This window comes from Hordeum vulgare, chromosome 5H, assembly GCF_904849725.1.
Source record: "Hordeum vulgare subsp. vulgare chromosome 5H, MorexV3_pseudomolecules_assembly, whole genome shotgun sequence".
Lineage (NCBI taxonomy): Eukaryota > Viridiplantae > Streptophyta > Magnoliopsida > Poales > Poaceae > Hordeum > Hordeum vulgare.
In genome coordinates this window covers 563717656-563789363 of record NC_058522.1, presented here as the reverse complement: position 1 = coordinate 563789363, position 71708 = coordinate 563717656, and the positions used below count along the sequence as shown (strand labels likewise).

Here is a 71708-nt window from a genome sequence, read left to right as displayed (position 1 = left end):
ACTCTGAAGGTGAAGACTTTGATCCTCGGGAGATAGTTGACTCTCATTGCGAAATATTTGATGATGATGATGATGAAGACCTGTTTGCTGACCATGTGGATTATGAATAATATGGACAGATCAACCAGGAATCTCGGGAATCAAACAAGGGGAAAGGAAAGGAGAAAGTTAATGCTGAAGAGGAGTTGAAGCGTGCAACTGATGATGAGTCTGAAGGGGATGACATTTGGGCACCAGACTCTTATGAGGAAGGACACGAATTCAGATTCAAGACATTCACGAAAGAAGATTTATATTGTCCCAAGTTTCATGTAGGTCAAGTGTTTGAGACAGTTGTGATGCTTAGGAAATCAATTAGAGAGTACAACTATCAAAACAGGGTGAAAATCAAGATTCCAGTGAATGACAAGAAGAGGTTGTGCGCTAAATGTGATGCAAACTACAGTTGGTACTTGTGGGCATCATATGACTCTAGAACCAGTGCATTCATGGTGAAGAAGTATACTGGAGACCATTCGTGTGCAAAAAATGGAAGATAAAGGCATTCCCTGCAAAGTTCCTTTGAGAGAAGTACATAGAGCATTTGAGAGCTGGCCAAGGCTTGAATCTTAGAAATTTTTCTAGGATTGTGCAGAAAGAGTGGAACATGACCCCTAGGAGGACAAAATTGCATAGGGCTAGAAGGTTGGCAATGAAGAAAATACATGGTGATGAAGAAGCACAGTACAGGCTCTTATGGGACTATGGCAATCGGATTAGAAGAAGCACATTCTTTGTGACCCTTGATGTGAACTCGAGGTTTGAGAAGTGTTACTTTGCTCTTGATGCTTGCGAAAGGTGATTTTTAGAAGGATGCAGACCTATAATATTTGTAGACGGATGCCACATCAAGACAATATATAGATGCCAGATCCTAGGAGGTGTGGGAATAGACCCAAATGATTGTACCTTTCCTATATCAACTGCAGTTGTGGAAGTTAAAGATACTCCTAACTGGTCATGGTTCTTGGAGACACTAAAGAGGGATTTAGGGAATGGCAACACATATCCATGGACACTCATGTCAGAAAAACAGAAGGTATTGATCTTATTTGTCACACTAGTCTTCTTTGGTACATCAGTCTTTGTTTATGATCATATAATTCATGACTTTGTTTATGCTCATATAGTTCATGACTTTGTCTGTAGGGCCTAATAAATGCATCGCATGAGTAGTTCCGAGATGCTAAGCACAGGTTATGTGTTAGGCATATGTGGCAGAATTTCCAACAAACTTTCAAGGGTGATGTGCCGAAGAACCAAATGTGGAAGATTGCTAGAAGTACTACAACAACTAAGTATGGAGAAAACATGGAACACATGAAGACACTTAGTCCAGAAGCATATGAGTGGTTATCAAATCATAGCCCTAATACTTGATTTAGGGCTTTTCAGAGTGATTTACCTAAGTGTGACATTCTCCTGAATAACATTTTTGAGGTGTTTAGCAAGTAAGCATCATACTTTGTTGTGTTAATAGTATTATCCATCCTTGCTTGACAATAGTTTGTGTGCTTGAGTTCCTTATGGGTACTTGTGTATTGCTTCTATAGGTACACTTTAGATGCAAGGGAGTTGCCTATTCGCTCAATGTTTGAGAGGATCAAGGCCCAGGTAACGAGCACGCACTACTCTAAGAAAAAAGAGGTTGCCAAAATGACAGGCAACATCTGCCCAAAGATTAAAAAAGAGAGGGTGAAAACTAACAGTGAGTATGCAAGCTTATGCTATGTTGGAGGAGCAGGTGATGGTGTATTGCAAGTGCATGACAAGGGTACAGATTATATTGCTGACACTATTTGCCAGTCATGCTCATGTAATAGATGGGATCTAAGTGGGGTGCCTTGCAGTCATGTGTTAGCCTGTTGCAAAGATGATAGGATAGATGTTGACACAATGGTGAATGGTTGCTACTCAATTTCCATGTTTACGAAGGCCTAGAAATACATCATATATCCCACAAGAGATATTAATGAATGTCAAAAGTTGAATGGCCCACCTCTTGAACCACCACTCTACCTGAAACAAGTAGGGAGACCATGCAAGAGTAGAAGAAAAGCTCCATATGAAGTTAATGACAGAAGTGATGGCAAGAAAATGTCAAGGCATGGGGTAATTATGCATTGCAGCTACTGTGGTGAACCTGACCACAAAATAAATGGATGTAAGTATTTGAAAAATAGCCTGCTACCACCTTATCCACGAGCACATCAAGCAAACAGAACTATAAGAAGCTTGAATCGAGTGCAAAGAGGAAGGAAGAGCTTGCCAGGAAGAAGGCAGAAGAGGCAGCAGCAAGAAAGTTGCTTGTAGAGGAGATGAAGGAGAAAAAAGACAGGACAGAAAGCTGAATAAGCAAGTTCAGGCTGAAACAAGAAAGATCATAGCTGAGGCAAAGAAGGCATGAGCCGCTGAGATGAAAGCTAAGCTAAATGCAGAGAAAAAGGAAGCAACAACTACAACAAGGAAATAATCTCAAGCACTAGCTGCTCAGGAGAGAGCAAGGCTTATTGCACAGAGGAAGCATCTACTTGACGTTGCAAAAAGATCTTTACAAGCTACTAGCGGATCTACAACAAAAGCCATAGGTTCCAAGAGGCCTGGATCACCAACTCATACAACAATGATTGAGAAATCTGCTAAGAGTGCAAACCGAACCTCCATGTTTAATATCTTCACGTGATTGTGTACATCTACTACAAGATGTGTCCAGGGCAGGACTTTTTTCGCCCAAAACTACATATTATTTTGCATTTTGGCACGTGTGTGTCCATTTTAAACCTTGTATTCAAAGTTCATTATGCTTACAGAACATCATACTTGTATGCTATCAAATGATACTTGTATGCCATCACACTTACCTATCACATGATACTTGTATGCTATCTTTTTTTGGTTGCCAATGACTGTCATGGACAAATGACTAGACTATATTTGTGAGAGAGTACTCTTTGTCAGATGCCCAAAAGAACTTGATCACAGCAAGTGCACATCATACATACATACACACATACATCAGGTTGAAAGATAGCAACTAAAACTGAAGAAAAATAACCATGAGGTGCAAATCTTGCATTAACAAACATGATCCAAGTACATAACCATTACACCAAAGAAACAGTCTTGCATCACTTCAGGACAAGCAGAACAACCAACACTATAGCACATAACCATCACTTCGGGATCAGAAGAACAACTAATCCTCAAAGCAGAACACCTAAAGCCACTACAATCTTCAGAAACATCACCAGCTTTGCCCCAAGCTCTAACAGTTTTGCATCATGGCAACCATTGTTTGGTCCTCTTTTCCAATGTTCTGCAGCGACACCTTCATGTCCTCTCTCCATCTCTTCCCTCCCATCTTCACTCCTGGCAATAACATCAATGGCAGCATTTCCTCTCAAAATATTTTGGTCCACAAGATAAGCCACGTACTCACGCTCCCAGTGCCAGAATTTGCAGCCACGCTATCAAATTTGGAACAAAGGAATGATCGACCATCTATGAAAATATCAAAGTTAAAAGCTGGTTACTTACACTATGGTTGTTGCTTCTGTAGAACGCCCAACCGTCATGGTCGTCGGTGCCGGAGATGTACCCCTTGACCGTCCGACCACAATCCGGACAGTCGACCAGAGGGATCAAGGGGGCGCGGCGGCGCAGAAGAGCCGTCGCGCTGAGCAGAGTAGGAGCAACTTGAAGACATGGCGTAAAGAGTGATCTTAAAGTGGGGGCGCAAAGCGGGGGCATGGCGGCGCAGAATAGAGTGGGGGAAATGAGAAACGCTGACGCAAGTCGGCTCAATGAGCTAGGGTTCGTCGGCTTAGAGAGCAGAGTGGGGAAACGAAATATTTGCAACAAACACCCAATGTAAATGACCCACTACCACCCACTCCTACTTGGACAAGTGAACCGGTCTAACATCGCCACACCCGCAAATACGTACATAATACGAGCATCAATCATACTCAATGACCACTTCAGTCCGTTCAAACAAGTATAGTTACCATAACCTGCACTTTTATGAATACATTGACCAAAGTGATCAGGCTAAACAAGTTTAGTGATCGAAAGTGCATTTTACTATATATTCTAATACATTGACCAAAGTGATCAGGCTAAACAAGTTTAGTGATCGAAAGTGCATTTTACTATATATTCTAACTAGTGCATGTGCATGCATCCCGTGTTTGCTAAGTAGGAGTAAAAGGGAATGTAAAAATCCTACCATGCATGCATGCACATTAATATAAAAGCAGGATGATGTTGGTAGAAGATTCTTTTTAATTTGAAATTTCAAAAGGTTTTGTAGTTTAAACAGTTGGTCGGGCTGAAAAGCTGCTTTGACATAAAAAAATTGATCTTGACGAGGGCTTGAAAACTAGATCCCATGTCGATGTGTTTCGACAATATTAATTTTTGAGTCAAAAGTTATCACACATGATAGAAGTAAGTTATCACACATGTGTAGCGTATTATTACCATGCTACTTATTGAGAAATCACCGAGGTTTTGTTTTTTAACAGTCCCTCTCCCTACTTTCCAAACTTACACACGATATTTGTACATGAGTTATCAGGCCTATGGTGTATATAGTGGCATGCTATGTATAATTTTTTTTACGGGAAATGTGTTTCTCAACAATCTCCCCCACCTCGGGTCAAAAAGTTACATATGTCTTTGTACATAGGTTATCAGGTGTATGCTACATATATTACCATGCCATTTATACATAGGTTACCGGGTTACATTTTCAACAACTTTTTCCTTCGGATTAAAGTTATTGCAGCTTTTGTACCTAAGTTATCAGGTCCATGTGCATATATTATCATTATATGCATAATTATTTATCAGATTTATGTTTTCAACTATCTTTTTTCCTCAATCAAAAGATATTGTGGTGTTTTTACCTAAGTTATCAGGTCTATGGCCTATCTATTACCATCCTATTTATATAGAAGTTGTCGCAGGTGTGTATTCAACAATTTTTTTCCCAGGTAAAAAGTTACCGTAGTGTTTGCACCTAATTTATGAGGTCTGCGATATGTATATTATCATGCTATTTTACACAAAGATACCAGTGATATGTTTCTGGATAATTCTCGCCCATCAAAGTTACCACGGTGTTTGTACCTAAATTATCAGGTCAACAGTGTGTCTATTACCATCCTATTTATACATACATTGTTGTGGGTGTGCATTCAACCATATTTTCCGCCGAGTAAAAAGTTATTCCAGTGTTTATACCTAAGCTATCAAGTCCATGGCGCTCTTACACAAAAGTTACCGACGGTATTTTTTCCAAAAAATCCCGCCTCTGGGTTAAAGTTACCATTTATGATTGTACCTAAGTTATCATATCTACGGTGTGTGTGTTACCATTCTGTTTATACACATGTTATCGGGTGTGTGCATTCAACAACTTTTTTCCCTGGGTAAATTGCTATCATAGTGTCCGTATAGAAGTTATCAGGTGTGTGATATGTATATTACCGTGTTATATTACACAAAAGTTATCGACATTATGTTTTCCAACAACTCCCTCCTTCCTGTCAATGTTATCACGGTGTTTGTACATGAGTTATCAGGTCTATGATGTGTCTGCTATCATCCTATTTACATAGAAAGTTACATGGACTATGTTTTGAACATCTTTTCTTTTGTGGAGGCTGTATGGACCGATACTCGGCCAGTACATGCCATGGCGCGACCTCCAGTGGCCTGTCGTGCTCAAAACCGGCGAGATCTGCTCGAAATTCGCCCGTCGGTTGCGCTAAGGCGTGTTGGAGGGGAGAGGGTGGGAAGCTCATGGTGTGGAGAAAACATGCCGAGCACGCGGTCGTGCTCGGTAACTACACAACCGAGATAAATGGCGGTGGAGGCTGCTAGGAACGAAAAGGGAGAGGGGCAGGGTGTGCGGCCGGAGTTGGGAAGGGGGGGGGGAGCGGAGGGGGTAGAAAAAGGGGTTGTTGTGTCACCGACGGGCGGGTCAAGGGATAACAAGGGCACGCGTCCCGCCCGTTCGTATATTGTTCGTTTCGCCGCAAAAGTGGCCCAAAATTAAAACAGAAATGAATCAAAAGTGTATCAAAAACGGATATTCACTTGTTTGCTTCCGTATGTTGGACCGTGGTTTGTGTTCATTTATTCTTAAATGGACGTGGGTGGACGATTTGAGGTTGTGCGTTGAAACTGTCCTAAAAAAATTCATAGTACGAGCATTGAAGCTTGCTTTCGGAGTTGACTTGCGTGTCCGTACATGTAAAACAAGTGAGTGGGCTACGTAGGCAGCATAAAAAGGAGAGCGCGTAGCCATGCATGCATGCGTTTGAGCTCGATCGGCTTCGAGACGGACAAGAGGAAACGTAGAGGCGAAGAAGAACCCGCCCACCGGAGTTAACACGCCCGAGGAAACCGTTGTTGTAGGTGGCCGTCCGGCGTACCGTACCGTACCGTACGTGCCGATCGCCCGCCACATGGCCAGCCATGCAGCCCGGACCGTACGGCGTGGCGATCGAGCTATCTAGCCTAGCCAGGCCAAGGCCAGTCTACGTACCGTCTACTACGGCGCGCCGTGCTTCGCGTACGGCATGGCCCCGGCCGCTGTCGACCGCCGTCGCGGCCCCGGCGATCGAGGAGGGGCTCGGACACGCACACACAGACTTGACCGAACGGGGCAACGTGGGCGCAACCGTGTGATTTTCGTGCGTCCGTTCGTTCGGGCGCCTGTCGCGGCGGGGGTGGGGGCGCCGGCCCCCGCTCGTCACGCCGCGCAAACCGCCGACGGCGAGGGCGAGTGCCGGACTTCGTGACGAAGAAAACGGGCACGGACGATATGAATCGATTTCACTGCCCGTACGTACGTACGTACGCGCTGGTGGATTTCGCACGGGGAGAAGGCATGCATCCCGGCGCTACCGATCTTCTCACCAGTACTCCTCCATCACGTACGTGGTACCATTGTATCTTCTTCCTGATCCAATTGAAGGCAGAAGAGACGTAGTACGTATCCCGTTGGAAGCATGCCGTGCGATCGCTTGGCTAGCTCCGGGTCCTGACTCCATTTATGCGCGCAGGCGTGCGTCATGCACACGCAGTAAGTAGGGGTCGACGCACTCACGGAGCTTTCAAGTGCGGGTGCCATGTCCATGTGTGTGCGTGGTGTCGAGTCGATCACGCAGGCCGGGGTGGACGTGGTGCCGGGGTGTATGTATACTCGTACGGAGAAGGCCGAGGTATCCTAGGGCGAGTGCATGCGTGCGTGCGTGCGCGCGCCTGCTGCGGCTTCCACTTTGCCGCGTGCACGGTGCACCCTACCTACGACGTGTTTGGCAAGGGCGCATGCACTACCATACCATACCATACCACCGACACCCTGCAACTCCGTGTGTAAGTGTGACCAACAACAAACGTACTGTCACTTCACTCACTGTGCGTGAGCATCTTTTTCATCAGCTCCAAGTGTGAAACACACGCTCTATTTGAAAGTAAAATTATGATCATTTCTAGAAAACAAAACGCAAAAACAAACGGTGCACTATATTTCTTTTGGCTGAGAACCGAGAGAGCGTACATATGTACTGTGTACCATGCAAATCAATAGGGGCGAGCAATGAACTCTAAGCTCTACCTTTTTGGCACTACTCCATGGCGTGCGTCTGCGGCCCCCCCAATGTACGTACGTACATCTACCGCTACTGTTGGGCATTCAACGGATGCACGGGCAAATTGGTTCATAAGCCAACCCTATTTGCTTAACCATGGACCATGGTCCACGCTACCGCTACATGTCACGCGGCGCCACCCATGCATGGCCGCTCCACCGAGCAAAGCATGATCAGTATGCATGTGTTGCCATCCAAATTTGCAGGCCTACCAGCTAACCCAATCATCGTCTACCGGTCCATGTATGTGTCCTGTTTTATCTGCAAGTGTAATGATCGATGTATAGCCTAATAAACCTCCAAAAGAATCTTCCACACGCTTAAGAACACGAATTAACCTCGCCCCTGCATTTCTCCACAAGAATAGATAGGTGCAAGAAAAAAAAAAGGTTATCGGCTGTTTTTCCTTTTCCCGGCGGTTCCGTACCTACGAATCACACAAGTTGGGCATGAGATGAATTTTCGATGGTGTCAAGTAACACTAGTGGGGACAGGGCCTATAGCTCCGGCCCGTAGCTCCGGCCCGTAAGGGGCTTTAGTCCCGGTTCACCAACCGGGACTAAAGGGGCGGGACTAAAGGTCTAACCTTTAGTCCCGGCCCTGTTCCAAGCCGGGACTAAAGGTGCTTCACGTGGGCGCCTCGGAGCGCCTTCAGGGGGCAGCCCCTTTAGTCCCGGTTATTTACACGGACCGGGACTAAAGAGTTTCAGATTTTGTTTATTTTTGGGTTTTAGGGTTTTAGGGTTTAGGTGTTCGGAAGATTAACGTGATGCCTCGTTTGGTGTTCGGGAATTAGTTTTCATATAATTCTAAATAGAAATAATTATGCATATATATATATAAGATTAACTTATCTTACAAGCGAGCATATATATACAATTATATGGAGATCTGAATTATCGGGACTAGAGCCCGTCTATTCGATTACATGGACGAACATCAGTAATGGCCCCTAGCTACACTAAATCGTCATTTGTCATCTATAGCTTCCGTCCTCAGAAAGGTCGCAAGCTCCTCTGCAACAGCAATCGCGCGTTGCGCTAGTAGGACCTTCTCCCTCATGGCCGTTGTGACAGCCCGATGCCGACGTTCCAGAAGATTCCCCCTTCTATTCCGTTTCCGTCGTGTGATTAGATTTATTCGTTGCATCGTCATGTAGTTTGCATCATCGCATCATGCATGGCATCATGTCAACTGTGTTTTGTCGGTGTTGCTTGTTGCCGTGTTGTTGGGTGTTAGAGCTTTGTGAGTGTGACGTCGTTTGTTAGCGTGTTGAGAGCGGGTGCGTGAGAGCCACCGCTAAACCCTGTTGCACCGCCGACCTAAACCTTCCCTCCCCTCCTATCTTCTCTTTGATTTTGTTTTGGGGTTGTGTAAAAGTTTCCGTTTTAACCCTTTGAAAAAAACCGTCTTCTTTTAAAAACCCTTGTATTAAATGTGGGGACAACCCTTGGGTTTTTATTTTATTTCTCCTTGTGTTTTATTTTAAAACCGTCTCATTTTCTTTTCTCTTTTAAAGAGCCTTTATTTTAGTCTTTAAATAAAAGGGGTTTGTTTATTATTTAAAAAAAGAAAGGGTATTATTTTATTCTTAAAAAAAAGGTTTCATTTTATTTGTTCTAAAATGCCCAACTATTCTTATTGTTGGGGTGTGGTTTTTAAAAGAGCCAAAGGGTATTTTGTTTGTATTCGTCAAATCCTTTTTTTGTGTGTGTTTCTCTGTTTTAAAAAGAAAAAAAAGGCCCAAACACAGAGAGGGCGCCCAGCCTAGCATTGCCGGCCAGGCCCAAGGCCCAGCTGGCCAACCCTAGCGTCCCCAGCCCGGTTCCCCCTTGTTCCTCTCATCTCCTCCCTCGTCCTCCCCCCTCGCGCAGCCTCCCCCTCTGCCCGATCCAGCGCTCCCTCCCTGCAGCGGCTGGCGCCTGCAGCAGCCTCCCCGCGCTGCCCTGCCGTGCCGAGGTGCCTCGCGCCCCGCGTCATCGCTCCCGCCGGTCGCCACCTCCAGCCCCCCCCATCGAGCCGCCTCCCTCGCCAGGGCCCCTCGCCCTCGCGAGCTCGCCATGGCCGCCGTGCCTGCGGCTCCCCTCGCCGCCCTTGGCCGGCCCGAGGCCCCCTGTGCGTCGCCGGCCGCCCGAGCCGCCTGAAGGTTCCCCGTCCCCGCCGGCGGCTTGCCCTGCTGCTGCTCGCCTTGGTCCCGCGCGCCCCCGTGCTCGCCTTGTCGCCGTTCTGCTGGCCTGCCTGCGCGCCGTGTTGGCTGTTGCCCAAGCCGAGCCCAATGGAGCATGTCCCTGTTGCCGCTGTTGCGTTGCTAAGTTGTTGTTCGTGCTGCTAGTTGTTTGTGCTTGCTGCTGCCCTGCTTGGCCTGCTGCTAATTAGCTGTCGCCGTTGTTTGCTGCTGCTGCTTGCTGCCGCTGATGCTAGCTGCTAGGTTGCCTGTTGGTTGCCAATGCGTTTTTGCTGCTAGTTAGATTGCGTAGCTTGCTTGCTAGCATGCTTGCGGTAGTATGCTCGCTGGTTACCTGATGCTACGAGTTGTTGTTGCCGCCTACTGTCCCTGTTGCTGCTAGGTTGCTAGGCTGCCTCGCTGCGCCTGTTGCTCTTGGTGCTGGCTATTTGCTGCTGCCGGATGTAGGTGAAGTTGTGTGCTATAGCTTCGTGTTGCTGTAAGTGTTGCCGCTGCTCTGTAGACTGATGTTGCTGCCTTGCTAGCTTGTTGATTGCCTTGCATGTTGTAGCTTGCTGCTAGCTAGTAGATGCTGCATGCCGAGGTTGCCTGCTTTCGCTAGCCGTGTTGCTGCCGCTTGCGGTCGCCGCGTGCACCAACCCCCCCTCCTTCATGAGACCGTCAAGTTCGCCGCGAGTACCACGACGTCCTCGACGACCCCGAAAACGAGTTTGACTTCCTCGACGTTGCCGAAGACCCGTGTTCGACTACCGACGCTCAAGATCGTCTACCGACGCAAGAGAACGACTACCGTCGACGAGACCGTGTACGACGACTTCCACGACGACCGTTGGTCCGCTACGACCCGAACCCCTCCGATATGCACGCTTCGAAGGTATAACGTTGAGACGTTGTCGTGACCGTATGCATGTGTTGTATGAGTTGTATCGTATGTTTGCACCGTTTGTCTGCCAGTTGCACGTGTACCTCTTTCTCGTGCCCCGACACATGGGAACTCGGTAACCGGAATCACCCCATCTTATTTACCGTTCCCGCACGCGTTCCCAGTACGTTGGCACGATATATCGACGAGTTATCGGGATAGGAACATTGCTGTGGCTTCGTTTCTGTTTTGCCGCCGTGGTTCCCTCTCGCTCGCCGTGGCAACATGTGTTTCTTTCTCTTCTTGCCGTGGTGTTGATGATCTTGCATGCATGACGCATTCATGGCATAATATTTATTGTGTTGCACGCCCCTTGTGCCGTAGCTCCGTTCTATGCTCCGCGTGTTAACCGTCTAGGATGCCATGTAGAATCACCGCTTCACCCCTTGCCATGTTAACAACAATTTAATTTTGTCGTGTAAATAAAACGGGAGTGAATTAATTAATTAATCGTGGAGTTTCGTCGATATGCAACCCGTTGCATGTCGAGCTTCACTTAATGTGTAGTGGTTGCATCAGGTGAATTGCCATGCCATCCCTTGCATCATTGAACTGGTCATGCATCACATTAGTGTTGGGGAACGTCGCATGGGAAACAAAAAATTTCCTACGCGCACGAAGACCTATCATGGTGATGTCCATCTACGAGAGGGGATGAGTGATCTACGTACCCTTATAGATCGTACAACAGAAGCGTTAGAGAACGCGGTTGATGTAGTGGAACGTCCTCACGTCCCTCGATCCGCCCCGCGAACAATCCCGCGATCAGTCCCACGATCTAGTACCGAACGGACGGCACCTCCGCGTTCAGCAGACGTACAGCTCGACGATGATCTCGGCCTTCTTGATCCAGCAAGAGAGACGGAGAGGTAGAAGAGTTCTCCGGCAGCGTGACGGTGCTCCGGAGGTTGGTGATGACCTCGTCTCAGCAGGGCTCCGCCCGAGCTCCACAGAAACGCGATCTAGAGGAAAAACTATGAAGATATGTGGTCGGGCAGCCGTGAGAAAGTCGTCTCAAATCTGCCCTAAAAGCCCCATATATATAGGAGGAGGGAGGGGGACCTTGCCTTGGGGTCCAAGGGACTCCCAAGGGGTCGGCCGAGCCAAGGGGGGGAGGACTCCCCCCCCCAAACCGAGTTGGACTTGGTTTGGTGGGAGGAGTCCCCCTCCCTTCCCACTTCTTCCCTCTTTTTTTTTTCTTTTCCTTTGATTTTTTCTCTTGGCGCATAGGCCTCCTTGGGGCTGTCCCACCAGCCCACTAAGGGCTGGTGTGTCTCCCCAAAGCCTATGGGCTTCCCCGGGGTGGGTTGCCCCCCCCCCCCCGGTGAACTCCCGGAACCCATTCGTCATTCCCGGTACATTCCCGGTAACTCCGAAAACCTTCCGGTAATCAAATGAGGTCATCCTATATATCAATCTTCATTTCCGGACCATTCCGGAAACCTTCGTGACGTCCGTGATCTCATCCGGGACTCCGAACAACATTCGGTAATCAACCATATAACTCAAATACGCATAAAACAACGTCGAACCTTAAGTGTGCAGACCCTGCGGGTTCGAGAACTATGTAGACATGACCCGAGAGACTCCTCGGTCAATATCCAATAGCGGGACCTGGATGCCCATATTGGATCCTACATATTCTACGAAGATCTTATCGTTTGAACCTCAGTGCCAAGGATTCGTATAATCCCGTATGTCATTCCCTTTGTCCTTCGGTATGTTACTTGCCCGAGATTCGATCGTCAGTATCCGCATACCTATTTCAATCTCGTTTACCGGCAAGTCTCTTTACTCGTTCCGTAATACAAGATCCCGCAACTTACACTAAGTTACACTGCTTGCAAGGCTTGTGTGTGATGTTGTATTACCGAGTGGGCCCCGAGATACCTCTCCGTCACACGGAGTGACAAATCCCAGTCTTGATCCATACTAACTAAACTAACACCTTCGGAGATACCTGTAGAGCATCTTTATAGTCACCCAGTTACGTTGTGACGTTTGATACACACAAAGTATTCCTCCGGTGTCAGTGAGTTATATGATCTCATGGTCATAGGAATAAATACTTGACACGCAGAAAACAGTAGCATCAAAATGACACGATCAACATGCTACGTCTATTAGTTTGGGTCTAGTCCATCACGTAATTCTCCCAATGACGTGATCCAGTTATCAAGCAACAACACCTTGTTCATAATCAGAAGACACTAACTATCATCGATCAACTGGTCAGCCAACTAGAGGCATGCTAGGGACGGTGTTTTGTCTATGTATCCACACATGAAAATGAGTCTTCATTCAATACAATTATAGCATGAATAATAAACTATTATCTTGATACAGGAATTATAATAATAACTATACATTTATTATTGCCTCTAGGGCATAATTCCAACAATTAGGGCATGCATCATGTTGTGCATCATGTGGTGAATATCTGTGTTGATGTTTGTTTCCGGTTTGCTCCGTCTCGATAGACTTCCGCAAGCGTGTCAGAATGTGAGGACCCGTTCAACTACGTTGGTTCGCCGACTTCACGGAGTCGTCTTCTTCCAAGCGGGATCTCAGGCAAGATGATCATTTCCCCAGATACCATTACTATCATTGCCATGCTAGTTTTATCGCTCCTATCGATTATGTCTCGTTGCCTACCACATGTTTAATATCAGCCTCTCAACAATGCCATGAAAACCTTCAACCTGTTCAACCTAGCAAACCACTGATTGGCTATGTTACTGCTTGCTTAACCCTGTTGATAGCGTTGCTAGTTGCAGGTGCAGATGCTTCCATGTGAAAACATGGGTTCCTTGTTATATCACCCTATTAAGGCTATTTAATTTAATGCACCTATACACTTGGTAAAAGGTGGAAGGCTCGGCCTTTCTAGCCTGGTGTTTTGTTCCACCTTTGCCCCCTTAGTTTCGGCTACCGGTGTTATGTTCCATAAATGAGCGCTTCTAACACGATCGGGGTTGTTATGGGGACCCCCTTGATAATTCGTTTTCGATTAAAGCTGGTCTGGCAAGGCCCAACATTGGTACTACATTTGCCTAATCACCTAATAAACTTGCATAGGGACTTTCCGGACCCCGAGGATAATTTAATCAACCCCCGGGCTAGTGCTCCTCATGAGTGTTGGTCCAAAACAGAGCACTGTGCGGGGCCACCGCGAGGAAACTCGAGGTTTGGCACTCGTACGCGTAGCTTATCCGTCGTGTCCTGAGAACGAGATGCGCGGCTCCTATCGGGATCGTCGACACGCCGGGCGGTCTTGCTGGATTAGTTTTACCTTTGACGAGATATCTTGTGCATCGGGATTCCGGTGATACTTTGGGTAATCCCAGAGTTGAGGTTTTCCACTAGGGAATCCGACGAGATCGCGAGCTTCGTGATTAAGGATTTCTATGCGGCTTGTGGTAATTTGTGATGGAATAGTTGGAGCACCCCTGCAGGGTTAAATCTTTCGGAAAGCCGTGCCCGCGGTTATGTGGCAACGTGGAAACTTTGTTCAACACTGGTTCTAGATAACTTAAAGTTAACTTAATTAAAACTTGCCAACTGAGTGCGTAACCGTGACTATCTCTTTCGTGAGTTCCTTCTCCGATCGAGGACACGGTGGGGTTATGTCTGACGTAGGTAGCTGTTCAGGATCATTCATTTGATTATCAGTAGTTCACGTCCGTTATGCGTAGATCTTCCCCCTCTTATTTCTTGTACTCGTAAGTTTAGCCACCAAATATATGCTTAGCCGCTTCTGCAACCTCACCACTTAACCATGCCTCACCCATTAAGCTTTGCTAGTCTTGATACCTTTGGAAATGAGATTGCTGAGTCCCCTGTGGCTCACAGATTACTACAACACCAGTTGCAGGTACAGGTACAGGTTACTTGACGCGAGCGCGTTGATTGTTCATTTGGAGTTGCTTCTTCTTCTTCTTCATCATCGATCTAGGATGGGTTCCAGGCCGGCAGCCTCGGATAGCAAGGATGGACGTCGTTCTTATTTTTCTCGTTTGTTTTCGTCCGTAGTCGGACCCTGCTCTTACTCTTGATGATTATGTGATGTACTGATGTGACTCTGATGTAGCTTGTGGCGAGTGTAAGCCAATTCTATTTATATATCTCTTGTTTTCAGTACATGTACTTGTAACGATATCCATTCTTGCGACACGACGAGATGCGCTTCTATCCCTGACGAGGCCTTCGTGCCAAATTGAGGATAGGGTTGTATCTTGGGCGTGACAGCCGTGTACTATATAAGAAGAGGAGATGAATATGAATATCAATCATGATAACAAAGAATGATGGGTAAAAATAGAGGTGTGAATGTTCATTGCTTACGTCGAATCTGTGATCCTTGTGCTCAGAGGTAAACGTGCGAATGGTCTTGCAAACATAGTATCTGCATAGATGCGTCCCCCGTGGCTGCTGGTCGCACTTTACGAGAATAGAATATATATAATCAAAATAATAATCAAGCATCATAAATGTATTGAAAATAGAAGTATATCATACTACTACTTACCTGAACCGCTCTAAAGGTCAGCTTCTCAGGCTCGATACCGGGAGTCACGCACTTGAACCGCTTCCAAACCCTGCCCGACAAGGATAATGATTTGCTAAGTTTTTCATTAATTGATGTATCAGAAAATCATCGAAAGTGACCGATAGAGCGCAAGAATGATTGAAATTACCCTTGGAGCATGTCCTGCAGGCTTTGGAACTGTTCTAAGGGTCTCGATAATGGGTCGAAGGCATCAACTCTTCCCTTATCAATTTGAATGTCCAACAGAATCCAATGGAAGCTGCACATGTATATATATATATATATGTGTGTGTGTGTGTGTGTGTGTGTCAGTAACTTATCAATTACACTTATAAGTGAATGGACACAACAGAGTAAAGACCCTCAAAAAAGTTGTATGGAAACATTATGTGGTCACAGAAATTTTGATCTGTTAGAAACCTTAGAAGGTTTTCCTCCGTCTCCTTGGGTTTATCAATTAGCGTCGCTATATGTATTTTATCTGGGTCAATAAACTCAATATTTAGGATGTTCCTATTTTTACAATCCAGAATCTTCATTCTGCATAATAGAGTACAAGTTATATATAGACAATGAATTGAAATAGCTAAACAAGTTATATGTAGACAACGAATTGAAAAACTTACAGACAATAGCAACTCATAAGCGATTTGTCGAGGGCGTCGACATTGTACATCTAGAAGAGTTCATCAAAGTCGATATGGATTTCTTCGGGGCGGCCGTAGTACTCCCGTGGGACACTCACCACGATCATCGTTCTCCCATTCTTTGATTCACTTAAGTACCATGTATGCAAGTAACGCATATTTGTTGGGAGATCATCTTTGCTGACCAAAGGCGCTCCCATGACAAACTGTGGCTTAGGGGCTACCACAGCCTTGGGTAACCTGTCGTCTTGGGAAGCCAGAATGTCTTCAACCGGGATACCCCATTCATCCGCCCACTTCTTTGCTAATTCCAAATCTTGCCCCTGCAACGGAGGGGGGACATTCTCGGGTAACACCCTGAGGGGTGGGATCGACTGTTTGGCCTGTTGTCCAAGCTGAGGAACGTCTGATCTTTTTTTGCTTGTAGTTGAACTTGATTTGCTCCCACTTGCACTTGCACGTGATCTGCTCTTTTTCACTTCCTTCTGCAATGTGCGTGTATAGTCATCAGGCTTATGGTGTAAGTCATACTATGATGGAAGGGTCGTGAAGTATTTTGCAAATGCTATTTGCTTCTTGGTGTATTCCGGGCGGGGCTCGGGTTCCTTCTTTTTCATCTGCGCATCATGATGTTCCTTTGCTATCCTAGCGTTTTCCTCGGGGGTACGATCATAAGGTCTGATATGAAGATTAGCATGAGGTACCTTTGGGAGGGGCGACAGTTTGCGCTTTGGGGGGCTCCGTCGCTTAGAAATCATCGACGGAGCGTTCTTGCTGGCACGCTTCCGCTTAGTATCCGGAGCGGGCGGCGGCGGAGACGGATGACCCAAGTCCGGCGGCGGTGATCGAGATGGACTCGTGTTGTGCTGGCCGACGTCATGTGGAGGGCTTGGAGGTAATGGAGGTGTAGGTGACCTGCGACGACTAGGAGGCGGTGTTGTCCTTGGGGCCGAGCCTGGAAGCTTGATGTAGTTCTTGTCCCATAGGATGACTCCACCCAGTACTTCTCCGAGTGTCCTCTCATCTTCGGGTCCAGCTATGTCGAGCTCCATATCGTGAAACCCCGCCATGATTTCATCCACCCCGACTTTAGCAAAGCCAGCTGGAATCTCACGGCCATGCCAGCGTGCATCAGGGCCAGAAGGTAAAGCTTGTCCGACGGCCACCTTCATGGATATGTTCTTGAATTTCTGATGGAGTTCACATGATGTTGACTCCTTGATTCCATCCACGGGGTAGCCGGGACCACCCTCTATCATTCTTCGTGCATCGTCGGGCGGGGCCTCAGATTCAGCCACGCTGCTTTTCCGCTTAGATGGGGCGCCGGTAATATCAAATGCAGGATCTTCCTGGCGCGCTACTCCTCTAAGCTCATCAATCTGCTTCTGTTGCTTGTTAATCCTGGCAAGCAACTGGTTGAACTTGTCATTCTCCTCATCCTGCTGCCGCTTCTTTGCGCTCGCTCGGCTTCTGTAAGTGTCTTGGTCTCTGGCAAACCCAAGCTACCACGGGTAAGAAGGATCGAAGCCTCGCGTTCTTCCTCCATGTTCGTCATTGCCGAGGACCAGTGTGAGCAAATCTTTCTCTCTATCTGCAGTGAACTTTCTTTTTCCCTCCTTAATTTCTTTCACTATCTTTCATCTCTTTTATCCGTACATCGTCGAATATTATCACTAATACTCCTCGAATACTATCATACGTATAGCATCACTGATACAGCTAGAACCGTAGCGCCCGACGGGTATCGTCGCGGGCGGTGGAGACCCAAAGAGAAGGAACCATCACAGGATCATAGCTCCAGTGAGATCTCCGAAGAACCTGCCAGGTATGCTCGAACCTGCCCTCCAACGCAACCATGTAGCGACGGACGTGCTCATCCTCCTCGCTGACACGGTGACGTACCACCTCCGCGGTGTCCGGAAGCCTCGGCACCGTCACTGGCCCACGCGACCGCCACCAAACAAGGAGCGGGTCAACAACGGGCTCGCTCCTCACCAACCTACGCCCCCCCGGAAGGTAGCACCTCCCAATACCAGCCGGGCGGAGCCCAGTCCCGGACAGGGCCCCTCTGATCAAGCAGGTGTCCTCCGCCGAGTCGACGACAAGGATGCGGGATAGGCATCGTAAAATGAACTAAAAAAATAAACTAGTTCTATTAATTTTCTTGCTAAAAATAAACTATTAACACTTAAGCATATACAATAGCAAAATTAAACTATTAACACTTAAGCATATACAATAGCAAAATTAAACTATTAACACTTAAGCATATACAATAGCAAAATTAAGCAATAATCTAAGAAACACTAATTAAGCATATATATACGTAGAAATGTCTTCTTCTTCTTCTTCTTCTTTCTTATTTTCTTCTCCGCTTCTTCTTCAACTTCTCTTCTCCTACTTCTCCTCTTCTTCTATTTTTCCTCTTCTTCTCCTCTCCTCCTCTTCTTATTCTCCTTTTTCTTCTTTTCTTCTCCTGCTCTTCTTATTTTCCTTTTTCCTAATCTTATTTTCTTATTTTTGTTCATATTTCTTCTTCTTGTAACCCTAACCTAATTCTAAATATTACTAACCCTAATAATCTAGCACAAACCTAATAACAGTAGGAATTAAATGACAAAAACAATATTTTCCTTTTTCTTCCTTTCTTCTCCTTTTTCTTCTTTTCTTCTCCTTTTTCTTCTTTTCTTCTCCTATTTCTTCTTTTCTTCTCCTTTTTCTTCTTTTCTTCTCCTTTTTCTTCTTTTCTTCTCCTTTTTCTTCTTTCCTTCTACCGGCCGGAGTGTTGGGAGGAGGGGGCGGGGGGCTTACCGACCGGAGGCGTCGACGACGGCGAGGAAGGCGTCGACGACGGTGAGGAGGACGGCGGCGGCAAGGAGGACGACGGCGACGACGAGGAGGACGGCACGCGGCGGCGAGCAGGACGGCGGGAAGCCTGACGGCGTCGTCGAGTTCGTCGCTGTGCCGCGCCGGGCAGGAAAACGAGGAAGAAGGAGAGAAGGAAATGCGATTTGGGTTGGAAATTTTCTAACTCCCGCTTATATAGGTGGATCTTTAGTCCCGGTTCGGGGCTCGAACCGGGACTAAAGACACCCTTTAGTCCCGGGTGGAGCCACGACCCGGGACTAAAGGCCCTTTTTCGGCAGACCAAAAGGTGGGAAGCAGGGGCCTTTAGTCCCGGGTGGGGGCTCGAGCCGGGACTAAAGACACCCTTTAGTCCCGGGTCGTGGCTCCACCCGGGACTAAAGCCCTTCCGCTGGGTGCACGATAAGTTTAGTCCCGCCTCGCCCAGCGAGGGGGACTAACACTAGTTTATAAGCCCCGTCGCAGCATCTCTATCGAGCTCCTCTCTAAAGCAGGCTTACGGGCCTAAACTCATTGTAAATTTGAAAATTGAAACTATACTCGAAATTATGGAGAAAATTCAACCTGAATTCAAAGTGAGGTCACTTTGAATTTAGGTTGAATTTTCTCTATAAATTCTCATATAATTTCATTTTTTTCTATTTTCAAAATTAACTATTTTGTTATTTTCAATTAAAAACTATGTTTATTAAAATTCTTTTTGCATATTTGAGAATTTGACAAAACTATGATAATGAAAAGTGTTTGAAATTGAATAAATAATTCAAAACTATTTTCTATTTTCAAAAGTAATTATGTTGACTATCCAAACTATTAACTATTTTGTTATTTTCAATTAAAAACTATGTTTATTAAAATTCTTTTTGCATATTTGAGAATTTGACAAAACTATGATAATGAAAAGTGTTTGAAATTGAATAAATAATTCAAAAGTATTTTCTATTTTCAAAAGTAATTATTTTGACTATCCAAACTATTAACTATTTTGTTATTTTCAATTAAAAACTATGTTTATTTAAATTCTTTTTGCATATTTGAGAATTTGACAAAACTACGATAATGAAAAGTGTTTGAAATTGAATAAATAATTCAAAACTATTTTCTATTTTCAAAAGTAATTATTTTGACTATCCAGACTATTAACTATTTTTTTATTTTCAATCAAAAAATATGTTTATTAAAATTCTTTTTGCATATTTGAGAATTTGACAAAACTATGATAATGAAAAGTGTTTGAAATTGAATGAATAAGGGATTTCAACGAGAACTCATCTCTTACAAAGGGATTTCATTTTTTTGAACTTATTTGAACTCCATACTTTTTGTGTGTTCAAAATGCACCATTCAAAGGCACATCACAAAATTTCAACAATTTCTGACTTAATTTGGTATATTTCGTGCATTTACTTATTTTTTTTGAGCTAGTTGACCCTGAAATTGAAAAGCACTACAAATGAACTCTGAAAATGTTGAAAGTTGGCATGCTATCATCATTTCACCCACATAGAATGTGTTAAAAAGTTGAGAGGGCTACGACAAAAACTGGATGCACTTCGTGTACAAAACGGACAATCTCTCTCGAAGTAAAAGGGTTTCGAACGAGAACTCATCTCTTACAAAGGGATTTCATTTTTTTGAACTTATTTGAAATCCATTCTTTTTGTGTGTTCAAAATGCACCATTTAAAGGCACATCACAAAATTTCAATAATTTCTGACTTCATTTGGTATTCTTCGTGCATTTACTTATTTTTTTTTGAGCTAGTTGACCCTGAAATTGAAAAGCACTACAAATGAACTCTGAAAATGTTGAAAGTTGGCATGCTATCATCATTTCACCCACATAGCATGTGTTAAAAAGTTGAGAGGTCTACGACAAAAACTGGATGCACTTCGTGTACAAAACGGACAATCTCTCTCGAAGTATCCGGGTTTCGAACGAGAACTCATCTCTTACAAAGGGATTTCATTTTTTTGAACTTATTTGAACTCCATACTTTTTGTGTGTTCAAAATGCACCATTCAAAGGCACATCACAAAATTTCAACAATTTCTGACTTCATTTGGTATATTTCGTGCATTTACTTATGTTTTTGAGCTAGTTGACCCTGAACTTGAAAAGCACTACAAATGAACTCTAAAAATGTTGAAAGTTGGCATGCTATCATCATTTCACCCACATAGCATGCGTTAAAAAGTTGAGAGGGCTACGACAAAAACTGGATGCACTTCGTGTACAAAACGGACAATCTCTCTCGAAGTATCAGCGTTTCGAACGAGAACTCATCTCTTACAAAGGTTTATTAAAATTCTTTTTGCATATTTGAGAATTTGACAAAACTATGAAAATGAAAAGTTTTTGAAATTTAGTACATTCCATACATGCATTACATAAAAGGTTTAATACATTATTACATTATTGCACCAATATTCCTATCTATTATTTCTGTTTTCTTCTGGGTCGTAGCCATGGAGAATCTTCATCGTTCAATAGGATGCTTGGGTCAGTTTTCACTTTGAAGGGCGGAATTTCATGAAACTTATTATAATCTTCTCACATGTTTGTCTTGTCATCTACTCCCACGATGTTTCTTTTCCCTGAAAGAACTATGTGGCGTTTTGGCTCATCGGACGATATCTTCTTTTGCTGATTTATTTTTCTCGTTTTTGTAGACATGTCCTTGACATAGAAAACCTCAGCGACATCATTGGCTAGGACAAATGGTTCGTCCATGTACGCAAGATTGTTGAGATCCACTCTTGTCATGTCGTACTTTTGGTCTACAACTACCCCGCCTCCTGTCAGCTTCACCCATTTGCACCGAAACAAAGGGATCTTCAAAGTAGGTCCATAGTCAAGTTCCCATATCTCCTCTATGTACCCGTAATATGTTTCCAAACAGTGCCCGTTCTCGTCTGTTGCATCAAAGCGGACACCACTATTTTGGTTGGTGCTCTTTTTATCTTGGGCAACCGTGTAAAATGTATTCCCATTTATCTCATACCCTTGGAAAGTACATAGAGTCGAAGATGGTGGCCTGGCCAAACAGTACAGCTGATCTCCAACAGGGTCGTCATTCATGAGATGTGTCTGCAACCAACTGCCGAAAGTCTTCTCGTGTTCCCCTTTAATCCAAGAGTCAGCCTTCCCCGGGTTTTCGGAGCGTAGAATATTCTTGTGTCTCACGATATACGGAGCCACCACGGTGGAATTGTGTAGAATTGTGTACTGTGCTTGAGAGAAAGAATGCCCCTCCATACATACTTTTGCTTTCCTTCCTAGTGTGCCTTTTCCTGTCAGCCTACCCTCATACCGAGATTCAGGAACACCAATCGGCTTAAGGTCAGGAAGAAAGTCCACACAAAACTCAATGACCTCCTCTGTTCCATAGCCCTTGGAGATGCTTCCTTCTGGCCTAGCACGGTTACGGATGACAGGCTTCCCCTGGGGTTCTGCCTTGCCATTGAAATGCTTGCCTTTTTTCTTTAAGGGATGCTTGGGTGGAAGAAAACGACGATTGTACGGGTACACATTCTTCCTACATTTGTCCAGATATATACTTTCTGCCTGATCCAAACAGTGCGTGCATGCATTGTATCCCTTGTTTGATTGTCCTGGAATGTTACTAAGAGCAGGTCAATCATTGATGGTTACGGAAAGCAACGCTCGAAGGTCAAATTCCTCTTGTTTGTGCTCGTCCCACACACGTACACCTGGTTTGGCCCACAGCTGTAAAAGTTCATCAACTAATGGCCTTAGGTACACATCAATATCGTTCCCGGGTTGCTTTGGACCTTGGATAAGCACTGGCATCATAATGAACTTCTGCTTCATGCACAACCAAGGAGGAAGGTTGTAGATACATAGAGTAACGGGCCAGGTGCTGTGACTGCAACTCTGCTCCTCAAAAGGATTCATGCCATCTGTACTCATACCTAACCATAAGTTCCTTGCGTCAGCTGCAAATCTCGGAAACTCTCTCTTGATTTTTCTCCACTGCCGACCATCAGCGGTGTGCCTCAACTTATCGTCTTTCATACGATCTTCCATGTGCCATCGCAACAACTTCTCATGATCTTTATTTCTGAACATACGTTTCAACCGTGGTATTATAGGAGCATACCACATCACCTTGGCAGGAACCCTCTTCCTGGGTGGCTCGCCCTCAATATCACCAGGGTCATCTTTTCTGATCTTATACTGCAATGCAGTGCATACCGGGCATTTATCCATATTCTCGTACTTCTCACCGCGGTAGAGGATGCAGTCATTAGGGCATGCATGTATCTTCTGCATGTCTAATCCTAGAGGGCAGACAAGCTTCTTTGCTTCGTACGTGCTGGCGGGCAATTCGTTCTTTCTTGGAAGCATCTTCTTCATTAGTACCAGCAACTTTTCGAATGACGAGTCAGTCACACCGGTCTCTGCCTTCCACTTCAGCAATTGCAGTGTGCTACCCAGCTTCTTCTGGCCATCTTCACAAGTTGGGTACAACAATTTGTTGTGGTCCTGTAACATCTGCTCGAACTGCAACCTCTCCTTTTCTGTGTCGCAACCTCGCCGTGCATCAGAAATGACCCGGCCAAGATCATCAGCGGGCTCATCTGGTTCCCGTTCTTCATCCTGATCTTCTTCTTCATTGTCTTCCATTGCGGTATCAGCATACTCAGGAAACATAGATCGGTAGTTGTCATCATCGTTCTCTTCTTCTTCATCGTCGTCTTCCATCATAACCCCTCTTTCTCCGTGCTTGGTCCAAACATTATAGCCCGACATAAAACCGGACCGAAGCAGGTGGCTCTGAATGACTCTTGAGGAAGTGTAATCCTTCTCATTCCGACATTCAACACATGGACAAAACATATAGCCACCACCATGCTTGTTCGCATCGGCTGCATCTCGAAAAGAATGCACGCCTTCTCTGTAAGCGGCTGTGCGTCGATCACCGTACATCCATGGATGGCTCATTTGCGTGATACGACAGTATATCAAATACAATCACGATCCTAAAAATTAGTACCGCACGGTCTAAACGAGGAAATATAGTTGCTAACCTTTTAGAATAAGTAGAAATAAAGAGGAAGAGGTTTAAGCGTGGCTCAGGCATCTCATATCGTAGTTGTGTTCGGTGAACTAAAGCGGCATCGCTCTAACACACATTTCAACAAACACCTCTAGTGCATCAAAAAATGGAGAGCTAGCACACACCCACACTCTTCCATCCAAGAAAAATGCAAGGAAGACGGGAGAGGCGGACTGTGCTATATATAGGCAGAGGACTTTAGTCCCGGTTTGAGACATAAATCGGGACTAAAGGTGGCGCACATGCGGGCTGCACACCGCGTAGCCCTTTAGTCCCGGTTTGGGACACAAACCGGGACTAAAGGCTCCTTACGGGCCGGGACTAAAGCCTCGAGGGAGGCATTGCGATTTGGGGCGACGTGGCCGGGCCTTTAGTCACGGCCCAGAGGCAGGCCGGGACTAAAGGGTCCAGGCCAAAGGCCCGTTTTCCACTAGTGTAAGAGCATCTCCAACACTAGCACATGAGATGTTTTACTTGTTGTTTTAGGCATGAGTTAAGGAACTTGAATTTCGAGGCTCATAATTTAGCGAAGCATGCTCTATCACTTAGGGTTGGCCGTCGTGTGTGGTTAGGCAATCCGGATGATCTTCGAAGACCCCGACGGCCTAACATATGTATTTGTTTTAAAGCTGTGGCTTTATATAAATATAAATAATAATAAACTCAGCCTCGGGCTGAACCGTTAAGTCTGGTATGATGTCTCGTTCATAACATTCAATAAGCCAGAGGGTTTAATCGCAAAGATCTGTTAATCCGTGGGTTAAAAAAAAATGCAGGAACTTATTTGTGATTATGAGAAAACACAAGGGCTGAAGTGAAAACAACCAAAGAGATAAGGCTCCCTTCTTTTTCTCTTCGGAGTGGTTCCTGATGTGGATTTCTCCCATAACCGCCGCGACCACGGCGCCTCACGGCCGGCGACGGCCAGTCGAGGACGGGAGGCGACTCGACGCGGCGTATAGGAGAGGAGAGACGGCGCGGTCATGGCGCGAGCGGGCGAGGGCGAGCGCAGCCAAGGCGCGCCTGCGGACGACGAGGCCACGACGCAGGCGGGCGAGGGCGAGCGCAGCCATCAGGCGGTCGCGGACGGTGAGGCCATGACGCACGCGGCCACGGCCTGACGCTATCGGCCACGGTGTGGGCGGGCGGGGCCAGCCACGACCTGGTGCGGCCGGCCGCGTCTACGGCTTGGCGCGTGTGTGCGTCCGGGCGTTGAGGCCTGCCGCGTGCATTCTTCATTGATGCGTTTGATCCTTTTTGCATGTTCCTCCTGAATCGGGTTTGCTCTGGATCAAGTTCGCTCTGTAGAATTTCGCTGATTAACGCAGGTGCCTCGCCTAGCGACGTGACCAAGGAATCACTGCAGAGGGCTTGCCGAGGCTAGTGGCCTCGAGTGCTAGCGATCTGCCCCAGATGCAAGACGGGGACCGCTTCCTCCGTCTGGGGGCGTCGCTGCGGGTCGCCGCTGCTGCTCTTCCGTGTCGCTGCATGAGGCTGACGGTGGCTTTACGGAGAGCGTGCTGATAACGCGTGGAAGTAAAACGAGAGAGAAGGGAACAAATGACGGGACAGTTACTTTCATTGATGAATTTGAGGGTATATATACCTGGTACAAAAGCGGTTACAAAGAGGCAGTTGCTACAAGTAGCAACCGACATAGCAGGGATTAACCCTTTAATTAATCTAATTAATTTATTCCTAACAGTTTTCTCAGTCGAATAAGGCCTAGGCGCTCCCATTTCGCAAAACATAAAATGGCAGGGGGCGCGACAAAGGTCCTTCCATGCCAGCGTGGCATCTCATCTGGTTCCATGGGCTGCCGGGAACACGTTGCAGACTTTGCAGTCAGCACGAACACACGTACGCACGACAATTATTTGTTCAAGATATATTCGCGTGGAAAGGAAGGACACCAACGTGCCAGTAGTAGGTAAAAAACAATCGAAGTTTTTTACTGACTGGCCTGATGATTGAGCAACACTGCTCCCACAAAAACCAGATTGTGCAGCGCTAAAAAGTACAAACAAATACGTAAAATTCTCACGGGGGAGGATAAGTGGATAACATACAGTAGTACTGGTATACGAGCATCACAGACAGCATGATGGCGCGCTCATGGTTTTGTCCAAGCACACATGCATGCATGCCATCACTCGTCCACACGCCACGCAGCTCGCCCGAGTAAAACTCCCACGTACGCATACGGTACACCAACAGTCATACGATACAATGAAGGCGGTGCATAGCACGGCACGGCCACGGGCATCCCACCATAGACCATACCGACGACGGACGGAATCACGAAAGCGCATGGCCGTATTTCTCGCCGGCCGGCGGGCGGGCGCCTGCCTTTCATTCGAATTTCGAAACCAGACATGGCGCCGGCGCATCGGAACTTCAACAGCACTGCTTCTATCTATTCTACCAGCGGGTGGCCGGCCGGGCGAAAGCGAAAGCGAAAGCCAAAAGGCCCGGCTGCAACGAGATTAAAGAGCAGTACGTACGTGAAAGCTGCATCCGATGGATGGATCGGGGTTATAGTTCGCCGCTCGCTCACCGACCAGACCGGCGGCGTCAGCCACCGGCGGGGCCGGGGGAGGACCAGGGGAACGAGAAGGGATGGCACAACTTGCGATGGAAGCAAAGGGGGGCGGAAGCGGACAGCCGTGCTCCATCCATTGCCTACCAACATGCCACAGCCGTGCGCCGCTTTTGGTCTCCCCGCGCTCGCCCCCACCCTCTCGTCCAATCGCCCTTCCTTCAGATATCGCCGTATCTTCCCGCCGTGATCACGGCCGTCCGCTCTCTCTGCTCCTCACCCCGGAGTCAAAATTGACAAATTTAACCCAGAAGCAAGAGGATTTCATAAACTGAACTACGTTTAAAAAAAATCACTCAACTGACCCTTTTATGTGATGCCTGACACTTAGGCGTCACACTATACTATGACGCCTAAGCCGCACCCGCGTGCACGCTTGGTTCTGGCCCCACCGCACCCGTGACAGTGTGACGCCTAAGCCGCATGCGTCACACTGCCACTTAAATCTGTGGCTATTCCCGTCACCGTCAACAGCGTGCACCGGGTGCTCGGCATCCCCGAACCGCGGCCACGACGTCGTGTACGGGCTGGACAACGAGAGCATCGCCTCCGTGCTGGACAAGCACGGCGTCCATGACGAGCTTGGAGAAGTCCATCAAGCTGATGAAGTCAGCGGACGAGCACTTCCTCCGGACTTTTCATAATGCTCGTGCTCTCGTGGTCAGCATTCGTTGTGGAGCAGCTCGAGAAGGGCGTTTCTTCCCTTGGCAAGAAGAACAGCGCAGGGGGCTGCCTTTTCTATCTCGTGGTCAGCATTCTGCACCATGATTCATGAAAGAAAGGAATATGAATGATTGCTACAGATTTATTTTATCTGCAAACTAAATTTAGTTTAACATATTTTATTCTATTTTGCAAAATACAGATTCTTTACCTAGACTCGCTCGATGTCCGTGGCATGGAAATACCTGATGCACACCGGGAGTATGTGCGTGGGACAGGAAGCTGATCGATAAAGTCATCGAGATGGACATGAAGAACAATGGTTCTTTCAGAAAATGCTTTGTTAGTTTCTTTTCCTGTAATTTTTTTCCCCTGTAATAACAAATCTTTTTTGTAACTGTTATGATCATCCTCTGCATCTGTCTCATATGATTATATGCAATTAAAAAGGGAAGCACCTCGTCAGATCAATTCCACGGGTCCTGTTTAGAGACGTCTCGGCAATAGCCAGTAGGCGGCCAAAAATTTAAGTGGCAGTGCGACGTCTGCGGCTTAGGCGTCACACTACCGGGAGATGTGGTGGGGTCGAACGCCAGCGTGGACGGGGGTGTGGCGCCTACGGCTTAGGCGTCACACAGTGTAGTGTGGCGCCTATGGCTTAGACGTCACACAATATAGTGCGTCGTCTAAGTGTCGGACGTCACACAAAAGGATCAGCTGAAGGAAAAAATTTCAGACAAAGTTTAGTTTACGAATTTTTTGTGTCCAGGGATCAAATTTGTCGATTTGGCCCACCCCGGACGACACAATCATAGCTGGCAATCAATCGCAGTAGTAGTAGATCCAACATTTACCGCGATCAATTACAGCAGTACTCCTGCAAGACTGCAAGCAGGTCTGCAATTGGTCTTTTTGTAGATTGGGATCGCAGAGATCATGCGCCCGGATTTTGTACTTGAATGCAGCAAATAATCCGGATTTGCACCAGCAACTTATTAAGCAATTGTACTACTAGTGGTGAAATCACATTTTTACCATGCTCTGGCATGGCCGGCGCTGTGAAGCAGAGAGTACTGCACCGAAGCCCGAACAGTGGCAGGTAGCAGGGGCAGGGGAGGGAGGAAGGAAGAAAGAAAATGAAAAAGGGCGAGGCCCCTCCCAACTGTCCACGGTGCTTTCCCATCAGAGCTCGGCCACGGCACGGAGCCGGCCAGGCCTGCGCCATCAATGGCTAAAACCAGCAATAATCACGCATCTCCCAACGGAGAAGAAACGCTCGACTGTGTACATCTTCTTTTCTTCACCCTCCCCTCGGCGCCATTATTTGGTCTCCCTCCCGCCACTCCATAAATACCCGCCCCGCTCTCTCCCACTCCCCAACTTCAACCCCCCACACCACTCCCCAGCGCCTCCGCCGTCCAATCGCCTTCTCGCCGCCACCTGCTCTCTCACCGCGAGCACGCGCGTTCGCCCGGAGCGACGATGGCCGCCGCAATGCCGCCGCTCGCCCTCCTCGCGGCGCTGCTGCTGCTGTCGTCCCCCGCCGCGGCGCGCGTGCCCGGCGTGTACACCGGCGGCGACTGGCAGAGCGCGCACGCCACCTTCTACGGCGGCAGCGACGCCTCCGGCACCATGGGTACGCTTTCCGCTCCGGATACGCCGGCGATGACGTCCACTAAAACCGATCTGATCTGTGCGTTGTTGATGATGGTGTGGGGTGGCAGGCGGGGCGTGCGGGTACGGGAACCTGTACAGCCAGGGGTACGGGGTGAATAACGCGGCGCTGAGCACGGCGCTGTTCAACGAGGGGCAGAGCTGCGGCGCGTGCTTCGAGATCCGGTGCGTGAACCAGCCGGGCTGGGCGTGGTGCCTCCCGGGGAAGCCGTCCATCGTCGTCACCGCCACCAACTTCTGCCCGCCCAACTACGCGCTCCCCTCCGACGACGGCGGCTGGTGCAACCCTCCCCGCCCCCACTTCGACCTCGCCATGCCCATGTTCCTCCACATGGCCCAGTACCGCGCCGGCATCGTCCCCGTCTCCTACCGCCGGTAACCCCGACCTCGCTCCCAAATCTCCTGCCAACTTTCCTTCTTCTTATCCTCTCGCTTGCCTAATTTTTTTACTGCTCCGGCGTCCATAGTCAATGGGATGCTGTTTCTTGGTGGTCATAGTATAGTAAAAAAAAAACATTCGTCTTGGTTGAATCCATTTTTCTGTTCTTTTTTTTTTTTCGGCCAATGGGAGGGACTGCGCTCCTCTGTACCCGGCGCAGAACAACGATTCCTTTTTCCTCGCGTCTTTTAAGACGCGGTGCTCTCGTCCTGCACCGTCCACAGGAAAAAGAGAAAGAAATCCGGACGGGTTCCGTCAATTAATTTCTCTTTATTTATCCTCGCCGTCATGTCCACCGTACTATCATGGGAATAATAATAAAAAAACTTAATGGATAATATCGACATTCATTCATTGCTAAATATTATCCTGTACTGTAGAAATTGATACGGTACCATGGGCTGTTTCTTTTTCGTCCAAAAAATAAAAATTGAGGTAGATATCGGTGACACGTAGTACGTGGAATAGTATAGAGGAGGCACGGCATGGCGATAAATCCCCATAAATCTCGGTGCTTCTAGCAGCAGTAGCAGCAGCAGAGCATGAAATATTTCGTTTCTGAATGTATACGGCCGGGAGGGGATAGCGATGAACATGGGGCTGCGAATGTGCACCGGGACCGGACGCATGCATTGCCATAATAAAAGCGGAACGTGGTAGTATGATCGGAGTAGTACCAGTAGCGAAGATCGCACCACGACGGCCGGCCAGCCGCCATTACTCCCGTTCGTGGCGTGGTGCTACCTGCTACGAGTAAAAGCGGCCTTGGAACGAAGCTGGAAACGGCGCTCCCCGGCCCGGCGGCGTCATGTGCTTTCGACGTCTCTTTCGTCTCCGTCTCCGTCTCAATCAAAGTGGGCACACTGTTTTCGTCACGTTTAGCCTTTAATATTCATTCAGGAGCAGTAGTTGGTTTGTGCATCTGTGTGTCTCTGTGTGCTGTGCTGTGCTGATGGCTTGGCTAACGTGTGTGTTGCAGGGTGGCGTGCCGGAAGTCGGGAGGGGTGCGGTTCACGATAAACGGGTTCAGGTACTTCAACCTGGTGCTGATCACAAACGTGGCGGGGGCGGGGGACCTGGTGCGGGCCAGCGTGAAGGGGTCCAGCACCGGGTGGATGCCCATGTCGCGCAACTGGGGCCAGAACTGGCAGTCCAACGCCATCCTCGTCGGCCAGACGCTCTCCTTCCGCGTCACCGCTAGCGACCGCCGCACCTCCACCTCCTGGAACGCCGCCCCCAACAACTGGCGCTTCGGACAGACCTTCGAGGGCAAGAACTTCAGGGTCTGATCCCATCATCTTCTTCTCCGGCAACGGCCGCCCGCCCGCCTTACATATATAAACGACTGCTACTACTACTACATATACTAGCGACTAGTGAGTGAGTGAGTGAGTAATTACAAGGTTGGTGTGTTGTTTTTCCCGTCCTTGGTGGTGCGTGGCCTGTGAATGCAGATGCAAGGTGCAAGCAGGTTCATACTTACTACGTACTACTACTAGTACTGGTAGCAAAAGTCTAGTCTTAATTAGAAGGGTGAAGTGGGGAGAGTGGTGGCTGAAGTGGCTGCAAAGCTGCGGCTGAAAGATGGGAGCCCGCAGCTGCTGCTTCTCCGGTGTCCTTCCCGTGCCGTGTCATCTTTGTCTCCATGGCACGCTGCTGTTACCACTACTCTACTCTACTACGAGTATTTATCAATCAATCAATTAATCAATCATGGACCTGATTTATATATGTTCTATCAGCTATGTGCAATCGCCTCTCTATTCTAGTATGTGCTTGTGCATCAGCGTGTAAGTTTCAATCGAGCAAATCTGCACCGCCGTGGCCATCAGTCTTGCCGGCTCCTCTTGGAGAGTGCAGACGCTGAATCTGATCGCTGAAAACGCGTGGAGAAATCGTATGAAAGCGGAGCAGAAAAGCGAGGGCGCGCTTTAGGAACTCGGAGTGACGCTGCTTTTGTTCGGACGCTTGCGGGAATGGCGCCAAGGACGAGCCATGGCGCGGCACCGACCATGCATGCCGTTTTCACCATCGGCATCATGGGTTTGCACCGTCCTCGTGCTGCCACTTGCCGTTGCCTGTCTGACCTGATGTCGTCGCCGGGAAAGGCAGAAGCAAGCTTGCAGATCGTCGCCGGGCCCGAGTCAAACAGACGATGACAGCGTCGCTGTCACCGGTGATATCGGCTGACGCCCGGCAGGATCACATACGCATACGCCACACATGTGTCAAGGTCAAAACGCACGGCGGCAGCCACTGGGGGACGCCACTCGGATATGCCTTTCATATATAGGAGTAGTTAGATGCAGTGAAGACCACAGAGGCACGAGGCACGACAGTCAGCATGCGACATGACCTCCAGTGTCAAAGAATTCAATGCCACAAATACATCCGTTTAACCATGCGCACGACATTTTCAGACTACCACCCTCGCTCGATAACAGGTTCAGACTCTGGGTTACAGTGAAACTACACAGGCACGAGGTAGCACAGTGAGAGCCTCTCTGGTAGAACCCTCAAACCTTAAAAATAACCGTTTTTTTACAGTTTTCGTCGACAAAACGACGTAGACTAGAACCCTTAAACCTTTAAACCCGTAAAAAAATTTAGAGGTCGAACCCTCAAACCCCTTCCCAGCATGTAGAAGTGAGGGTTGGGGGGGGGGGGACTGCCCCCAACCCGCACTCATTTTCCCTCCTCGCGCGGGAGGCAGTTGGTTCCCCCGCGCGAGAGGAAATAGCTCGGCCGCATCTCGCCCCGCCGCCGCCCCGCGCTCTGGCCGCCGCCCCGCCGCCCCTCTGCGCTCCGGCCGCCGCCCCTCCGCCCCCCGGCCGTCGACCTGCCGCGCCCCGCGCCCCCGCCGTGGCCTCGTCGACCCGCCGCCCCGCCGCCGCCCCGCGCTCCGACAGCCGCCCCTCCGCGCCCCGCGCCCTCGCCGTGGCCTCGTCGACCCGCCGCCCCGCCGCATCTCGCCCGCCGCCGCCCCGCGCTCCGACAGCCGCCCCTCCGCGCCCCGCGCCCTCGCCGTGGCCTCGTCGACCCGCCGCCCCGCCGCATCTCGCCCCGCCGCCGCCCCGCGCTCCGACAGCCGCCCCTCCGCGACTCCGCGCCCCGGCCACCGCCCCGCCGCGCCCCGGCCGCCGCCCCTCCGCGCCCGCCGCCGTCCGCATCTCGCCTCGCCGCTGCCCCTTCGCCCCGGCCGCCGCCCCTCCGCTCCGGCCGACGCCCCGCCGTCCCCACGCTCCGGCCGTCGTCCTGCCGCCACTCCGCGCCCCGGCCGCCGCCCCACCGTGCCTTGGCCGCCGCCCTCCGCTCACCGGTGAGATTTTTTTTTTACTTTTTTAGTTTTAAATTTTTGCTTCATTGGCACTAATTGTAGCCACTTCGTATGTAGATGGACTCGTTGTCGGATTCCTCAGATTGGTCGTCATCCGACGATTCGGACATTGACGAGTTGTTGCAAGACGACGACGTCGAGATGATGAGCCTCCTCGTCGACGTGCAAGCGTTTGAAGACCGCGTGAAGCTTTTGGATCAGAGGAGAGGGTCGAAGATGGGGCGACTCACCATCTACCGGAACCGCGCTCTCGGTCACGAGCATTTGATGCGAGACTACTTCGCGGAGGTACCTACATACCCTACGAGCATTTGGGACAAAAAACCCTTGATGAACATCATGAAATGTTGTGTGATTCTACACAACATGATCCTAGAGGATGAGAGAGGGTTAAACCTCCCTTGTTTCTATGACAATGTTGGTACCCGTGTGCAAACGGAAAGAAACCCTTCTCGCATACAAGCTTTTCTTGAAGCACATCGTGAGATTGAGGATGGAACCACTCATGGTCGGCTCCGGGATGATCTAGTAGAGCACCACTGGCATTTGGATGGGCGGCGCATTGGCCCATGATGTATCTTTGTTTTACTTTTCTATGTCCTATTTGATTCGAACAATTGTTGTTATTTGCTCAAACATTGTTGTAATGATTTGAATGATTATTGTTTTATTCGGTGTTGTAATAATAACTAGAATGATTATTGTTTTATGTCAAATGTGATTGAATTTGTGATATGTCATATGATGAAATGTGACCAAATGTGTGATATATGAATGACAGTTTTAAGGTTTGGGGTTGGGGCAAAGACTAGAACCCTCAAACCCAACCCTTATAACGGAATACTTATAACGGAATATTCCGTTATAAGGGTTGGGTTTGAGGGTTCTAGTCTTTGTCCCTGTTTTTCAACCGTTAAAAATGTCAAAAATGTGCAATTCTCAACCCTTAAAACTGGTTTTTATTTTAAGGGTTTGAGAGTTCTACTAGAGATGCTCTGAGCATGCTATGGCTCCCGGCCTTGTACCCCTTCTAGAATGGAGACTACGTAATCCATGGTTGGCCTCATATTACCATTGACGTGCAAGCACGCGACAGCAAGGTTGGCAATTTTTTGCACCACGTTGAGTGAGTATTCACCTCTTAGCCTCGGATCAACGGCACGATAGATCCTGCGCTTACTTGTGAGATACGGCCGGGCCCATTCAACAAGACTGCGCTCCGCCTGGGGACGGTTGTGGTCAAGTGCACGACGACCACACAGCATCTCTAGAAGCACTACCCCGAAGCCATATACGTCGCACTTCCAAGTAAGATGGCCTGAATATGGGAAGGTTACTGAATGTTTGTTAATCAAATGCTGAATACGAGCTCTTGGTAATACAAAAGGTAGGCATATGTTCTTTGCCAAGAACACAGCATTGCAACGTTTGTCCAGCCAAGTGCATTCAGCCGAGTTCAAAATGTAAGATGAGCTGAAACTACTGACAGGGTAAATGAATATCTACCACACGCTGAATATGAGCTCTAGGTAAATTTTACAAAATGATTATGTATACTTCTTTTTTACCAAAGGGCAGCTTGCAACATTTGCCAGCAAATTAAATTAAGCATACTTCAAAACATGCCATTTCATGGAACAACTTGTGGTTGAAGGGTAATGTAGTTTGTGTATTCACACCATTGTACATAGTTGACAAAGATATATAAGGCTGGCTTTGCACGTCGTAGTTCCCTCAAAAAAACATACTCCCTCCGTCCCAAAATACTTGTCTTAGGTTTGTCTAGAAATGAATGTATCTAAATACTAAAGTGTGACTAGATACATTCATATCTAAACAAATCGAAGACAAGAATTTTGGAACGGAAGGAGTAGTTGACAAAGAAAAGGTATGCATAAACCATATATTTCATGACAGTATCAGATCGGAATGCATAGCAACTTCAAAGAAAGTAAATGTTGTTCCAAAAAAGGTATCTGCACAGCACCAGATGGAGAGAAGACGAAACAACTTGTGCATTTTTAATTAACTTATGGAGTACCTTACACCGGCTGCTATTAATTAATGCACTAACATTTCACTAACACTCAATTGTTCCAGTCACATGCCAGATGTTTTATATCCAAGACAGGCAAATGTGCAGAATCATGGCTTATAAAACACAAAATTGCAAGTCAAAAGTTACCTGTTGATATATATTTTGGAGCTGCATAACCATATGTTCCCATTACCCTTGTGGTCACATGACTGTCCTCGCCAACAGGACCATCCTTTGCCAATCCAAAATCAGAGAGTTTTGCAGTATAATCCTGGGCAGTACAATATGCATTCATTTCAGTAGACGGATCAAATGATCACAGAGGTTAACTATGCATTCATTTCAGTAGACGGATCAAATGACCACAGAGGTTAACTATGCTATATTGACGATTCACTTTCACTTACTGTGTCAAGGAGAATATGGGATGTCTTAAAATCCCTATAAATAACGTTAGCCTCCGCACTGTGAAGGTAGGCTAGTCCTTTTGCAGCTCCAAGTGAAACCTTCATCCTTAGGTTCCATGAAAGAGGTTGTAAGTGCGAGCCTCCTACATCAGTCATTCATACGGAGTATATAGCAAGTTATAACTGGAACATACTAGAGTTTTACAGCGATGTCATATGTGAAACGAATAAATGCTCCTAGGACAGCGGTAGAGCACCAAGTCCAAGTTTAACTTACTCCTGAAAAGACGATTGTTCAAGCTCCTGAGTGGCATGCACTCGTACACAAGCAGTCGATCCTCATTCTCTAAGCAGTACCCGATTAACTTCACAAGGTTGGGATGGAAAAGCCGACCTAGGTAATTAATTTCGGCCTATAAATGGACACATAAAAATATCCAAGTGTTTTGATCAACACTTATGAAGCTGTGTGTAAATGAATGCAGATACTACTACATCACATAAAGGACAGGTGCGAACCATGGGGCTTCTAAAGTTGCAAATAAGGAATTCAGATACATCACGTCACTATGGCGATATTCGAAGATGAACTTCAAATAAACATGATATCCACAATAGTAGCAGTGTGATAGTTGAATAGTTTCTTTGACTTCTTTTGTTTGTTGGCTTTCTTTTCTGCTTTTGTTTGTTGGCTGTAAGTTTGACGTCATTTGGACGTTTTCTTGTGATACAAAATGATGTACACTTGGGTATGTATTTGAGACAAAGAAAAACATGATAACAAGGACAGCAGAAAGAAATGGAATGACATATATGCTCACCAACCACTCTCTGTGCCCTAGAGAGCCCTCCTGGTTAAGTCTTAATTTTCATAGCAACAGGTATTCCTGTACCAGGTTTGCAAGCTGACAACCTATGCTCATCAAGCCATCCTTTATAGACAGGTCCAAACCCTCCTTCGCCGAGCACACTGTCAGGACCAAAATTCCTCGTGGCCAACCTGAGTTCCTTATAACTGAAGACCTTGACATTAACTGACTGCAGGATCATGCATTCAGTCTTCGTACTTGGAGGCATGGAAGCCAAATTAGTTCGACTGCTGCTGAGCTTTATCCATCAATATACTACTCCCTCCGTCCCAGAATGTAAAGAAACAGAAGGAAAAAAGAAACAAGCAGATTGTTTGCTCTTGAATAAAAAGTATATACTACTCCCTCCGTCCCAGAATGTAAGATCATTTTCTTACATTTTGTGACGGAGGGCACAACAATTAATAATTAATGCATACTGATATGCATGAGGGAGCCACGTCCATCAATATATATTTCCATTGAAGGAAGGAAGAGTGAACTCAACTTCAGTTACAACAACCAAAACCCGTCCTACTATGCACGTACAGGGTTCTGCATCATGGCCGAAACAACACTCAACTGCGGCAAAATTCCTTAATTATGCATACTCATCAGATCCCTAGCCTCTTGGTGCCACACTCTGAGCAGAACTTGGATGTCGCCCTTAGATACGGCGAACCACATTCGTCACAAAACTTCGCAGGCCTGCTTGGCTGAAATACAAACAAAATATTGCCATCAAGGCACTTGGAAGTTAGTTATAAAAATAACAAAGGTATTGCAGACATGCGATGGAAGTAGATTGATGCTATTTGTTCAGTTTTTTTTATTTTTTGACCCGGCTATTTGTTCAGTTTTTGAAAGAATGTGGTGCTAAAAGACGGCATGACTTGAAATTAATTAGTGCACCATGGAAGATTGCTTGCAGTGCTTTACCATTATCGACGGAAGTACTAAGCTATATGTATTTCCTATGTAACTTTAACGGATACCAAATGAAGATCACTCACAAGAATATTCAAGCGTCCTCCAGGGTGACTGTGTCCAGCTTGCATGGAAGATAGATGCGGAGATAAATAAGACTGGTGCTGCTGTGGGTTATCTGACAGGTGTGATGACGATGCGCATGGATGGATGGTAGGGAACTGAGAAGCATGTTGGTTTTGCTGAATGGCGCCATGCTCTCCTTGATCGAGAAAGTGCAAGTAAGGTTGACTTTCTATCTGTTCAATGTGTCGCTTCGATGATAACTCATGTTGGTTTTGCATCTGGAAGAGAACAAGCCATTAGTGGCGACCAACTGAAGAGATCGATGAACCAGGAAAAAAAATCTCATTTAACAAAGCATAAGGGCACAAGAAGTCACTGTGAATTTGGATTACCTCGAATGGTGGACGAAACTCTGAAGAACAAACCAACGGAGAAGTCTCATCCTCTGACAAAACCTGGACAAATCAAGAGGAACAAATTCAACAAATAATCCAATTGTTCTGGCTACATTCTTAAATTCTTAGAATCTAGTATGCACTTACTGATGTGCCAGGAATGTCAAATACTGGCTGTGGTGTACGCCTGTACTTGTGCCGGGCTGAATAGAATTTGTAATCTCTTGATGAAATGGCCACCTCATTTCGACCAGTTAATCTTTTGAACCTTCACATTTAAAAAAAATAAGACTTCGAAATAGATAAATCATGGCATATCACAGGGCACCGGGAGTCAAAGTAGCAAGTGAGGATAGAAAAAAGCTTTTGCCTGGAATTATAATTAATGTAATTAACCAAAGATTTGATTATATTAGTGAACTTCCGAAGTTCTGTATTCATATTTCATCCTATATTGAAAGGAACCGGACAGGAATACAGTCAATTTCTTACATTTACCTTCAGCAAGGAAACACCTTTGCAGATTGGTACAATTAAGTCATATTGAGGCAAACATACTGGTGCATATAAAATACTCAAAGTTCGCCTTCCACAAAATTGTCTACCAGCCAAAAAACATATGATTTGTTCCAAGGAAATGCCAACAAAGGAACGGAGTCTGTCATTCAAGAATATGCATTATTTGGCTTCTGAAAAAGGTAACTTTATCCAGACCACTTACGAGAGAGGATGGTTTATAGTAAGAAATATTAGAAAGCAATGTATCTCTTTCAAGTGCATATTTAATACAGACTCTGTAAGTTCAAAACAAGGAAGGGTTTCTAGAAAGCAATGTATCTCTTTCAAGTGCATATTTAATACAGACTCCGTAAGTTCAAAACAAGGAAGGGTTTCACATTTAAAGGAAAAGATTTTTTATAATTGGGCCACCAATTCAAGAATATGCATTGTTTTGGCTTATGAAAACAGTAACTTTATCCACACCATTTACCAGAGAGCATCGTTTATAGTAAGAAATGTTATCAAGCAACTTATCAATTTCAAGTGCATATTTTACTACGTACAAGAAAGGGTTACTCAGAACTGGGTTCCTAAAAGCATAGTTTTGTCAAAGGAAAGGATTTTTAGAATTCGGCCACCAATCGAATAACAGAAAGACAACTCATAGGAAAGTTCAAGTACAAGAAATTTCCTATAATGCCCCCAATATAGAACAAGTGAACAACCAACACATGCATGAGGAAGGAAATATAGCGTGAATCAGAGAAAATACCATTCCGCATCCTGCATTCTCATATTATTTGGCCTCTCTATGATCACCAAACCATTGATTACAACAAAACGGATCCGCTTTTCTTCCTGTACTACAAGTTCAGGAAACTTTGTCTTTGTTGCATTAGAAGTAGCCAGCTCCCTCCTCCTGAAGCTACAATTTCCTGTAGTATAACATCAAAGGAGACTCGGATGAGAAGAACAGATAACCAGAGTGGGCGCGACCAAATACAAATTGCTGTTCTAATCATCATACCTTTCTTGGGAAACTTTTGAGTCAGTTTCCTGTACAAGCCGCCGGCAGCTTCAAGAGCTACCCCCATCGTTTTCTCACGGGATCCAATCCAGGAAGCAAGACGTGCATCGACGTCGCTCACCAAGGACTCATACAAGTTCGCTATGTACATCAAGGGCAAAGCAAACCTCGGGTCGCCTTCGTATCGTACCTCTTGTTGCTTTCTTTTGTTTATTCTATTGCTGGCCAGGATAGAGTCATACAGAGAGGGCTCTGCCACCTCAATAGCATTTTGACCGATAAAATGGTCAATGATGATGTCCAGGAACCTAGACCGTGCCATTTCGATAGGTACAACATCTGTAATGAAGAGGGGAATCAGGCACAGAGAAAGCACTAACAGCAGACAGAACTGGATGAATTCTGAAGAGTTGTACCTTTTGGTGTTAGGATATTAATATGACTAGGAGGCCTGCTGCTGTTCTCAAGAGCCGAGTGTTCGTCATCAACTCTGACACCGTGGAGGCTTAAAGAGCTGCTGTATGATCCATGCAAGCAATCCTAGCAGATAAAGTGACGGTTAACACTCAAAGTGGTGACATTGTTGTGGTAGAATGTCTTTATAGATGATACATGCTATTCTGGACCACTAAAAGGAAATGCATCCCAATTTTGACCAATCCAAGTAAATGCCAAATAGTCTATCTGAAAAAAAAAATACACGGAACATTTTTATTGCGCAAAACCGCACATTCCTACCTCCCCATTTTTTGCTAGTCAAAGTAAATGCCTAATGGTGTACCTTGAAAAAAAAAGTATTCTTATTGCACAAACACTTCCCTGCCTCGCCCATTCCATAAAATTTGTGGCACGGAAATCTTGTAAGTGTTATGCATTTAACATTGCATCCTGGTCTTATTGAAATATCTAATAAACATGGCAAATCATAACAGGAGGAGTGGTCACTTAGTCAGTTATAGAGAGGTTGTAACACCACAGCCAACAGCAGCTGCTCCAATCAAAACACCGACACAAACACACCAACCGTTAAAGCTGCAAAAAAGCATAGTAAATTATAAAGGCATTCTCTTCCTCCCTAATCAAACCACCGGGCCGATTACCGACTGACATGGAATGGAACTACACTTATTAGAGGTGGAACCAGTCTAGTCTCTGCTCCGGATCAGACTTGCTTTCCCCACAAAAAGGAGCCGTAAATCAAGTGCCGGAAGCAGTGTACGTGGCAAGCAAGACAAGCTTACCATTACTACATGTTCAGCTCTGAAATCAATACCATGCGAACGTTGCTGTTGTTGTAGCCTGCCTTGACACATGATGATACATGCTGTTCCGGAGCACTGAAAGGAAAATGCATCCCGCGTTTGGCCATTCGAAGTAAATGCCCAACAGTGTTACCTTGCGAAAGAAATAAACAGAACAGAGAGGAATTTTACTTGCCATACGCATTAAATTTGACATCCTGGTATTCCACCACGGATTAGAGGTTGATGAAACAGTCTGCTCTGCTCCGGACACGACTTGGTTTCCCCCAACAGATCCATGACCCCATATCCTTCCTCTTTCTCAATCCTCACATCTAAGTTTCAGATCTGGCATTTTATTTGTTTTGGCTTATTAATTCTCCAAACAGGATAAATTCTAATAGTCGAATGTGTTCAACTTTGCTAGGATAATTAATTAATCATGGCCAAAAATAAAAGAAAGCATGTGCAAACAATGCATTCTTTTTTTCAGAAGAAAGGAAGAGTTGAAGCCTCAGAACAGAATAACTTGGTGGATGAACAAGAAGACTCAGTAGAAGAAATTCGAGTTCCGATGTCGACACCACCACCTCAGGTTCAGACTGAGAGTGGGAGAGGCAATGATGATTCTGCTGCTGTTTTGGTAGTAGAAAGGGAACCTGGTATCCGGTGCCAAATTCGGGATTATCCTCCTAATAATCAAGAACAAGCGCGTACAGCATACATGAAGCATGTGGCGTATCATTTTAAAATGGACGAGTATCCTCCTGATGATGCAGCAGTCTATCCAAGTAGGTTTCAGTATCATTGGTTTAAGGACTTCCCTTGGTTAGAATATTCGCCAGAGAAAGATGCAGTTTATTGTTTTCCATGCTTTTTATTTTGTAAGAAGCCACTTTGGAAGAAAGGGTCCGATGTGTTTACAGTGCAAGGTTTCAGAAAATGGAAGAGAGTTAATAATGGACAGAAACGTGCTTTCTTAACTCACATGGGAAAGGATAGTAAATCTGCTCATAGTTATGCTGTGAAATGCCATGATAATTTCAAGAATAAGCCATGTCAAATAGAGCAGTTAGTGGTGAAGCAAACCGAAGAGGATATCAAGAAGAATAGGTTGCGACTTGGAGTAACAATTGATGCACTACGGTGGTTAGCATTCCAAGCTTGCCCCTTCCGAGGACATGATGAAAGTCTTGATTCGAGAAACCAAGGCAATTTTCTTGAAATGGTTAAATTGGTAGCTTCTTATGATGAGGAAATTGGTGCAGTTGTATTGGGTAATGCTCCTGGGAATGCAAAGTATACCTCACGTGCATTTACTGCAATGAAACTTGTGAAGACAAGGCTTCGGAATAAAATGGAAGATGAATTTCTAAGGGATTGCTTGGTAATTTATATTGAAAGGGAGATTGCAGTTGGAATATCAGCAGATGCAGTTATAGATGAGTTGGATGAATCACCTCGTCTAGTGTCATTTAGTTGAAACAAGTTAGTTCCTCTATATTTCAGTTTTTTTCTTTTAATATTTGTGTACAGAAGTGTTGCCATGCTAAGTCGGCCCCGGTCATACATTCTTCCTGGCTCCACCACTGGTCCGGTGTGAGCAGTTTAGGAAAGAGAGGGATGGAGGGAGGGGGGCGTGAGGTTACCACGGAGTTGGAGTTGGAGTCGCCGCCGCCGACGAGGCTGTCCTCCTCGGTGATGGCCTCGGGGTCGACGTTGACGCCGCCGTCGCCGAGGAACACCGCCTCGGCCCCATCGCCGGAGGAGTAGCGCGGCACACTGGCGGCCCGCATCGCCGGCGGCCGAAACCCTAGCTAGCCGGGTTTAGAGCCTGCCGCCCGGCGGCCGCACCGGCATGGCGACGGGGTGTGGCTGGTTTCCCCTAAAAGAGCATCCTTTTTCGGACGCTCGCCTGCTGCTAGGGTACGCTCCAGCTGGGAACGGAGCGTGGGGCGGCGCCGCCGGGTTCGCTTGGGGTTTGGTGGAGTGGGGCAAGTCAAGGGGTTCAGTTGGTGGACTTCAGAAAGAAAACACTTGGTCAGTAGAGAGTAGCAGAGGATTGGTCTGCTCTGCTTCACTAAAATACTGCTGGCAGAACATAACACAACATTACAAATTTATAATCCCCAATTCCTCAATGTTCATTCCATTTGATCAGCTGAGAGCTCCTGGCATCTCAAGTTCTCCTCTGTTTTGTATTCATTCATACTCCGCCTGCGGTACAATGGGAACGGAGGAGTACATCATTTTGCAGTTACACACACAAGTGAATGCCCTGATACACAGAGAGGAACAACACGAGCATGCAACTGGGGAGCCCTGCACTAGACTACACGCTGAGCTCGGTCCTGGAGACGAGGATGCCGTCAGCATCGGCATACAGCCACTCGCCGTCGCACATCCTGGCCTGGCGCCGGGGATGGTGACCGGGACGTGCATCTCGCCCACCCCTTTCTTGTCCCACTTCTGAGGCCTCTCCAATCCACTTCATCGGGCGCACCCGTTGATCTCGTCCACGTCCCCGTCCCGGACGCAGCCGTTGATCACAATGCCGGCCTACCCGTTGTTCTGGTCTGGGCCAGCACGTACGTTGTCTTCCGCCCCCCGTAGGTACGGAAGACGGGCTGCAGGGCCCGGAGCTCGCCGCTGGTGATCATGTGCGAGTTTGCGTTGCAGACCTCCGCGGTGGCAGTGGCGGCCGCCATCTTGGCTTCAGGGCAGTTGCACGAGCGCTGTCACCACCTTTTTGAGAGAAGAAACAAGCCTTGTCACCACCTTTTTGAGAGAAGAAACAAGTCTTGTCATTCAATCTGGAAAACAACAACAGGTTCTCCATATATTTGTATACAAATCGTGCACTTGAGCTTATAATAAGGGAATCGTTTCCACGCGCGCGTCGGCCGAACCGACGCGCCGGTCGCCCCTGACGCGCGCGGGCCCTTGCAACATTTTTTTCCATCCGCGCGCTTCTCCGATCAATGGATGCAACATTTTTTTCATCCGCGCGCTTCTCCGGTCAATGGATGCAACATTTTTCGTATAAATATGTTGTAACCTGCGTCATTTTTGCTGTAAGCGTTTTTTACTATATTTTGTCTCGGTAAAAAAAGCTGCATATACGTTTGGTTGCAACTCTAGTTCGTCGATTTTTTTTTGTTACAATCGATGTTTTTTACTTTTTGCTACAACCGTGTTACTTTTTGCTACAACCGGCATCATGTTTTGCTGCAACCGTTCACTAAAAAGTTGCATACACGAATTTTTGTTACAACCGGCGTTTGACTTTTGCTACCACGTACCATCAGCTTCGTCTTTTTTGCTACGATCACGTAGATATATTTTTTGCTATAAATTTTACTGTTTGTTGCAACCGTTGAAAAAATTGCTGCATGACATCGAAATTTTGCTGCATAGGGAGAAAAATGTTGCATGCGGATCCAACGGTGCGGACGACGCGGGGTTGTGGATCCTGCGGCCCGCGCGCGGCCGGCCGAAAATCTGGGCCGGCGCGCCGGCGCAGATCACCCCCCTTATAATAATGCAACAGGGAATACATATTGTTGACTCATACTCCCTCCGTCCCGAAATACTTGTCGCATAAATGGATGTGGATGCATCTAGACCTATTTTCAGTTTTAGACACATTCTTCCGATTCAATAGACCCCACTAACACATTGACGGTTGAGATTGGATGATATCCCTTCATAATAAAGGGTAACACTAGTAGAAAAACTACTTTACGTGAGATACTTTAGTCCCGGCTTGTAAACGGATCGGCACTAATGTGACCATTAGTGCCGGTTCCAACGGCTAAGGGACGGACATCATTAGTCCCGGTTCGTGTTGCACCTCTAGAACCGGTTTGTGACACGAACCGGGACTATAGGGGTGGTGTCAGGCTAGGGACCCATTAGCACTTTAGTCCCGGTTCGTGGCACGAACCGATGCTAGAAGCTCACATTTAGTACCGGTTTGTGACACGAACCGGGACTACAGGGGTGGTGTCAGGCTAGGGCCACATCAGCACTTTAGTCCCGGTTCGTGGCACGAACCGATGCTAGAAGCTCACATTTAGTACCGGTTTGTGTCATGAACCGAGGCTAAAGGTTTTCCTGTATAAACCCTTCGTCCAGCCCGCGTTCGAGCTATCTGTTCTTCCCCTTTCCTCTCCTCTCTATTCTTCTCCAAAGCTCGAGGTTATCCTTCATTTTGCCCAAAATGTGTCAAGATTTGAAGGCCACCCATCCATCCAAGTGATCACAAAAGTTAGCAACTTTGTCCTTTTATCTCTCATTGCTAAATTAGCTCTTGCAAGTATAGTGATTCATGGGTTTTACTTTGGGAGTAATTATATGTGGTAGTTTATTTGATTTATATGTAATCTGAGCTCAAATTAACTCTTTGTTTGCATATGTGGGTGTGGTTTACTTAGTGCTTTCCCGCCCCGTCCTAACCACCGTTGATCGCCCGCACCGTCCCGTCGCCGGCACCACCAGGACCCTGCCCTCGCCCTTCTCCTCTAGGAGCGCACGGACCAACATGTATGTTGTCTTCCAACACCTTGACTGTCACCACAGGGCCCGCGAAGAGGCGCCGCCCCCGTAGGTACGGAAGACGGGTTGCAGGGCCCGGAGCTCGCCGTTGGTGATCATGTGCGAGTTTGCGTCGCTGACCTCCGCGGTGGCCAGTGGCAAGGCCGCCATCTTGGCTTCAGGGCCAGCTGCACGAACGATGTCACCACCTTTTTGAGAGAAGAAACAAGCGTTATCACCGAAAGTGATATTGTGAGCTCAAGTTCAAATGCTCTCGGACTTCAAATAAGACTCGGAGAAAACTTCTTTTTTAGTTTCCTAGAATCCTAGGATAGAGGCATGAGTCTTATTTATAGTGTCTTTAATCAAAGTTTTTGTACGAGGAGGAGTGATGCCCCTAACATTCCAAAAGAGAACATTCATGAAATATCTTTCGTTCTCGGGTGCTTGCCCCTTTTGTTCTTACAGATGAAGTACCATAAGCCTTCAGTATTCAAGTCTACATTAGTATCTATATTTCTAGGAGTTATGAAATCTGAATCAGAACCCACAGTTCTGTCATAGACCATAGCCTCTAAAGCCCTACTGGCTTGGTCCTTCTTAGCTATAAAGTCAACTTATACTCCAACTATGGAAGCAACAAAAAGGAATTCAAGGTTGTTAAACATGGAGAAGGTTGGAATCTTACTAGTATTTTTGCAGAATAGGTTTGTTGTCACCCGCAGTCGTGACACTCACTCTTGGTGCCTGCATTGGCCCCCACTTCCTACCCTTGTTCTGGGGTGGAAGGGGAGGGAAATCATTCTCATATTGTTGTGACTGAGCTTGCATCTAAGTGCTCTTCCTTTGTGCTCCATCCCAGCCTTCTTTGGACACATCCCAGTTGACCTCAGAATCCAGATCATCATCATCCCATCCTTCCATTTCTCTTAGCAGATCAAAGCCATTGGTAACCTCTTCACCAACATTGGAGAGCAAGTCATGAGTCTAAACCCTTAGGAGAGAAGTTGGAGTATCAGGGGTCAGGTCATCTTGGCATTGGCCTTTGTAGGTGTTTTTTGGAGGGTTGCCACCAGCATATCCAGAGTGTGAGCTAGTTTTAGATCTTGTCTTGGAGCTTCTATGAGAACCAGTGCCATCAGTAGACAGGTTGTCACTCTTTTCAGTGTCCATAGACACCTGAGTGTTAGCCTTAGGAGGATTTTGAATGACCACCTTCTCTTCCACTATGAGTGGTTCAACTTCCACCAGGATCCGGTACAGCTTCCCATTGATGCCAAAAGCCCTTTCGTCGGGAGTTCTAGTATGATCCTTGCAATCAATTTTGACTCTAATAGTCTCAAAGAATTTTTTGAAATTGTGTTGCCAATCAACATCTAACAACATCCCAATGTTAAACAACATTCCTGAAGCTACACGCACACATGGAAGATGTCTTGAACCACAAGATAGATAGATAAGATAGAGCTAGTTTAAATGGTTGTAATCTCCTTCAAACCGAATATCTCTATCTCTCTTATCTCTTGTTCTGCAAGATGTAATTCAAACGTTGTAACGCTATCTCAGGGTGTTGTGAACCCTCTATTTAACATGCAGTCGTCGCCCAAGGTTGGGTATGACGTTCTCACATGGTAATCAGAGCCTAGCTCTTCCCATCTAGCGCTACAACCTCCATCGCCGCATCATGCTGCCATGGCCTCCTCCAGCACCTCCACTCCCACCCTCACCGGCCAAATCACCGAGCGTCTTACTCGCAGCAACTACATCATGTGGCGCACCCAGATCGCGCCGCAGCTTCGTGGAGCTAGTGTCTTCGGTTACGTGGATGGAAGCATACCGGAGCCGGCCAAGGTCGTCGCTAGCAAGGACAAGAATGGCAAGGAGGAAACCATCTCCAACCCCCTTCATGCAGTCTGGATCAGAGAAGATCAGCAGGTACTTGGCTATCTTCTCAACAATCTCTCCAAAGAGACACTTGTGCAGGTTACTGATACGTCCCAAACGTATCTATAATTTCTGTTTGTTCCATGCTCTTATGGGTGACATTGTTATATGTTTTGCTACACTTCTATACCTTTTTACACATATTTGAACTAACCTCTTAACTCAGTGCATCCAGTGCCAGTTTCTGTCTGCTGATGTCTTTTAATTGCAGGGACTTTACCCCAATTTTCAAAGCCCCAAAAATCTCGAGAAAAATATATAAAAATCAGCGTGACGGAAGCTTCACGAGCACCGAAGGTGGGCTAGAGGGGAGCCAGGCCCTGCCCAGGCGACCACCCTACGCGCCCCCCTCCTGGTCGCGCCACCAGGCCGCCTGGGTGGAGGGTCCACCCCCTGGTGCCCTCCTTTGGCCTATATTTACACCTCGGACGGGAAACCCTGAGGACAAATCCAGAATCGCGAATTTCTCCACCGTTCCACCGATGCAGTGTTTCCGAGATCGGGAGCGCCAGAAGACCTCTTCCCGGCACCCTGCCGGAGTGAGGATTTACCTCCGGGAGCTTCTCCACCACATGGACGCTTCCCGAATGTCGCGTGAGTAGTCCTCCTTGGACCATGAGTCCATGACCAGTAGCTATGTGATGTCTTCTCTCCAATCTTGTGCTTCAATGCTTAGCCCTTGTGAGTTGCCCTACATGATCAAGGCATCTATGTAATTTACCTGCTGATGCTATGCTGAGTTTGCTGGGATCCGATGGATTATGAGATTATGTTCAGATTCTGATGATTTATATATTTGGTTCTCCTTTTATGTTATGTTCTTGAGTAATTCATGCATGTTCTTCGTTGCTTTTTATTGCTTTGGCCGAGTAGTAGATTGTAATTCCAAGAGGGAGCGTTATGCATGATTGTGGGTTCATGCCCCCTAATGTCTAGCTTGAGTGACAAAAACATGAGACTAGGGGATGTGATGTTGCCACCAGGGAGAAAACAACGGTGCGTGTGACCACACTTACAAGGATTGTTTACCTTACGCAAAGTTCGTTAATGCAGTTGTTCGTTGCTTTGAGTTTACACTTTGGGTGGGGCTCACAACTTAATACCAGTGAGATGTTCTGTATAGATATCTCAAGGTGGATGATTAGAGAGTAGATGTTTATGGATAAACGGTCTACTTGTCTTGGCGTACTGTCCATTACTCTTGAGCCTCTAACTTTCTAGTAGCATGATTAGCATTGCGGTGCGTTTATAATTCTGTCAATTGCCCAACTGTAATTTGTTTACCCAGCATAGTTGTTTATCGTCTTTTGGGAGAGAGACATCACTAGTGAACATCATGGGACTCTGGTCCATATTACCACCATTGTTTACACCTCCACCATTTACTGCTTTTATTTACTTTTCCGTTGCAATCACTATGGCTATTCCCGCTTGTGTTTTGATCCTTTGCAAACTATAAGGCAGGAGAGATTGACAACCTCTCTGAACTCCTTGGGAGCAAAGTTATTTGTTGTGTGTGCAGGTCCACATCTTCTGTTAGCGCCAGAGCAGCGGACACCTACTTGTTGATCCTCGAAGTCCTCCTGGTTCGATAAACATTACAGTCCCCTGACTACATCTTCACCTTCTAGTTGGGGTAACCAACGATTTGACACTATTATAGATAGACTTGCTACCATTGAAAGAAGAATAGATGCTCTAGACTTAAGATAAAGAGAGAAACCCATGGTTGATAAGAAAAATATTTTGAAAATAGATGATGACTGGGAGCCTTTTGTTAGAATTAGCACCTCTAACCAAGACTTCCTTGCTTATTGTGATATTGGATCCATAGTTTCTACAATGCCAAAAGTTTTTTATGATTCTCTAAGCCTTTTAAACATGGACAATTTTTTACCTTATCATGAACATGCTAATGGGAATATTTTTGAGATCCAGGAAAAGGTAAAAGATGTCCAGGTTACATTCTCTAAAAGGAATGCAATGGTTGATTTCTTCATCATGAAGCCAAACCAAGGAAACATAGTGCTTGGAAGGGACTTCCTCTGAGCCATGAAATGCTTCATTGATATAGGTAAAGGACATATACACTTACGTGGGAAAGCGAAAGGTACGTACCCATTCCCTAGGAAAATAAGGATGAACTTGTTGAGGATCCGTTTGAAGGTTTTGATGATTCCAATGACTTTGGTGAATTTTGATCCTTCTTTTTGCATCATGCCTAGCTCAAAGGCATAAAAGAAAGCGCTTGTTGGGAGGCAATCCAATTTGTTTTTAATTTCAGTTTTAGTGGTCTTGATGCTTGTTACTACTATAGCAACATCATTGTATCTTTATTTTCAAGCTTTGTGCCAAGTTTTAGCCTCCGATTGCAAGAAAGTTCAAAACTTGTGACATGTTGTCCAGAAACAAATTCTGTCTGCTTGACAGAAAAATTCGTCAAAAATCACCCGATCGTCTTTTTGATCTGAATGTTTTTGAAAGTATGCTCTATATAATTGTCTTTCTGGCGTCTGTTCTGACTTTTTTGATTTGAATTGCAGAAGTGCTCCGAAAAAATTATTTACTATCTGCTGGTCTGTTTTTCGCAGATTCTGCCCTCTTTTGCGTTTTCATTGTTTTGCAAATCTTAAGCTTGCTTTTTGTTTGTAAAAACCTTTTGGCAATCTTGAGAAACAGTAGCTCTTACTTAAAATCTTTATTTCCAGTAGAGACTAAATTATTTTATTGTGGCACTAACCACTCTAATCAGCTTATGATGAGTTTCGTATGAAGGGAGTTTTCAAGTATGCGATAGAAGATGATGAAAGAAGATCCAGTAGTGTCAAACGCTCAAGCTTGGGGATGCCCCTATGCACCCCCAAGAAATATTCAAGGAGACTCAAGCGTCTAAGCTTGGGGATGCCCCGTTGATGTCTACTACGCAACCTTCTCCTTGTAGACGTTGTTGGGCCTCCAAGTGCAGAGGTTTGTAGGACAGTAGCAATTTTCCCTCAAGTGGATGACCTAAGGTTTATCAATCTGTGGGAGGCATAGGATGAAGATGGTCTCTCTCAAGCAACCCTGCAACCAAATAACAAAGAGTCTCTTGTGTCCCCAACACACCCATACAATGGTAAATTGTATAGGTGCACTAGTTCGGCGAAGAGATGGTGATACAAGTGCAATATGGATAGTAGATATAGGTTTTTGTAATCTGAAATTATAAAAACAGCAAGGTAGTTAATAATAAAAGTGAGCACGAACGGTATTGCAATGCGTGGAAACAAGGCCTAGGGTTCATACTTTCACTAGTGAAGTTCTCTCAACAATGATAACATAATTGGATCATATAACTAGCCCTCAACATGCAACAAAGAGTCACTCCAAAGTCACTAATAGCGGAGAACAAACGAAGAGATTATTGTCGGGTACGAAACCACCACAAAGTTATTCTTTCTGATCGATCTATTCAAGTGTCCGTAGTAAAATAAGACGAAGTAAAATAACACCTTAAGACACATATCAACCAAGACCCTAATTTCACCTAGATACTCCATTGTCACCTCAAGTATCCGTGGCCATGATTATACGATATGCATCACACAATCTCAGAATCATCTATTCAACCAACACATAGAACTTCAAAGAGTGCCCCGAAGTTTCTACCGGAGAGTCAAAACGTGTGCCAACCCATATGCATAGGTTCCAGAGGTCACGAAACCCGCAAGTTGATCACCAAAACATACATCAAGTACTCACATGAATATCCCATTGTCACCATAGATAGACACGTGCAAGACATACATCAAGTGTTCTTAAAGACTCAATCCAATAAGATAACTTCAAAGGGAAAACTCAATTCATTACAAGAAGGGAGAGGGGGAAGAACATCATAGGATCCAACTATAGTAGCAAAGCCTGCGGTACATCGAGATCATGACATCTCAAGAACACGAGAGAGAAAGATCAAACACATAGCTATTGGTACATACCCTCAGCCCCGAGGGAGAACTACTCCCTCCTCGTCATGGAGATCGCCGGGATGATGAAGATGGCCACCGGAGATGGATTCCCCCTCCGGCAGGGTGCAAGAACGGGCTCCCAATTGGTTTTTGGTGGCTACAGAGGCTTGCAGCGGCGGACCTCCCGATCTAGGTTTATTTCTAGAGGTTTCTGTATTTATAGGAGCGGATGGCGTCGAGAAGAAGTCATGGGGACCCACGAGGGAGTCACGAGCCCCCCAGGCATGCCCAGGGGGGTGGGCGCGCCTCCCTGGCTCGTGGCTTCCTCGGGACTCCCCTCTGGTATATTTTTCTTCTGGTATTTTTGATATTTTCCATAAAAAATCATGGTGAAAGTTTTATTCGGTTTGGACTCCGTTTGATATTCCTATCTGAAAAAGGTCAAAAACAAGGAAAAAACAGGAACTGGCACTGGGCTCTAGGTCAATAGGTTAGTCCCAAAAATAATATAAAATAGCATATTCATGCATATAAAACATCCAAAGTTGATAATATAATAGCATGGAATGATAAAAAATTATAGATACGTTGGAGACGTATCACCTGTGCATCCCCTTCTCCAACATCAATCATCAATTTGTCCTTCTCGATGCTATATTTTTATCACTTCATATGTTATGTGCTATACTTGGAGCATCCTGCTCTTTACTTTTTAGTTTGTTTTAGTTTTTCTTGCTGTTAATAACAAGTTGGAACCTAGCCTTGTTTGTTTGGAAGAGAAACACGCTCCACTCCACTCTAGAACACAACATAGGTTTTCATGCTTCTCTTTTTTTGTGTTCTTTATCTTTTCATAGCTACTGTCATGCTTAGCTCTTAGTTTTCATGCTTTATCTTTTTAATAGTTTTTATTTAGGTTGCTTTTGGAACTCTCTTGAGTTATCATGCTTATCTTGTTTAGAGAGTTGGCTTGTTGCACTGAGTTGTGTGTCTTGCATGAGTAGGTAATTGAGGTTGCTATTTAAGTATAGTAGTAACCTGCAATAGTTTTGAGGTATTGATTTGAGTAATGTTTGTATTATTGGTGTCAAGAGCTTGAGCATGGCTAGTGATAGGTGTCGTATTTTCGAAAATCCGTGTGTATTTTCAAAAACTACAAAAATTAGTTGAGAACTCTAGCTACTAGACGGATCTCTAACCTCTGAAGGGGTTGGAATATATAGAGTACCCTCGCGTTATCATGGGTCAAGGATGCGTAAGGATAACCAGACCCCCAAACACTCCTCCTCGAGGTGCTTGTCTCTTTGTGAATCTCCTTACTAGGTAGAGAGTTATCGATAATAAGTGCATGAGTTCTTCGGACTATTGCGAGTATTCGGTTGTTGGCACTTCCACCATCCATATTTTGCTAGCCTCTTCGGTACCGTGCATTGCCCTTTCTCATCTTGAGAGTTGGTGCAAACTTCGCCGATGCATCAAAACCCTTGGCATGATACGCTCTGTCATCATAAGCCTCATTATATCCTTCCTCAAAACAGCCACCATACCTACCTATTAAGGCATTTCCATAGCCTTTTCGAGATACATTGCCATGCAACATCCACCATCTCATGACTTGACCTTCATGTCATACATGCTTTTGCTTGATCGAGGAGCCGCATGCTAGTTGGGCCTTGCCCTTACTATTGCTACATGACGCGCTAGTTTCATTGCATATCCTCCTACACTAGCAGAGGCATACATTTGCATACATCATGATAGTTTTCATTTGTCCTTATGTTGAGTACTTCTTATAAAGTGTGAAGATCTTCTTTTTATTCTTGTAAAACATAGAGTGTTGCCCTTAAGTGAGGAAAAGATCCCAAAGAGGACAAATTAAAAGATCCCAAAAGAGGACACATGAAAAGATCCCAAAGAGGACAAATGAGAGATAAATAGAAATATCCAAAGAGGCCACAAAAAAATAAAAAAAATAAAAAAAGAAGAGAGAAGGGGGTAACACTACTATTCCTTTTGACACATCCACACTCGTACTCCATTGTTATATTTGTACTCCGTAGAGATTATGATTCATGCATAACTATGTGGGGACCCTTACACTATAGAACTTGGCTTGTATATTCCAATGACGAGCCTCCTCAAATGAGCTCTAGGTCTTCATGAGCAAGCAAGTTGGATGCACCCCCACTAGTTCCATTGGAGAGCTTACCTTAGCTCATATGTGCACCCGTTGCATGGCAATCCCTACTCCTCACATCATATCTATCATTTGGCTTTCTCTCGCCTATGGTTGTCCTCATTGATGTGAGCCTTTCACACCTTTTTTGCCTTCCTTCCTCATCATTATTGTCTTTGCCATACTAAGTTCCAACATATTTTGCTTGCGCTCATCCATTGCATGAGTGCTCAAAGTCGAAAGGGAGAGGATCATTTTGACTTGTGCCTGACTAGTGGTTTGGGGATGAGTCAAAATAAGATTCCGAAGGAGACCAAGTGTGAAGTTTTAGTAGATTGAGTTCTCAATTAAACTATGTAATATATTTTTTATGCTCTGGACCCATCTCCCACTTCTTGCATGCAAACACCATTTGGAGACATTTGAGTCACGGACAGCGAGAGCTCTTGCACCTTTATGTTCTTACTTTGCTATTTTTCAATACTAAATATAGACTCTTGCTTGTTATTTTCTTGACTTAAATTGCACATCTTACTTGCTTTACTTTGAAGTTCTTATATGTGTGTTAGCATGTCACCACAAAAATTATTTGTGTTATCATTTACCTACTCGAGGACGAGCAGGAATTAAGCTTGGGGATGTTGATACGTCCCAAACGTATCTATAATTTCTGTTTGTTCCATGCTCTTTTGGGTGACATTGTCATATGTTTTGCTACACTTTTATACCTTTTTACAGATATTTGGACTAACCTACTAACTCAGTGCACCCAGTGCCACATTCGGTCTGCTGATATCTTTTAATTGCAGGGGCTTTACCCTAATTTTCAGAGCCCCAAAAATCCCGAGAAATATATATATAAATCAGTGTGACGGAAGCTTCACGAGCACCGAAGGTGGGCCAGAGGGGAGCCAGACCCTGCCCAGGCAGCCACCCTGCGCGCCCCCCTCCTGACCGCGCCACCAGGCCGCCTGGGTGGAGGGTCCACCCCCTGGCGCCCTCCTTTGGCCTATATTTACCCCTCGAACGCGAAACCCTGAGGAAAGATCCAGAATCGCAAATTTCCCCACCGTTCCGCCACCGCAGCGCTTCCGAGATCGGGAGAGCCAGAAGAGTTCTTCCCGGCACCCTGCTGGAGGGAGGATTGACCTTCGGGAGCTTCTCCACCACCATGGACGCTTCCCGGACGTGCCGTGAGTAGTCCTCCTTGGACCATGAGTCCATGACCAGTAGCTATGTGATGTCTTATCTCCAATCTTGTGCTTCAATGCTTAGCCCTTGTGAGCTGCCCTACACGGACACTTCCCAAACATGTCGTGAGTAGTCCTCCTTGGACCATGAGTCCATGACTAGTAGCTATGTGATGTCTTATCTCCAATCTTGTGCTTCAATGCTTAGCCCTTATGAGCTGCCCTACATGATTAAGGCATCTATGTAATTTACCTGCTGTTGCTATGCCGAGTTTTCTCGGATCCGATGGATTATGAGATTATGTTTAGATTGTGATGAGTTACATATTTGGTTCTCCTTTTACATTATGTTCTTGAGTAATTCATGCATGTTCTCCGTTGCTTTTTATTTCTTTGGCCGAGTAGTAGATTGTAACTCCAAGAGGGAGCGTTATGCATGATTATGGGTTCATGCCCCCTGATGTCTAGCTTGAGTGACAGAAACATGAGACTAGGGGATGTGTTGTTGCCACCAGGGAGAAAACAACGGTGCTTGTGACCACGGTTGCAAGGATTGTTTACCTTACGCAAAGTTCGTTAATGTAGTTGTCCGTTGCTTTGAGATTACACTTTGGATGGGGCTTGCAACTTAATACCAGCGAGATGTTCTGGATAGATATCTCAAGGTGGATGATTAGAGAGTAGATGCTGATGGATAAACGGTCTATTTGTCTTGGTGTACCGCCCATTACTTTTGAGCCTCTAACTTTCTAGTAGCATGATTAGCATTGCGGTGCGTTTATAATTCTCAATTGCCCAGCTGTAATTTGTTTATCTAGCATAGTTGTTGATCGTCTTTTGGGAGAGAGACATCACTAGTGAACATCATGGGACTCTGGTCCATATTACCACCATTGTTTACACCTCCACCATTTACTGCTTTTATTTACTTTTCTGTTGCAATCACTATCACTATTCCCGCTTGTGTTTTGATCCTTTGTAAACTACAAGGCGGGAGAGATTAACAACCTCTCTGAACTCGTTGGGAGCAAAGTTATTTGTTATGTGTGCAGGTCCACGTCTTCTGCTAGCGCCAGAGCAGCGGACACCTACTTGTTGATCCTCGGAGTCATCTTGGTTCGATAAACCTTACAGTCCTCGTGTAAGGAAAATCTGCTGCTAACTACATCTCCCCCTTCCACTTGGGGTAACCAACGAGGGGCGAGAAGTATACCATCAACTCGTCATCAGTTACCTCCATCAGCGATGCACATGAGCTCTGGGCAGTGTTGGCAAGCATGTTCTCGTCAACCTCGCTGTCCCGTGTCAACAACATCCGGGCAGCCCTCACCAATGCATAGAAGAGGACACAATCTGTGTCCTCTTTCTTCGCCCACATGAGAGGCTTCGCCGATGAGCTTGCCGCGGCAGGAAAGCCACTGCCGGATGACGAGCTGATCTCCTACATCGTCAACGCCCTCGACATGGAGTATCAGCCCCTTGTGTCCGTCCTCGATGCACGCATCGTTCCTGTCACCCTTGACGAGTTGTTCGCTCAGATGAGCAACTTCTATCAAAGGGTGGCCCTCTTCCAAGGATCAGGTGCGGGCAGCGGATTCAAGTCCTCGGCAAACGCGGGCACCCGCGGTCGAGGTGGTCGTGGTGGTCGTCGTGCCCCCCCTCGCAATAGCAAGGGCAGGGGCTTCAACGGTGGTAATGGCGGCTATGACCGCAACAACAACAAGAACGGTAGCCGGCCCAACAGAGGTCGGCGCGACTACAACAACCGCTCTTGCTCGGACATGGTCCGATGCCAAATCTGCGGCAAACCAGGATACTCAGCAAAAGATTGCTGGTACCGGTTTGATGAAGACGGTGATGAATCCTCTTAGGATGAGAAGGTGGCTGGAGCTACGGAGGGCTCCTACGGCGTTGACACAAACTGGTATGTCGACAGTGGCGCTACGAATCACACCACCGGCGAACTGGAGAAAGTAACCATGCGGGAGAAGTATCGTGGCAAGGATCATGTTCACACTGCCAGTGGAGAAGGTATGAAAATCACTCATATTGGTCATTCCATCATTAAAACCCCTCACAAAAAAATTCATCTCCGAAGAATTCTTCATGTTCCTAGTGCTTCGAAGAATCTTCTTTCCGTTCATCGTATTGTCGTTGACAACCATGTCTACCTTGAGTTTCATCCTTTCTTCTTTTTGATTAAGGATCACGCAACGAAGAAGGTGCTTTACCGAGGCAGATGTGTTCGTGGGCTATACCCTCTGATTTTGGAGCTTCGAAGGTCGAATAAACATGTTTTTAGTGCCACCAAAGTGTCTTCATAAACGATGGCTTGATCGTTTAGGACATGCATCTTTTTCTTTAGTTGAGCGTTTACTTAGGAAAAACAAACTCCCACATGTTGGAGAACGCATTGTCGAAAGAATTTGTGATTCCTGCCAAAAGGCCAAAAGTCATCAATTACCTTATCAAGTGTCTATCAGTATTTCCACTAAGCCATTGCAACTTATATTTTCTGATGTTTGGGGTCCTGCACCCTCATCTGTTGGTAGACACACATACTATGTGAGTTTCATTGACGACTACAGTAAGTTTGTTTGGATTTATCTTCTTAAGAAACGATCCAATGTGTTCCAAGTGTTTCTTAACTTCGAAGCCCTTGTTGAACGAAAATTCGACACCAATATTATTGCTCTCCAATCAGATTGGGGAGGCGAGTATGAGAAATTAAACTCCTTCTTTCACAATCTTGGAATCTCTCATCATGTGTCCTTCCCACATGCCCATCAACAAAATGGGTCTGCCGAGCGCAAACACAGGCACATTGTTGAGGTAGGGCTAGCACTCTTGGCTGGTGCATCCATGCCACTAACATTCTGGGATGAGGCATTTCTCACCGCCGTTCATATCATCAACATGCTCCCTAGTCATGTTATTAACAATGAAACTCCCATGGAAAGGCTCCTCCACACAAAACCAGATTACTCGTCTCTGCGTGTGTCCGGATGTGCCTGTTGGCCAAATCTTCGCCCCTACAATAATCGCAAGCTTATGTTCCGCTCCAAGCAATGTGTTTTCCTTGGCTATAGCGCTCAACATAAATATGTTAAGTGCCTTGATGTCTCCATCGGCCGTGTCTACATGTAACGAGATGTCGTCTTTGATGAAACAAAAATTCCCTTTTCTGATCTCCACCCTAACGTCGGCGCCCTTCTTCGCAAAGAAATCCTTCTTTTACCATCTAGCCTTACCGGTCTTGATCAAGGGGACAATGATTGTGATGATCAATTTTTGACTAATTCTCATAACTCTCTACTTGAGCCTTCTGATGATGCAGATCAAAGTTCTAGAGACAACGGTGCAAAAACCATCGAAAACAATGAAGAAAATAGTTCCCCAGCGCGTCATTTTATGTGTCTGCCGCTCGGGGACAGACCACCGTTGGGGAACAGATCTTCATCGGGATCGACGCAACCGGCCGCCGGATCACCTGCGCAAACCGGCTATTGCGGCAGATCCGCACCCCTTTGGTGCCGACACGTAACCCGCGCCGCCTCGCTGGCCTTCTGGTGGGCCTCTCCAGTATTCAAGGCGCCAACCGTCGCGCGTGGGCCGACAGGAGACAGGCGCGCAAGGCCCCGGTGCTGACACTGACTCTTATGAGCCATCCGTCTCGGGATCCAACATGGATTCGACCGGGTCCGCGCCATCAGCTGCACCATCATTACCTCATGATGAGCCCTGGTGCCCGGATCTTCTGTGCCGACTGCTGCTACATCAGCTTCTCCTCCTATCGACACCCAAGATCCTGGCGTCGGAGGATGCTCTACACCAACCGACTCCGATGTCCTTGTTCCGCATACACGCTTACAAGGGGGGGGGGGGGTAACAGAGCTTGTTGACTATAAATGTATAACAAAATTTGGTCTCGCATGTCCAATAGGTGAACCTAGTACTCTTGAGGAGGCACTTGGTGATATGAGGTGGAAGAAGGCTATAGAAGAGGAACATATGGCACTTCACAAAAACAAAACATGGCACTTGGTTCCCCCTCAAAGAGGTAAAAACCTGATTGACTGTAAGTGGGTTTTCAGAATCAAAAGAAGATCTGATGGAACTATAGACAGATACAAAGCAAGACTGGTTGCAAAAGGCTTTAAACAACGGTATGTCATAGACTATGAGGACACATTTAGTCCTGTTGTAAAACCTGCAACCATCTGTCTTGTACTGTCCATTGCTGTTTCTAGGGGATGGAATCTCAGACAGCACTACTAGGAAAACAACTATAGCCAATATGGACACTAATGGCGGACTATACATGTGGTGCGCCATTACTTAATAGTAATGGTGCACCATGTGTAGGTGCGCCATTAGTAACCAAAACAGTAATGGCACACCAGATGAAAAGTGCACCATTACTAAGTTTGACCAAGGTTTGACCCAGTCATACACATAGTAATGGCATACTTTGTATATGTGCGCCATTACTAAGTTGACATAGTAATGACGCACCTTCACAAAGTGCGCCATTACTATGTGTATGACTGGGTCAAACCTTGGTCAAACTTAGTAATGACACACTTTGTAAATGTGCGCCATTACTAGTTGACATAGTAATGGCGCACCTTTACAAAGTGCGTCATTACTAAGTTTGACCAAGGTTTGACCAAGTCATACACATAGTAATGACGCACTTTGTGAAGGTGCACCATTACTAATGCACACACACCCTCCCCCGTGGACCGCCTTTTCAGTTTTAAAAATAAATAAAAGAAAATGATGGAAATGCCAAAAAATAAAAGAAAATAAGTTTCCCATGTGATATGTGGTCTAGTTGTTGGGAAAATTTACAAATATGAATTTTGACTTTATTTGCAAAATCTCTGTGGAATTTAGTAAAATGGGCATAACTTTTGCATACAAACTGAGATTAAAAAGTTTTTTATATGAAAAATCATCTACTCGAAAATTTACATCCGAATTCAACCGGGGGAACCCCGTTAAATATTTTTAGAATACCCAAAAACCTAATAGAATAAAAGATACGGGGCTTTTAAGATCTAGAGGGGGGAAATGGGAAAAAATCAAACTTAGTAATGGCGCACCATTTGCTAGGTGCGCCACTAGTAACAGAAAAAAAATGGTTTTCGATTTTTTTTTAAAAATGTTCAAAATATGATACGTAATATGACCGGAAAGTTTGAAATATTTTTTCAAAATTTCATCACACTCATAACATGAACAAAGTCCTAAACATCAACAAGGTTTAATAGGATTGATATGATAGATATATCAAGAAGTGTATGTTAAGTGAGTTGGTGCTGGGGTTGGGCTGGAGTTGTGTGAGGATGGGTGACCTTCCGGGAAGTTTGACCACGGAGTGCGATTTGACTTAAGATTAAGCATATTGACTCGAGATTAAGTCATAGTGACCCTAGATTAAGAAAAAAAGGAAAAAAATGAAAAAAAATTGTTAGTAATGGCGCACTTCTACGTGGTGCGCCATTACTATCTGACTTAGTAATGGCGCACTGTTGGACATAGTAATGGCACACATTTGGTAATGATGCACAAATAGTAATGGCGCACCAAATGTGTGCCATTACTAACAATTACTAATGGCGTGATAATAGTGGCGCACCTATAGTGCGCCATTAATAGGCAAAATAGGTGCGACACTAACAACCTTTTTTCTAGTAGTGCAACTAGATGTACAAAACGCGTTTGTTCATGGTGTTCTGGAAGAGGAAGTATATATGAAACAACCGCCTGGGTTTGAAAGCAAGAGTAAGCCATTTCATGTGTGCAAGCTTGATAAAGCTTTATATGGACTAAAATAATCTCCCAGGGCATGGTATTCCAGACTTAGCCAAAAACTCCAAGCACTTGGTTTCTCTCCATGAAAATCTGATACGTCCCTGTTCATTTACAATAAGTCAAATACCTCTATATTTATTCTTATTTATGTTGATGATATTATTGTCACAAGCTCATCTGATGAGGCAATAACAGGACTATTGAAAGATTTAAGTGCTGAGTTTGCTCTCAAGGATCTGGGAGACTTGCATTTCTTCTTAGGGATTGAAGTCAGGAAACATGGTAACAGTCTTCACCTCTCTCAGGAAAAATATGCTATTGATCTGGTAAGAAGAGCAGGTTTGCAAGGGGTGTAAGTCTTCTCCAACTCCTCTCTCCATCTCTGAAAAATTATCCCTCACTGATGGTGAACCTTTGAATCAAGAGGATAGTACCAGATATAGAAGTTTGGTGGGAGCACTTCAGTATTTAACCCTGACAAGACGCTGATATTTCTTTTGCTGTAAACAAAGTATGTCAGTTTCTTCATGCACCTACAAACACTCATTGGACTGCTGCAAAACGTATAGTCAGATATGTGAAGGATACCTTGAGTCTTGGTCTCACCTTCAACAAATCTTCATCAACTCCTGTTAGTGCCTTTTCTCACTCTGACTGGGCAGGGTGTCTAGATGACAGACGCTCTACTGGTGGTTTTGCAGTGTTCTTTGGTCCAAATTTGATATAATGGTGTGCTAAGAAGCAAGCCACTATATCAAGATCAAGCACATAAGCTGAGTATAAGGCACTAGCAAATGCCACAGCTGAGATTATTTGGGTTCAGTCCATTTTGAAAGAACTTGGTGTGAGGCATACACCAGTTCCATGCGTATGGTGTGACAATCTTGGTGCTACCTACCTATCTGCTAACCCTGTTTTTCATGCGAGGACAAAACATATTGAAATTGATTTCCATTTTATCACAGAAAGAGTTGCTAGAAGGCAATTGGAAATTTATTTTGTGCATTCACAGGATCAGATTGCAGATGGATTCACAAAGGCATTGCCAACAAAAAATCTTGAGGAATTCAAGCGTAATCTCAACTTGACGAAGTTGTGATTAAGGGGGGATATTAAACAACATTCGTGAAGCTACACGCACACATGGAAGATGTCTTGGACCGCAAGATAGATAGATAAGATAGAGCTAGTTTAAATGGTTGTAATCTCTTTCAAACCGAATATCTCTATCTCTCTTATCTCTTGTTCTCCAAGATGTAATTTAAACGTTGTAACGCTATCTCAGGGTGTTGCGAACCCTCTATTTAACATGCAGCCGTCGCCCAAGGTTGGGTACGACGTTCTCACACCCAAAAGTGAAGGTGATTGGGTCTAGCACAAACCACTCACACCATTTTGGGTTAAGTTTCCTCAGCTTCAACCAGACTACCTGAAGATCAGCTAGCTTCAGCAGTCACATTTCCTAGCCAGACTTCCACTTTAATTCTGGTGTTCTGCTTAGTCAATCCAAAGGAGGGGTATCTAGCTACGTGTTCCACATCAATTTCAGGAGGGAATTTGACCAAAAAAGTTCATTCATCCAGGGAGTTGATAGGCCATGACCAATTGATCTTATAAATAGCAGCAAACTCAAACTACCATGCAGTGTGCGGGCGGGAGCTGATGCGACTGCGGGCGTGAGGCGATGTCGCCGGTTGAGGGCTTGCCGGTGGCTCCTCCACGGCCGCCTGGGCTGGGCTCCGCGCCAGAGGCGGCCGCTGCTGGGGGTCGCAGGCCTTCCCTCTGCTTCACGCGCTCACCGAAGTCGTGGGCGGATTGGGCAGAGGAGGAGGAGGGAGATGACCGGATGGAACACCCGGTGTCTCTCGCGCCACCGCAGCTGGGCATTTTCTTGGATGCAGCCCGCCCTGCTCGTCGGCAGACGGGGTCGGAGGCGAATCGGAGGAACCTTTCTGACCGATGTCCGCTTCATCCCCCGGCCGGAGTGCCTCGCCCCTCCTTCGTCGTGGCTCGGCCCGCTGCGCCGCCCGAGTTATCCCCTGCGGTGGCGCCCGGTTCCCGGGCCGGCGGAGGGCTGCTCGTAGCCGGCTCGCCGTGCCCTGCCACGCCGGCGGCGCCCGTGCCATGGTCGGGTCCTGCACGGGCCGCGCGGCTGCGGGGAGTGAACCCTAGCGCCACGGGGAGGACGGTCGGCGGCTCGGCCCGCTCTCGCCCTGGTGGGCCGCCTATGGGTGGGCTCGGGGATCTCTCGGCCGAGAAGGTGGAGGAGGCCGCTCGGAGAGCTCGGGAGGCGGTGGACTCGGCCAACCGGACCTGGGAATTGGCCCACGAGGACCCGGCCCGTTGGTTGTGGATCCAGCGTGGCGGCCCTGGCCTGTGGGATGGTTGGCCTGCCACGCGTGCCGAAGTTAAGCGTTGGGGTAGGGTTTCGGCCTCCGTACCCCATTCCCTGGTAGCACCGCCTCCTCCCTTGTCGCCGGTTTGCCCGCCTGCCAGCCCCGGTTCCCTCCACCCCGTCTCTGCTCCCTCGCCGCCGCGCACGTTCCTTGAGGTGCTGATGACCCAAGTCGCCGAAGATGGCCAGGTGCGGCCTAAACGCCCCTGCCGTCGGGGTCGACCTCCCGCCCCGCTACCAATGGCCCTGCGTCCTTCCCTGATGCGGGGGTTGTCAAGGCCTCCTCTTGCTCCGGCTGGGGCGGGGCTGACCGGCCGACGCGTTCCCCGAAGTTCTACTTGGCTACCTCCTTGCGCCGCCCTCCGCCTCCTAGGGACCCGACCAGGGACCCTCGCCCGCCGCTTCCAGGCTCGCAGGGTGATGCCCGCCGTCGGGAGGCCGCTCGCTTGTGGCGGGATGACGAGGACCAGGAGGACGCTCTCTCGGCCGAGATGGTGGCACGCCAACCTGCGGTAGCTCGGGTCAGAGACGTCGAGGTTCCCTGGGCGCCGGTTGTTCAGGCTTCGGCCACCCGGCCCTCAGAGCTGGACTGGCGTCGGGGACGGGGCGGCTCTGCATGCGAGGACCACCAGGATGATAGGACACATGGGTCCCATGCTTCTGCCCGTGTGCGCGATGAGGCCCGACGGCCGGCTCATGAGGTTGGCCGTCGGGGTGACCGTCACTCTTCTCGAGGCACCGGTCTGTTGAGCCGCCTGCGATGCCGGCTCAGGCTAAGAAGAAGAAGGCGGTGGGCAGTCCCTGGGGTGGCTGCCTGTCCGGCTCCGACGGGGGTTCCTGAGCAGGTGGCTCCGCAGCTCCCCTCTCGGGTCGGTCACCAATGGTCCCGTGACAAGACGATGTGCATCAATTGTGGTTGCGCGGGCCACTTCCGCTCGGAGTGTGAGCCCCCCTAAGGTGCCCCACGACCCTTGCCTACCTCGGGTACGGGACTGAGAGGGGGAGCTTCTACTTTGTGGATGCGGAGATTGAGGAAGAGGCGGCTCGGCCACACCCGGCAACGGTCTCCCTGGCCCCCCCCGAGCAGGCCCTGTCGCCTGGGGTGGTGATCTCGGCTGACCTCATCCAGGTCGAGCTCGCCACCTACATCGGTGACTTCCGTGATTCCGAGTTCACTTGGGAGGTGACTGAGACGGCTTCCCTCGTCTTCTCGGTCCCTTTCCCCTCTGTCGAGCTGCTCCGGGTGTGCTCCCACGATCTTATCCGCTGCCCCATCAACAAGATCTTGATCTCCGTCCATGCTGCTGCGGTTGAGCTTGATCATGTGCCGCCTCTAGAGAAAGTGTGGGTCCTTTTTTACGGCTTGCCTAGAGGTAACAGGTCGGCTTCGCGGGGTGGCAATCTTGCGCACATCCTCAAGGCGATCTCTAAGCCGGTGGGCAAGCTGGTCACCGCGGACTTGGCGTCCTTCGAGGATGATGGTCCCGCCCGCATTGAGATCCTCTGCCCTGATCCGGCGAGATTGATGGTCTCTCCCTGATTTTCTACTTCGACACCAAGGGGAGGCACCTCACCTTTGAGCTCGAGTCCTCGACTCCTGAGGATCTTCTCGGACCGGCCCCTGCTGCCACCGTGTCTAGTGCTGATGGGCACGATGGGGATGTGGCCTCGTCTGAGGAGAGCTCCTTTTGTGAGGAGGGTGATGCTGATGGTGGGGTTCCCCCGGCTGTGTCTGGTGGCCGGCATACCCCGGCTTCTTCTGCTGCTGACCTTTCCGGTCCTGTCGGGGCGGCCTCCCGGGTGGCGTCAGGGATTGAGTCTGTGGTCATGGCCGTCCCCTCCCGTGTCGCAACTGACCTGGTGATCATGGAGGGGGACGAGGTGAGTGTGGGGATGGAGGTGTGTCCTTCATCATCCCCACGTTCGCCTGGGGTAGTCTGCTACTCGCATTCGCCTGCGGTAGTCTGCTACTCGCGTTCGCCGGGGTCCCCCCTCCCCCAGCCTTGGGGTCCTCGGACCAGGAGCCACCGCCGACCTTGGACCTAGACCTGGTGGTAGTGACCCCTACCGCGGCCGACTCCAAATCTCGGGGCGGGGCCTCTCCGCTGGTGGCCGCGCGCCAAAGTGCGAGGCTCAGCCAGTCTCGGATCCTCCTGGATGGCCGTGTCCCGATGATCCCAGAGAAGGCCGCCCTGCGTGCGGCTGATCGCGACTCGTCCTTAGGTACTTCCACCTCCCCGCCCGTTCCCTCTAGTTCCATTTCTCGACTTCCTGTGCTCGGGTGTGAGCCGGTGTCTGATATGTCCATTTTGCATCATGTTTTCACGTTGATATTTACCGCTTCCTTGGCAGTTATTTCACTTCACGGTACTATTCTTATGCCTTTTCTCTCTTATTTTGCAAGGTTTACGTGAAGAGGGAGAATACCGGCAACTGGAATTCTAGCCTGAAAGTGGAGCAAAAGTTGAGATACCTATTCTGCGCAACTCCAAACGCCGTGAAAATCAATGGAGATTTTTTCCCAATATATAAAAAATACTGGGCCGAAGAAGTACCGGAGGAGGGCCAGGGGGTGGCCACAAGCCTGCACGGCACGACCACCCCCCATGCCGCGCTATGGGGGCTTGTGGGCACCCCGTTGGCCCACTTGCCCCCTCTTTTTCTATATGGAGGGTTTCGTCTAGGAAAAAATAATCAGAAGAGAGCTTTTTCGTGGTTTCGCCGCCGCCACGAGGTGAAACTTGAGCAGAACCAATCCAGAGCTCCGGCAGAACAATCCTGTCGGGGAAACTTCCCTCCCGGAGGGGGAAATCATCGCCATCGCCATCACCAAGACTCCTCTCATCGGAGGGGACTCATCACCATCAACATCTTCATCAGCACCATCTCATCTCCAAACCCTAGTTCATCACTTGTAACCAATCTCCGTCTCGCGACTCCGACTGGTACTTGTAAGGTTGCTAGTAGTGTTGATTACTCTTTGTAGTTGGTGCTAGTTGGATTACTTGGTGGAAGAGTTTATGTTCAGATCCTTGATGCTACTCATTACACCTCTGATCATGATTATGATTATGCTTTGTGAGTAGTTACTTTTGTTCCTGAGGATAAGTCATGCTAATAATAGTCATGTGAATTTGGTATTCGTTCGGTATTTTGATATGTTGTATGTTGTTTTTCCTCTAGTGGTGTTATGTGAACGTCGACTACATAACACTTCACCATTATTTGGGCCTAGAGGAAGGCATTGGGAAGTAGTAAGTAGATGATGGGTTGCTAGAGTGACAGAAGCTTAAACCCTAGTTTATGTGTTACTTCGTAAGGGGCTGATTTGGATCCACTAATTTAATGCTATGGTTAGACTTTCTCTTAATTATTCTTTCGTAGTTGCGGATGCTTGCGAGAGGGGTTAATCATAAGTGGGATGCTTGTCCAAGTAAGGGCAGTACCCAAGCGCCGGTCCACCCACATATCAAACTATCAAAGTAACGAACGCGAATCATATGAACATGATGAAACTAGCATGACAGAAATTCCCGTGTGTCCTTGGGAGTGTTTTCCTCTTGTAAGACTTTTTTAAGGCTTGTCCCTTGCTAAAAAAGGGATTGGGCCACTTTGCTGCACCGTTGCTACTTTTGTTACTTGTTGCTTGCTACGAATCATCTCACCACACAATCACTTGTTACCGACAATTTCAGTGCTTGCAGATTTTTCCTTGCTGAAAACCACTTGTCAGATCCTTTTGCTCCTCGTTGGGTTCGACACTCTTACTTATCGAAAGGATTACGATTGATCCCCTATACTTGTGGGTCATCAAGACTCTTTTCTGGCGCCGTTGTCGGGGAGTGAAGCGCCTTTGGTAAGGAAACATTCATATAGTGTGCTGAAATTTCTTGTCACTTGTCACTATGGATACTAATCCTTTGAGGGGCTTGTTCGGGGTATCTTCACCTCGAACGGAAGCACAAAGAGTTTCTCCTCAAGTTGCTGCACCTACTGAAAATATTTTCTTTGAATTTCCTTCGGGTATGCTTGAGAAACTGCTCGCTAATCCTTTTACAGGAGATGGAACATCACATCCAGACTTGCATCTGATCTATGTAGATGAAGTTTGTGGTTTATTTAAGCTTGCAGGTGTGCCCGAGGATGAGGTGAAGAAAAAAGTATTTCCTTTATCTTTGAAGGATAAGGCATTGACATGGTATAGGCTATGTGATGATACTGGATCATGGGATTACAATTGGTTGAAATCGGAATTTCATCAAAAGTTTTATCCTATGCATTTAGTACATCGTGATCAAAACTATATTTACAATTTTTGGCCTCGTGACAGAGAAAGCATCGCTCAAGCTTGGGGGAGGCTTAAATCAATGCTATATTCATGCCCCAATCATGAGCTCTCGAGATAAATTATCATTCAGAACTTCTATGCTCGGCTTTCTCATGATGATGGCACCATGCTTGACACTTCTTGTATCAGTTCTTTTATGAAGAGAGATATTGACTTCAAGTGTAATTTATTGGAGAGAATTAAACGCAACTCTGAAGATTGGGAGCTTGAAGAAGGTAAGGAGTCAGGTATGAATTTCACTTTTGATTGCGTTAAATCCTTTGTTGAGACAAATACCTTTAGTGATTTTAGCGCTAAGTATGGACTTGACTCTGAGATAGTAGCTTCATTGTGTGAATCCTTTGCTGCTCATATTGATCTCCCCAAAGAGAAGTGGTTTAAATATCATCCTCCTTTAGAAGTCAATGTAGTTAAACCCACTCCAGTTGAAGAGAAAGTCATTGCCTATAATGATCATGTTGTTCCCAGTGCTTACATTGAGAAACCACCTTTCCTTGTTAGGATAAAGGATCATTCTAAAGCTTCAACTGTGATACGTAGAGGCTATATTGGAACACCTACACCCCCTGAGCAAATTAGAGTTGAACCTAGCATTGCTATTATCAAAGATCTTCTGTCTGAAGAAGTTGAGGGACATAATATTCACTTTTGTGAAGATGCTGCTAGAATTGCTAAACCTTATGCTAGAGACAAACATAGGCCTGTTGTTGGCATGCATGTGGTCTCTGTTAAGGTAGGAGATCATTGTTATCATGGTTTATGTGACTTGGGTGCTAGTGTTAGTGCAATACCTCAATCCTTATACGATGAAGTCAAAGATGAGATTGCACCTGTTGAGATAGAACCTATAGATGTCACTATTCAGCTTGCCAATAGAGATACTATCTGCCCTATGGGAATTGTTAGGGACGTTGAAGTCTTGTGTGGTAAAACGAAATATCCTGCTGATTTCCTCGTTCTTGCTACAACACAAGATAGTTTTGTCCCATCATATTTGGTAGACCTTTTCTCAACACTGTCAATGCTCATATTGATTGTGAGAAGCAAATCATCACTGTTGGCTTTGAAGGAGTGTCACATGAGTTCAATTTCTCTAAGTTTGGTAGACAACCTCATGAGAAGGAGTTGCCTAGTAGGGATGAACCCATTGCCTTAGCTTCTATTGCCGTGCCTCCTACTGATCCCTTAGAGCAATACTTGCTTGAGCATGAAAATGATATGCATATGCATGAAAGGGATGAGATAGATAGAGTTGTCTTAGAACAATATCCTATCCTTAAGAATAATATGCCTATAGAACTGCTTGGGGATCCACCCCCACCAAAGGGTGATCCCGTGTTCGAGCTTAAACAGTTGCTTGATACTCTTAAGTATGCCTATCTTGATGAAAAGGAGATATATCGTGTTATTATTAGTGATAGCCTCTCAGAGGAAGAAGAAAAGAAGTTACTACAAACTCTGAGGAAGCACCGTGCTGCTATAGGATATACTCTTGATGATCTTAAGGGCTTTAGTCCCACTCTATGCCAGCACAAGATCAAAATTGATCCTGAATTCAAACCAGTTGCTGATCATCAAAGGAGATTGAATCCTAAGATGAAAGAAGTAGTAAGAAAAGAAATACTAAAGCTCCTGGAAGCGGGTATTATCTATCCTGTTGCTCATAGCGATTGGGTGAGTCCGGTGCATTGCGTTCCTAAGAAGGGAGGCATTACTGTTGTCCCTAATGATAAGGATGAGTTGATCCCACAGAGGATTATTACTGGCTATAGGATGGTGATTGATTTTAGGAAGTTGAATAAGGCCACTAGGAAAGATCATTACCCTCTGCCTTTTATCGACCAAATGCTAGAAAGACTATCCAAACACACCCACTTTTGCTTTCTAGACGGTTACTCTGGTTTCTCCCAAATACCAGTTGCACAATCTGATCAGGAGAAAACCACTTTCACCTGTCCTTTCGGTACCTTTGCTTATAGATGTATGCCTTTTGGCTTATGTAATGCACCTGCAACTTTTCAAAGATGTATGATGGCTATATTCTCTGACTTTTGTGAAAAGATTGTTGAGGTTTTCATGGATGACTTCTCCGTTTACGGGTCTTTCTTTGATGATTTCCTCAGCAACCTTGATCGAGTCTTGCAGAGATGTAAAGACACCAATCTTGTCCTTAATTGGGAGAAGTGCCACTTTATGGTTAATGAAGGCATCGTCTTAGGACATAAAATTTCTGAAAGAGGTATTGAAGTCGATAAGGCTAAGGTTGATGCAATCGAGAAAATACCATACCCCACAGATATTAGAGGAATAAGAAGCTTCCTTGGTCATGTTGGTTTCTATAGAAGGTTCATTAAAGACTTCTCTAAGATTTCTAGGCCTCTTACCAACCTCTTGCAAAAGGATATTCCTTTTGTCTTCAACGAGGATTGTGAGGAAGCCTTCGAAATACTTAAGAGGGCTTTGATAACCACACCTATTGTTCAACAACCTGACTGGAACTTGCCTTTTGAGATCATGTGTGATGCTAGCGATTATGTTGTTGGTGCTGTTCTAGAAGTTGAATGTTATTCACTATGCTAGTAAAACTCTAGACAGTGTCCAAAGAAACTATGCCACTACGGAGAAGGAATTTTTAGCAGTCGTGTTTGCATGTGAAAAGTTCAGGTCTTACATAGTTGATTCCAAAGTCACTATTCACACTGATCATGCTACTATTAAGTACCTCATGGAGAAGAAGGACGCTAAACCTAGACTTATCAGATGGGTTCTCTTGCTACAAGAATTTGATTTGCACGTTGTCGACATAAAGGATGCTGATAACCCAGTAGCAGATAACTTGTCTAGGTTGGAGAACGTTCTTCATGACCCACAACCTATTGATGATAGCTTTCCCGATGAGCAATGGAATGTCATCAATGCTTCACGTAGTGCATCGTGGTATGCTGGTTATGCAAACTATATCGTTGCCAAATATATACCACCTAGTTTCACGTACCAGGAAAATAAGAAATTCCTCTTTGACTTGAGACATTAATTTTGGGATGATCCTCACCTTTATAAGGAAGGAGTAGATGGTGTTATTAGATGCTTTGTACCTGAACATGAACAGGGACATATCCTACAGAAGTGTCACTCCAAGGCCTACGGAGGACACCATGGAGGAGATAGAACTGCACACAAGGTATTGCAATCAGGTTTCTATTGGCCCACTCTCTTCAAGTATGCCTGTCGTGGTAACAATTCCGACAATAGAAAGAGGGTAGGATAACGGAGCATGATATATCAAGATACACATGGGTGACACGGTGGTTTTAGCGAGTTCAAGCCTCTCACAGTAGAGATAACAACCCTACGTCTCGTGCTCCGGAGAGGCTTTGTTTTATCTGTCATGGACATGACTTACATGGTGTAGAGAGAGCCAGAGCTCGAGGGAAAGAATGAGCCCGAAGCCGGAGAAGAAGAAGATGTCCCTAGCTATGTGGAAGGGGGGTGGCTTATATAGAGTGCGCCACCTCCTCGCCTCTTATGTTACAAGATGGGGCATTGATGCCATAATGTCAGCCCACTACAGATGTCTTGTCGGCTGTTGGTATTTGCATGACCGAGTGAGTCATACGGCCGAGTGGTTGACTGTCATCAGAGTGGATTAGATGTTGTCACGATCCAGTAGGAATTTCCCTTGTAGTCCTAAAACTAATAATGAGGTGCCCTTGGGTAGGTCGTATTGGTCAGAACTATGACCCTACCCTAGGGCTATATCCCCGTCAATGCCCGTAAGTTTGTCTTGTCTTGTGACGAATGTCAAAGAATAGGTAATATAGCAAACGTCAGGAAATGCCTATGAAATATTCACTTGTCATTGAACCTATGATCGATTCCGCTGAGTAGTACGTCCGAGTGAACTTAAGAATTGAAGTAGACCCGAGTGACCAACAGGATCTTGAGACTCTGACTGACTGCTGGTAGTCGGTTGGAATCTATTGAATCTGTTGAACTTGGATGTTGTTGGTGGACCTGACCAAGCAGAATGTTTCTTTTTTGTATTTCTCTTCCCGTGGGGGCACGCTCAGTGCACCCACTGGGTGTAGTCCCCGAGCCTCTGTCGGACTAGATGAGTCTGGCAGAGGGTTTAAGACTTCCAGTGCTTGTCATGTTGAATGTTTGTTGAATCTGCATTATATGATTTCTGGATCAAAGTCAAGTCTCCGAGTGTATTTTTTAACTTAGGCGATACGGGGTCGCAGCTAAGTTCCCGAGTGTGCAACATGTCTGTACTCGGAGTAGTTTTAACTTAGGCGATACAGAGTCGTAGCTAAGCCTCCGAGTGCGGAGCATGTCCGCACTCAGAGTTGTTTTAAACTTAGGCGATACGGAGTCGCAGCTAAGTCCCCGAGTGTGGAGCATGTCCGTACTCGGAGTTGTTTTTAACTTAGGCGATACGGAGTCGCAGCTAAGCCCCCGAGTGTGGAGCATGTCCGCACTCGGAGTTGTTTTTAACTTAGGCGATACGGAGTCGCAACTAAGTCTCCAAGTGTGGAGCATGTCCGCACTCGGAGTTGTTTTTAACTTAGGCGATACAGAGTCGCAGCTAAGCCCCCAAGTGTGGAGCATGTCCGCACTCGGAGTTGTTTTTAACTTAGGCGATACGGAGTCGCAGCTAAGCCCCCGAGGGTGGAACATGTCCGCACTCGGAGTTGTTTTTAACTTAGGCGATACGGAGTCGCAGCTAAGCCCCCGAGCGTGGAGCATGTCCGCACTCGGAGTTGTTTTTAACTTAGGCGATATAGAGTCGCAGCTAAGTCCCCGAGTGTGGAACATGTCCGCACTCGGAGTTGTTTTTAACTTAGGCGATACAGAGTCGCATCGAAGTCCCCGAGTGTGGAACATGTCCACACTCGGACTTGTTTTTAACTTAGGCGATATGGAGTCGCAGCTAAGTCCCCGAGTGTGGAACATGTACGCACTCGGAGTTGTTTTTAACTTAGGCGATACGGAGTCGCAGCTAAGTCCCCGAGTGTGGAACATGTCCGCACTCGGAGTTGTTTTTAACTTAGGCGATACGGAGTCGCAGCTAAGTCCCCGAGTGTGGAACATGTCCGCATTCGGAGTTGTTTTTAACTTAGGCGATACGGAGTCGCAGCTAAGCCCCCGAGCATGGAGCATGTCCGCACTCGGAGTTGTTTTTTTACTTAGGCGATACGGAGTGGCAGCTAAGTCCCCGAGTGTTGAACATGTCCGC

General features: G+C 46.5%; 2 protein-coding genes and 2 pseudogenes across 3 annotated transcripts; 1 reads left to right on the top strand and 3 right to left on the bottom strand.

The window, feature by feature from the left end:
• Positions 1-28599: 28599 nt before the first annotated feature.
• LOC123453056 (expansin-A7) lies at positions 28600-31060 on the top strand. The gene is made up of 3 exons (XM_045129820.1): positions 28600-28852; positions 28941-29265; positions 30309-31060. The coding sequence occupies exons 1-3, from the start codon at positions 28699-28701 to the stop codon at positions 30616-30618; spliced, it is 789 nt and encodes a 262-aa protein (XP_044985755.1). The 5' UTR covers positions 28600-28698; the 3' UTR covers positions 30619-31060.
• A 4229-nt stretch (positions 31061-35289) lies between these two features.
• LOC123397321 lies at positions 35290-36224 on the bottom strand (annotated as a pseudogene).
• A 197-nt stretch (positions 36225-36421) lies between these two features.
• LOC123453054 (uncharacterized protein At2g02148) lies at positions 36422-42167 on the bottom strand. 2 transcript variants are annotated; one of them, XM_045129818.1, is made up of 8 exons: positions 41766-42167; positions 39292-39415; positions 38876-39214; positions 38621-38783; positions 37495-37615; positions 37345-37407; positions 36973-37230; positions 36422-36675 (listed from the first exon to the last, which is right to left on the bottom strand). In XM_045129818.1, exons 1-8 carry the CDS (start codon positions 41910-41912, stop codon positions 36574-36576), a joined length of 1317 nt encoding a protein of 438 aa, XP_044985753.1. In that variant the 5' UTR covers positions 41913-42167; the 3' UTR covers positions 36422-36573. The 2 variants fall into 2 exon arrangements, with proteins under 2 accessions (XP_044985753.1, XP_044985754.1); XM_045129819.1 differs by lacking the exon at positions 41766-42167 and adding an exon at positions 40117-40217.
• A 60-nt stretch (positions 42168-42227) lies between these two features.
• Positions 42228-44823, bottom strand: LOC123453057 (annotated as a pseudogene).
• Positions 44824-71708: the final 26885 nt, after the last annotated feature.

What these genes read in the sequence shown, in the direction of transcription:
- LOC123453054 (XM_045129818.1), bottom strand. Translation starts at nt 41,912, where the DNA reads ATGCGGGCCGCCAGTGTGCCGCGCTACTCCTCCGGCGATGGGGCCGAG. An exon ending in ACTCCAACTCCAACTCCGTG is followed by an intron (nt 39,416 to 41,765) that starts GTAACCTCACGC and finishes TTTATCTGCTAG; the next exon opens with GATTGCTTGCATGGATCATA. An exon ending in AGTTTCGTCCACCATTCGAG is followed by an intron (nt 37,231 to 37,344) that starts GTAATCCAAATT and finishes GTTCTCTTCCAG; the next exon opens with ATGCAAAACCAACATGAGTT.
- LOC123453056 (XM_045129820.1), top strand. Translation starts at nt 28,699, where the DNA reads ATGGCCGCCGCAATGCCGCCGCTCGCCCTCCTCGCGGCGCTGCTGCTG. An exon ending in CGACGCCTCCGGCACCATGG is followed by an intron (nt 28,853 to 28,940) that starts GTACGCTTTCCG and finishes GTGGGGTGGCAG; the next exon opens with GCGGGGCGTGCGGGTACGGG. An exon ending in GTCCCCGTCTCCTACCGCCG is followed by an intron (nt 29,266 to 30,308) that starts GTAACCCCGACC and finishes TGTGTGTTGCAG; the next exon opens with GGTGGCGTGCCGGAAGTCGG.